Consider the following 72,089-nt stretch of genomic DNA (forward strand, 5'->3'; position numbering starts at 1 on the left):
ATATATTATGTATGTCCTGTCTGAAACCAGACAAGGGGGTGGGTACTCACAACAGGAAGGTGCTGCTGAGAACACACTGATGGTGATGAAAAATGAATCATTTGCAGCCTCTTTCTGGACATTGTAGTCACTTACTTTTACAGCAAAGCTTCCCCACGTGGCACCACATTGTTTCCTGGTTGTTTCTTTGGCCTGCCTGTTGCAGGAAAGATAAAAAAGGCCAGGAATGGCTTCCACTTGGGAGAATTAGCCAGTGCTGAAATGTGTATCTGATGCATAGCTGTCAACTTACAGATTTTAAAATAAGGGACCAGCAGCCTTGAAAATAAGGGATCAGCAGCCAAAATAAGGGTCCCAAGCACAGGTATGTTCAACTTCTGAGCCCCTCTGAGCCAAAGGCAGAAAGCCCAGCCAGCAGCCAAACAAAGCCTCAAGCGGTGGTTCCCACAGCGCAGCAACCCGGCAAAGGGGATGCAGCAAGGAAAACCACCGTCACCTCTCCGCTAGGAAGCGCTGAGCAAAGGCGAGTCCCCAGGCAATGTAGCTAATTTGATCAGCACAAGGCATGCAAGCTCCACCCCCCAGTCGTTCTTAGACTCCTTATTGGGTAAGCAATGCAGCCAAGCAACACAGTTGGAGCCTCCCTCCTCCCTGGCCAGCAGGGAGGGAGGGAGAGGAGCTGCTTCCTTTGAATCCCGGGAAATTTAAGGGACATCATCAATAAGGGACAGCAGCGGGACATGGCGCTGGGATAAGGGAGTTTCCCACCAAATAAGGGAAGGTTGACCGCTAAGATTCGATGGCCTTCTGCAAAACAACAACAACACAGTTTTAAAACCAACCAGTTATTCATGCCTCTGTCCATAATTCATTCCCATCTACTTGATATGATGTCTCTCTTTCTTCTCACAAGGGATGGTTAAATCTTTCCATTTTGCTTTGTCTCAGTTTCTCACTCCTTAAGATCAGTTCTTCACATTTTCCACATCTGTTTGCATTTTTTTAAAGGCTTCACTCAAGTTCACCAGTCCATTTCTCCTAATGTACGCATAAATGCATATGGATTTCCCTAATGTACGCATTTTTGCAAAGCAATTTTCCCTAATGTAATGTAATGCATTTTGTCTGCTGTTTACATGGATATATGTATATTTATGCACACTTCCTCCTATTATATGCATTTTTGTACACATTACTTGACCGGAGCACTGCGCTGCAAAATTCGGCAGAGTGCAGGTTTTAAATGATGGCTGTTTCAGTTTGTAGATTGCTTTGGAAAATTGCAAAATTAATTAGGTCCACCTTTAAATGTGAACTGAATCAAATTTCTTACCCTTCCCTACCTGCAACACAGCTCTTTCCAAAAATAGAAAAGGCATTTTTGTGGCCAACTTGTTTAAAGGGTATGATAATAAGCTATAGAAGGGACGCTGTGGGTTAAACCACAGAGCCTAGGACTTGCCGATCAGAAGGTCGGCGGTTCAAATCCCCACGACGGGGTGAGCTCCCATTGCTCGGTCCCTGCTCCTGCCAACCTAGTAGTTCGAAAGCACATCAAAGTGAAAGTAGATAAATAGTTACCGCTCTGGCGGGAAGGTAGACGGCGTTTCCGTGCACTGCTCTGGTTCACCAGAAGTGCCTTAGTCATGCTGGCCACGTGACCTGGAAGCTGTATGCCGGCTCCCTCAGCCAATAAAGCGAGATGAGTGCCGCAACCCCAGAGTCGGTCACGACTGGACCTAATGGTCAGGGGTCCCTTTACCTTTACCTTAATAAGCTATAGAAGCAGAGTAATATTATTTTGAGGGATGCGGGTGGCACTGTGGTCTAAACCACAGAGCCTAGGGTTTGCCAATTAGAAGGTTGGTGGTTCGAATCCCCGCAACAGGGTGAGCTCCTGTTGTTTGGTCCCAGCTCCTGCCCACCTAGCAGTTCGAAAGCACGTCAAAGTGCAAGTAGATAAATAGGTACCGCTCCGGTGGGAAGGTAAACGTCATTTCCGTGTGCTGCTCTGGTTCGTCAGAAGCAAGACGGAGCTGTTCCGCCAGGCGTTTGGTTGGGGTTCAGTGTGATTCTTCTCTTTCTGTATAAGAACAAGAATTAAAAAGGCCTCCTAGCCCTCTCACAGGTCCTTTATAAGACCAGTGGTAGCAGTTGGCCCTGGAGAATATTAACCACTCTCAATTTTACCCATGGACTGCCATCTGTCCAGATTTTAATTTGCTCTGAACTAATTTTAAGATGTATTTTAATTAACTGATTGCCTGTTTTTATGTTCTAATGTTCTTTGTATACTGTGTTAGTTTTATGATGTTAGCCACCCTGAGCCCAGCTCTGGCCGGGGAGGGCAGGGTACAAATAAAAATTTATTATTATATTATTATGTGTGAATGATGAGGTAAAAAAAAAATGTCCATAATATACATGAGTCAAAAACTGAAAAGCCTGTTTTCAAGCTCCACATTTCTGCCAGAATCTGTAAGACACTGTGACACACAGTCTCCAAAGAATAATGGCAAGGAATCAATTTTTTCCATAAATCTATTTTTATTTTATTTTTTGAAGAAATAATACCTAGTGATGTGGTTTAGAGATCCAGAGCTGTCCCTCTTGGTGTATCATAGTTGCTTGATGCCTACAGGATAGGAACCCAGCCGAAATCCATTTCATTTTGTCATGAGACTTCGATATGAAGTTTACAACTCTTATTTCAAGTCAGGGGTATTGTGTTCAAAAACAAAGACAGAACTAGTGTTGGGCCACAGGGTGATTGTAGCTGGTGCAGTGTCATTTGCAGGCAACTGAATGCCCTGCTTTATATGCACTATCCAACTTTCAACTGTGTTAAAAGCCTTCAGCTATCTAAATGGGAGACCACATTTCTCATGTGGTCTGATCTTCTACCACAAGTTATGTCATGGTTAATGAGAGATTTGTGTGGTTCTTCAAATCCACAAATTAAGATTAATCATTGCATATCACTCACTTATGGGCCTAAATCATGCTGAGTGGGAATTTGGAATTTGGAATTTATTCCTTTTCTAAGTGCTGAGCTTCAAATTATAAGAAACCATAAAAAAATGACAATCCTGGGGTGGAGGAGAATTTCTTTTCCAAATGTTGCTATACAGAACTTAAATATAAATATAAATATACCAACATGCATTTTAAAATGTGTATTTTAGGATAAAATATGTTCAGAAATGTGCCATTTGAGATAAAATGTATTTCAATATGAATTTTCATATACATTTTAAAATTATAAAAATGGACACACCGATTAATGCAGAAATGGGATGGATCAAACTTATGAATTACCGTACTTTTCGCTCTATAAGATGCACCAGACCACAAGACGCACCTAGTTTTTGGAAGAGGAAAACAAGAAAAAAAATATTCTGAATCTCAGAAGCCAGAACAGCAAGAGGGATCTCTGTTCAGTGAAAGCAGCAATCCCTCTTGCTGTTCTGGCTTCTGGGATAGCCTGCATTCGCTCCATAAGACACACACATATTTCCCCTTACTTTTTAGGAGGGAAAAAGTGAGTCTTATAGAGCAAAAAATACGGTACAGAAAGCAAAACTGGCAAGGAATGGAAACAGACTGTTCTGTCCATCCCTAGTATTTCCTCTTCCCCAATAATGTGTAGTTAGGGTAACAAGGTAAACAACAGGTTGGTTTTCGCCTACCTTGTAGCAATCGTCACAACTTTGTGAGTTTAGGCATTGGGTAAGCCACTGTTTGGATGGAGGGGAGGTTGTAGCCTCCGCCCACACCTCTTCTTAAAGGGATTCAGGGGTGGATCGTGTCCATGCCATGCCAGGACCCCAATGGAAACCCCTTGGGGTGCCCCTATTTGATGCAAGTCCTAGGGCTCCCTCTTTCAGTGGTTTACTTTTGGATGGACTCTCTGCAGACATGCGGGAGTCAAGATATAGCCTGGCTTCACCCAATGCCCATGCCAAACCGCTCACATCTGTAACCAATAAAGTTGTGGGCTATTTGAACCCATAAACCTAAATATCCATGTATGTGTGTTTATTAATCACTAGGGAACTGTGGGTCAAGGGGCCTTGGCATGCCAGTGCCATTATTGCAGGCTGCCATTATCAGCAGAGCAAGCATCTTTCTATCTGTTGCTCCTACCTGTTGCTGCTGCATGTTCCTTGGGATTACCAGTAAGTATATTTCATCCCTGGACCAAATGCACCTCCCTTGAGATGGAGTTCTATATCTGTGGGTCAACACTTAAATGCTCTTCTCTCTTGAGCCTGTCAACCTAACCGATCTTAACAGAAATCCTGCAAACAGTGCCCGTGTGGTCAGTCTCAAAGTTCATTGAGGAAACAAAGATGTCCTCTTGCATCTAGACACAAACGTGGTACATATAGGTGGGCTTCCCTGTGAATTTAAATTCCACATGAGTCTTGTTTTATAAATTGAGGCTGTAAACACACATTTTATTCTGGAATCCATGGAGATTTTTTTGTTTTTCCTCCATAGTCCACGCCCAATTTTTGCCCCTGAAATTGCTTCTTGAAAAACTGGTTTCATTCAAAATAACAGTTGGTTGCAGATGGATTCTGCCTTACCCTGCAGTGTGTCCATTTGAAATCAGATGAAAACACCCATCAATGGAGGGTGTATCCTCATAAATTGATGCGTTTGAATTATGGTGCTGGAGGAGACTCTTGAGAGTCCCATGGACTGCAAGAAGATCAAACCTATCCATTCTGAAGGAAATCAGCCCTGAGTGCTCACTGGAAGGACAGATCGTGAAGCTGAGGCTCCGATACTTTGGCCACCTCATGAGAAGAGAAGACTCCCTGGAAAAGACCCTGATGCTGGGAAAGATGGAGGGCGCAAGGAGAAGGGGACAACAGAGGACGAGATGGTTGGATGGTGTTCTTGAGGCTACCAACATGAGTTTGACCAAACTGCGGGAGGCAGTGGAGGACAGAAGTGCCTGGCGTGCTCCGGTCCAGGGGGTCACGAAGAGTCGGACACGACTAAACGACTAAACAACAACAACATCCTCATAAAAATAATAAATAAATAATAGTAAACTTTTATTGTCACTACACCACTGTGTGCAGTGAAATTAAATGTGCCCCCCCAATACACTCAGTCTTGTTCAAACTCTGGGTGCTTGTCAGAAGTCAATTGCACCACTATTTTTTTTCCATTCAGCAGCCCAACAGCCCACAGATAAAAACTGTTCTTTAACCCGTTGGTGCAGCTGACTATACTTCTGTATCTCCTGTCCGAAGGTAGGAGATTAAAGAGGTACTGTCCAGGGTATGAGTCGTCCCTAAGAATTTTCCTCGCTCTCCTGAGGCAGTGGTCTCCTACGATGTCATCTAGTGAACTCAGGGGACAGCCCATGATATCATGTGCTGTGTTCACCACCCTCTGTAGGGACTTCCTGTCCGTGGCTGTCAAACCAGCGTACCACACTGTAATACAGTATGAAAGGACACTTTCTATTGTGGACCGGTAGAAGGAGATCATCATTTTTTGTTTGACATTGTTCTTTCGCAAGACCCTGAGGAAATGGTGTCTCTGTTGGGCCTTCCTAACATTTTATTGATTTTCCGAGTGAGGTCCTCACTAAGGTAAACTCCCAGGAATTTAAAGGAAGAGACTCTCTCCACACAGCCCCCGCCCCACAGATATACAACGGGGCTAGTTTCCCTCTCTTCCTCCGAAAGTCCAACACCATCTCCTTTGTTTTCCTAATATTTAGGTGTAAGTTATTCTCTAAGCATCATGTAGATACTTTTTGAACCCCCCGGGTACGCTGATTCATCTCCACCTGTAATTAGACCCATTATGGTAGCATCATCTGCAAACTTAATAATTACAGTGGATGGATCAGATGAAATACAGCCATATGTATACAAAAAGTACAGGTAGGGACTCAGCACACATCCCTGTGGGATGCCAGTGCTGAGCTTCAGGGAGGTAGATGTAACAGGCCCAATCCTGATTAGGGTTTCACATTCCAACCTGAATGAGCAAGAAGCATCTCCCCCATCTACTTTCCTCCTCTAATCAGCACACCTTCAATTTGTGATGGGCCCCATTCCTCAATCTTCCAGAAGCTGTTGAGACTCTACCCATTGCTCTTCCTTCTGAATTCTGAGATCCACTCCACCCAGTCCACTCAGTTATGAGAAGCTGTTGTCTTGCTGATATTTAGGTGCCCAATGACATTGCGGGTGGTCGTATACCAAGAATGCAATCGTCACTTCCTTCTTCATTCTTCGGGGGGCATGTGCAGGGTGGAAAAAGCAAGACTAACTTAATCAATAGGAGGTTTTTCAAACGTGTATCAAGTAACTACACACAGCCTTGTAGAGGGCAGGATCTAGAATCAATCTAGCTTGAAATAACATTTTTATTTTTAAAATAATTTTTATTGAGATTTAAGATCACCCACCAACACCAATAAAACATCAAATCTTATTTCATATATCCTACGTTATGCTCCGTAGAGCTGTTGACTTCCGTCCTTCCCTTCCACCAGTTTTCCTATTCCATTCTATAATTCAGTTTCTTTGATTAGATATTACAACATGACATAAGATTTACTTCAATCCTGCCAACGTTTTCAAATTTGTACAGTTTTCACTTATATAAATCATAAATTGACACCATTCTTTTTGGTACTTTGTCTCCTCCTGACTGTGAATTCTGTGTGTCAGTTTAGCCATCTCCGCGTATTCAACCAGCTTTATCTGTCATTCTCCTATTGTCGGCATCTCCTGTTGCTTCCACTTTTGAGCTATCAGAACTCTAGCTGCTGTTGTTGCATACAGATATAATCTTTGATCAATCTTCTTAATATCTTCTCCCACCAAATCTAGCAAGAATTCATCCGGCTTTTAGGGAAAACTATACTTAAACATCTTTTTTAACTCGCTATAAACCGCTTCCCAGAACTCTTTTAATTTATTACATGACCACCACATGTGATAGAAGTCGCCATCCTTTTCCTTGCATTTCCAGCAAGTTTTACTACTAGTTCTATACATTTTTGCCAATTTGGTGGGAGTAAGATACCAACAATAGACCATCTTCATAACATTCTCTTTTAAGGCAGAACAAGCGGTGAATTTTATACTCTCATTCCAGAGTTTGGCCCATACATCATAATCTATGTTGTGTCCTAGATCAATAGCCCATTTTACCATAGCATTTTGAGGAGGAGCGTAAATGATTCCAGATTAGTGTGCACGCAGCCTGAGAACTGCAACAACATTCAGTGTGGATGTAAGCCCTTCTGTCTATATGAACAAGAGTCCCTTTGAAATGTGTGCAGAGACTTCTCTACTGTAAGTCATACACCATGGAACATTTTGTAGGACAAACCCTTATTCTGGAGGGGCAGAGATGTTTAGGAGTCACTGGTTATTGGATTTAAAATTAATATGGTGATCCAACAGGGCAATAAGTAGGACTTACTTCCAAGTAAATATGAAAAGGATTAAGCTGCACATCTAATTGAATTTCCTAGAAAATACTGGCATGTAAGGCAACAGTTATATGCACACTCCCTTGAAAGCAAGCCCCAAGTACATATACCACCTGTTTTTATTCCTCACAGATGCAAGACCCATTCACTCTAGTCGTGCAGGGCCAATGACTTTTCCCAAATGTTGCTTACACAGGACACTGCAATAATGATTTCCTAATGAAGGTTGTCAATCAACTTGCCATCCCAGCAATATTCAGCAAGAGGATATTCAGGACTCCGGTTCGTATCTGGAGCTTTGCAAAAAAAAAAGAGCAGGAAGCAATCATCGGATGTGCTGGCAAAGCTTTGTACTGATGGCAGTGATGCTTTCTCTGCACCAAACTGCTAAATTTATCCTCTGATCCACCCTTGCTGGCTTCTCATTTGAGGGTGGGGGATCCAAATCTCTTTTAGTGCTCCATGTAAAGGTACGTGTTAAAGCCACATCTCTGATAGAACACTTTCAAAACACATTTAAATATAAAACACTGTCTGGATTTAGATGCATTTTTTTCTCCCCCGTATGCATGAAATTCAGCATATTTCAGGCTGTTTTAATTCAGTTCCAACTTCCTTCTCTTTCTTAGTTTAAAGCCATCATTTGTTTTTTTAACTCAAGGAAAGGTTGCTGAACATTAGCATCCATATGGATTTCATTCTCCCTGCCTCATCATTTTCTTGTTTCCGCCCATGGCTTAGCTGCTGGAGTTTAAGAACAGCCAGCTTTAAAGTCTGTGACTGACACATTTGTGTGGCTTTTTTTTTGCTTACTTTAAAGCTTCCTCCCCCTCCCTCCCACCCTCCATCCTAACTTTTTCCTTCCCTAATATTCTTTCCTGTCCGTAATCACAAAGCTACATAAGCTCTTTTGTGGTTTAAATAAATATTGTCAACTTTTTAAAGCTCAACATGGTGTATTCTTCTTCAAAGGTAGCTATTAGGCATATAAAAAAAGAAGTCTGCTTGGTTTTTAGGATCATTTTGAGAGCATTATTCCTGGTGCCGATATTCAAATGAGAAAAAGGAAATCCATTAAAGCTGTCAAAGAATTTTGCCCCATCTATAATTAAGTATAACCCTCCTGTGTTTAAATAGCACTGCAGTTGTGACACCAAACACAGAGAACCTCTCCATATGTGGAATTATTTGACATTCTACCCTCTATTCACAACCTTTGAGAGAGAAAGGGAGGCAGAGAGATGCTGTGTGAGCAAAAAAGAGAATTGTTCACAGCTATTGCAGCAGGAGAGCTAATTATGAAAACATATTTTTTAAAGTCTATGAAATGTGTTTGGATATACAGTGCACATCCATTATGATGGAAGCTTTGGTGCCCTGGAAATTAATTTTATTCCAAAAGGCAGATGGTAAAAGCAACATCTATAGTGGCGCTGTGGTCTAAACTACAGAGCCTATTGGGCTTGCTGATCAGAAGGTTGGCGGTTCGAATCCGCACAACGGGGTGAGCTCCCATTGCTCTGTCCCAGCTCCTGACAACCAAGCAGTTCAAAAGCACGCCAGTGCAAGTAGATAAATAGGTACCGCTGTGGCGGGAAGGTAAACAGCATTTCTGTGAGCTCTGGTTTCCATCATGGTGTTCCGTTGTGTCAGAAGAGGTTTAGTCACGCTAGCTACATGACCCAAAAAACTATCTGTGGACAAACGCTGGCTCCCTCGGCCTGAAAGCGAGATGAGCGCCACAACCCCATAGTCACCCTTAACTGGACTTAACCATCCAGGGGTCCTTTACCTTTTACCTTTAGTTCCTGCAATCTAGGCAAATGTATGCTAGTTTTGGGCCCCATGTAATCAGCTGGCCATGGTTGAGTTTGCACATTTTAAATGAAATGCACCATATGCCATATATTTGGGAAGTTGCCTCATTTCATTCCCATTTTCCCAAATGTTGAAAAATGCCTCTTTTTATCCGCATTCACAGCAAGCATTCTCAGGTTGCAACATTTTCCCTCTATCAATGGCTACTTGCTCAACTGTGCTCTGTCTCCACAATTGGTGACAGTAATGCTTCTGAATACCAGTTTCTGGAAATCACAGAAGGGGAAAGGGTTCTTGTGTTCATGTTCTGCTCCCTAGTTTCCCACAGGCAACCAGAGGTAGTTTTAAGGAGATAACAGAAATCACTGGCTTAAAGCTGACCTAAAGTCCAGAGGTAGCATTATTATCAATTTATGATGGGGTGGAAGGTTCACAGGCTATGAAGGACTTGCTCACAAATTTATTGACAGCTCCACGAATTATGATAGGTAGGAAGTGGAAGGGTCAAGCAGAATCTAAAATGGAAGAATGGTATAAAGAGGTGTGGGATATAGCTATTAAGGATAAATTAACATGTGTCATTAAGGTAAGACAGGGAATATGCAGGAGAAATGATTTTGAGGCGATATGGAGGGTGTTTGTAGAATTTGTAGTGTTAAAATGGAAAAGGGTCAAACCATTGCAAGAGGTGTTGAAATTTTGGGAGGTTGGATAGTTACAATGGAATGGTTTCAGTGGTATGGTGCACATTTTTATTCTTATTTATTTATTATTATTACTTTCTCCAAGAAAATTAAAGATATTAGGGGGAAAAAATGACTGAAGGAAGACAGCTGTTGGCTAAGGCGTGGCGGGGAGTTGGCAGTTTGTTTGGCTGCATCAAATGTGAAAACATATATTCAGTTGAGTCTTAATTACAACTGCACATCAGGCCTAACTACAGATTGAGCAAATTTTGGTCCCTTTCTCTTTCAAGAAGGAAAGAAGAAAATAGCCAGCTTATCAGGGTAGGCCAATGGTAGGCTGGTGTTGTTGGTCAGGAATGTAAGATATAACCGACTGTAAATATTTCCTTAAAAGTTAAGTCCAGCTGTTTCAGTAGGCCTACTCCTTATCAGGTATCTAAGGTAAAGGTTAAAGGGACCACTGACCATTAGGCCCAGTCTTGGCCAACTGGGGTTGCAGCGCTCATCTCACTTTAGTGGCCGAGGGAGCCGGCGTACAGCTTCCGAGTCATGTGGCCAGCATGACTAAGCCACTTCTGGCAAACCAGAGCAGCGCACGGAAACACTGTTTACCTTCCCGCCAGAGCGGTACCTATTTATCTACTTGCACTTTGACATGCTTTCGAACTGCTAGGTCGGCAGGAGCAGGGACCGAGCAATGGGAGCTCACCCTGTGGGGGGGATTCAAACCACCGACCTTCTGATTGGCAAGTCCTAGGCTATGTGGTTTAACCCACAGCGCCACCTGCATCCCTTATTGGGTATCTACTTAGCAGGATTTTTATCTCTACTGATCTGTCTCTGACAGTTAAAATATGACATTATCGGCTGATAGAGGAGATGCAGGAACAATTCCAGTGTCGTCTTTCATACTAACAACAGGACTTCTCAAATGCTGGCGCATGGGTCTTGCTTCTCAGATTTAGATGTGCCAAACTTTGTTTCAGAACCTCAGACGGGATGTTTGTGTCGGAGCAATTTGGACATTGTATCATCAAAAAGATGTTGTGACCTACATGTTTTCTGCATGCCCAATATCATTCTTTCATGTTATGTGGTTAATTCATTACTGAGTTGAGACTTAAAGGCAATTCTCATCTCACAATCTTATAGTATGGCCCTAAAAGAATATTCTATGTAAGTTTTCAAATGCCTGTTTGTCACATTCATACATTTACTTTTTAAGTATAAACCATGAAAATGTAATGTATGAAGAGAACCCCAAAGATAACCTCAAAAAAGTCCATTAGGTTGTCACTTCTTGACCCCATGCAATCTTTAAGAGTTGCCTGATTTGATAAGACGAAAACCAAAAAATATAATCCAGAAACAATGGAAATGTTTAAATGATTATTTATGTAGACAAGGGTTAATTGTAAGGTATTGATTGTGTTTAGAATAGATTTATGAAAGATTTAGAAAACTGATTGATTAGAATATTTGTATGAGATTGTATGGGGGGGAGGAATAACAGATACAAATTTGCTTAAACTGTATATAGGAAGTGCAGTGTAAGCGATGGAAGTCAATCAATGAAATGTTATTATTGAGATATTTGCAGAATAAATTTGGAAGAAATTCTTCCAATTTTTCTTCTTCCAATTTTTCTTCTTCCAATTTTTCTTCTTATTTTTTCTTTTTCTTTTTCCTTTTCTTTTTTGTTCTTTTTATAGATGTGTGTGCTTATCTGAAAAATATATGTATGTATGTATCTGTATGTATTTTGCTTGTATTTTGTAATAATTGTGTTAAATAATTTTTTTTGGAAAAGTTGCATAGAAAGTATGATTCTGCCATGTTCCACTTTTTGCTTCGCATGCTGTTGTAGTCCGAGATGCCGTCACAGGTGGGCATTTCCGTTGTGTGTGCAACTTTTAGTCACAAGCACCCTCTCAGCTGTGAACTGCCATCCATAATGGTGGGTCTCATATCTAATCTTTTCCATTTCGAAACACAGTGGAGCTCTTCTCTCCAAACAATGATCTAAGATAACATTCATGAAGTGTGAAGATGTGTAAAATTTATATATATATATATATATATATATATATATATATATATATATATTCATTCATTCAAACAACCTGCATTTTAAAATGTGCAGTTCCTCTTCAACAGTCTGAAAAACCATCTATCAAATTGAATAGCTGGTGCACTTTGAACACTTAACTCCAAATGAAAGAAAAATTACTTTTTTATTAGTTTCTGTCACAATAATAATAAAACCTGACAGCGTTGATCATAGGGATATTTCACACCGCAGAGGTAATGTGTTCTTTAAAAGATAAAATAACAATTTTCTCAAACCACAGATTTCCCACATACACACACACTTCTATCCAAACAAGACATTTTGGAGAGAGGCCTCTGGGCTGTCTTTTCAGAGTGTGTGAGGGAGTAGAAAAAGGGAAAACCTCAAAAGCCCTAGTGCACACAGAGAAAGCTAGATTTCAGGAACAGCAATGACTATCGAAGTTATCAACACAGGACTGTTTCTTGGAAAAAATTGTGCCCTCTGGCATGTACAGTGGCCCACTTGTATAGATAGAAGGACATGGGTGGCGCTGTGGTCTAAACCACTGAGCCTCTTGGGCTTGCCGATTGGAAGGTCGGCGGTTTGAATCCCCATGATGGAGTGAGCTCCCATCACTCTGTCCCAGCTCCTGCCAACCTAGGAATACGAAAGCATGCCAGTCCAAGTAGATAAATAGGGAAGGTAAACAGCATTTCTGTGCACTCTGCTTTCTGCCACGGTGTCCCATTGCACCAGAAGTGGTTTAGTCCTGCTGGCCACAAGACCTGGAAAGCTGTCTGTGGACAAACGCTGGCTCCCTTGGCCTGAAAGCAAGATGAGCGCTGCAAACCCATAGTCGCCTTTGTGATCAAGGTGTCTCCCCTGCCAGGTAAGTCACCTTTGACTGGACTTAACCATCCAGGGGTCCTGTACCTTTACCTATTGTGTTTCAAAGTGCATTCTATTAAAAAGTACACATACGTAATTTGACCATTCTATTTGTTCCAAAATAGTCACCTTTGACTGGACCTAACTGTCCAGGGGTCCTTTACCTTTTTATTAGCTAGAGGAATTATAGTTCCCCGGTGCAATGGAACCAGTGAGCTGGCAATGAGATATAAATGAGGAATAACCAAACATGAACATCTTCATTTTCCCTAAATGGCACCTCAAAGACAATTTTTGGCTTGGGATATTCCCCACACGTGCCAAGAGCCTTAAATTATGGAAGTGTTGGGAATTCATCTGGAAATGTGGCAAAGAGAGTCCTTTCGTAGTGAACAGCTGCTTTGTACCCAAACACACTCTTCTGGGATTATCTTTACAGACTGGTGGCATCTTTCCAGGGCTTCAGACGAGTAGATTTCCTAACTGCACATGAGGATACTAAGTAGTAGACCTGGAACCTTCCGCATGCAAAGAATTTGCTCTCTGACTGTGCTGCAAGCAATCGCTGATTTTCACTTAATTTTGCTGAAACTCTGCGAGGGAATCTGGCAGCCCTGCCTGGTGAAAACAGCTGGCTTGTGGTTCTCCATGTTTGACTCACTGGCATCCATAAAAACAGATATGATTACTGGAGATGGAAGGCTATCAATGAAATGAGCACAAATCCAAAATTATAGGATTGCATATAAATGATATGACAGATAAGTAAAATTGGTATTTAGCAGCACTCTGGGGGAGGAGGGAAGGGGTATTAAATATTTAGGATTCTTAGCAGAACCAGATAACAAGATGTAGGGATGGCTGCCAACCTGGAAGGCTTTAAAAAGGGATTAGACAAATTCAGGGGGTGATAGGGGACAAGGCTATCCATTACAACCAGTATGGCTGTGCATTGCCTCCAGTAAATCTCATTGGGAACAAGAGTGGGATAAGGTTATTGTGCTGATGTTCTGCACAAGTGCTTCTTGTTGGCATCTGGTTGGTCACTGTGAGAACAGAATGCTAGAATTGATTGGTTGATTGATTGATTGATTGATTGATATACCACCCAGGGGTCTCAGGGCAATTCACCAAATAAAATCAAGATATCAAACCACAAAATACATAATAAAAATAAAAATAACAACCCAATAACCCCCCTCCTCCAAAAAAACAACAACACACACTTTAAAAGGGCATAGGATGTAAACCAGATCAACCAAAGGCCTGGTTAAAAAGGGACACTTTTGCCTGGCTCCTAAAGGTGTGTAATGAAGGCGCCCGGCAAACTTCCTTGGGGAGAGCATTCCACAGATGGGGAGCCACGGCAGAAAAGGCCCATCCTTGTGTTGCCACCCTCGAGGAGAAGGCACACGAAGGACGGCCTCAGAAGATGATCTCAGGGTCCAGGTAGGTTCATATGGAACTAGGCGGTCCTTGAGTTATTGCAGTCCTGAGCCATTTAAGGCTTTATAGGTCAAAACCAGCACTTTGAATTGGGCTTGGAAACTAACTGGTAGGCTGTGCAGTCGGACCAGGATGGGTGTAATATGCTCAAACCGTCTTGAGCAACCTGGCTGCTGAATTCTGCACCAACTGAAGTTTCCGAACCGTCTTCAGCCTAGGAAGGCCTGTGGTCTGCTCCAAAAATTAGTCATGTCCCGTGCTATTTTTCTAGAAAAGGGGGTGCTGGAACTCACCATGAACACCTCCCTTGTTCTCTTGTAATGCAAATGGCACCCACTCGAGAGGTGCCAGAACTGAGTTCCAGTGAGTTCTGGCTGGGGGGGGAAAGGCCTGTTCGTGTCCATGATCCACAAGTGCTGCTGGTTTCAGAAGAACATCCTCAATCTTGCCTGGTCCCCAATCATCTGAAAAAGCCTTGAGCAGGAGAAATAAACGATGGATTGTGCCCCAAGTTTTTATGCTGAAATACTTGGGTGAAAAAGGATCCAATAACAAGCACAGTTGTACAATATAGTCTTCAGGAGATGATTCGAATGTACCTGTAATTTTGCTCCCTGAAAGTATCGGGGCATGATTTATCTCACTGCCACAACTGGATTCAGACGTGAATGTAAATTGCTGAAGAAGCAGTTTATGAGCTCGGCTTATTCCCATTAGGGAGTCCTGTTTCATAATGAGTAATTGGGGAAACAAGCTTTATTTTTTTAAAAGTATGATAGTGCAACTAATGTACCTTTCTCTGCTTCAGAATTACAGATCTGCACCTTATGAACATGTAGAAGTTAACTGCTGTGGCTGTGTAAGCCATTTACTAAGGTTTTATGCTCAAATGATGTAGAATTAATCATGCTCGTAACAATGTTTAAAATGCTTAGGCTGCAGTTCCACACACTGCTAGGGAGCAAGCTCATCCCGCTGGTTTTAGTGGGATTTACGTGTGCATAACTGTAGGCAGGAATGCAGCCATGGAGTTTAAACTGTATCTGTTTTTATGCTGCTGCTGCTAAAGTAATGCTTTCCTCATTTCATGGATTGAAGCCATTCAGGCTTGTCTGGTGTTAGGACTTGAGCTGACTAGAGGCGGCGATTCAGCATGTATCACCATCACGCTGTAGCCAAAGGAGAGAACTACGGGGAAGCCAGAAGTGTTCGGTCTCTTCACTTCGTATCATGCACTGACAAAAAAAATTAAAATCCTTATTGATGTGATTGTAAACGATTGCATCAAGATTCCTTTGGTGTGTCATTTCACCAATGCTCAGGGCAAATGCAGCAAACAGAATATCACTGTGATTCCATCAATATTTGTTTTGCATACCGTTTTGCCTACCGTATCTGCCTGAATATAATCCGCGCCCGAATATAAGCCACAGCTTTAAAATTCAAGGGGGGGGGGGAGAAAAAGGCAATACATACGCTTCAGGTTACACACTCCGCTAACCTAGAAATAATGCTTCAGGTTAAGAACTTTGCTTCAGGATAAGAACAGAAATCGGGCTCCCACGGGGTGGTGGCAGCAGAAGGCTCCATTAGCTAAAGCAGCGCTTCAGGTTAAGAACAGTTTTAGGTTAAGTACGGACCTGCAGAACGAATTAAGTACTTAACCCGAGGTACCACTGTACCCAAATATAAGCTGCTCCCTTAAAATTCTGCAGGCACTCACACTCAGTCCGTTTTACCGTATGTCTGTTTCAGCAGTGATATCCTAAAAGCCGATTTTTGTAAGGTTTAAGCCGCACTTTAACTTTTCACGGTCGGAATTTGGGGAAAACGTGAGGCTTCTATTCAGGCCAATATGGTATTTGCAGAAATTCATGCACACAAAAACAATCTTGACGCACATACAACCCCATATTCTTTTCCATAGTACAATCAAGTGAAATCAGAGGGATCGTGTAGTCGACCTTAAATCTCAGGAGCTTTTGTAATTTTGCAAAGAGGGAAAATATTATGACTTTGGTGTTTCCCCCCCTCAATAAAGCATTACCCCTTGTGGGATCTCTTTATGGCTGCACTACACAAAGAACAGAGCCCCTCTTGGACTTGGAAACTCCAGGGCATTGGAATTGGGAATTACAGATGAAGAGTGGTATACAAATTAATAAAATAAAATAAAATAAAATAAAATAAAATAAAATAAAATAAAATAAAATAAAATAAAATAAAATAAAATAAAATAAAATAAAATAAAATGTTACAGATAGGTAGCCATGTTGGTCTGCCATAGTCAAAATAAAAATATTCCTTCCAGTAGCACCTTAAAGACCAACTAAGTTAGTTCTTGGTATGAGCTTTCGTGTGCATGCACACTTCTTCAGATACACTGAAACAGAAGTTGCCAGACCCTTCTATATAGTGAGAAGGTGGGGAGGGGTATTACTCAGAAGGGTGGTGGGAATGGGAGATTGGCAGATAGCTGAGATGAGCCTGTTGACGACTCTTAACGACTGCAATAGGTCTTACAGGAAAAGGCAAGGGGTGAGAAGGTGAGAAATGGCTAGTCATGTATAATGAGATAAGAATCCAATGTCTTTGTTCAGACCAGGTCTCTCCATGGTTTTAAGTTTGGTAATGAGTTGCAATTCAGCAGCTTCTCTTTCCAGTCTATTTCTGAAATTCCTTTGTAGTAAAACAGCTACTTTGAGATCTTGTATAGAATGTCCTGGGAGATTGAAGTGTTCTCCTACTGGTTTCACAAAACAAAATAAAATAAAATTCACAACCTAGCCAAATGCATGCTGATGGCGTAGGGAGAAGCAAATCCTGTGCTTGGCCACCACAAGCAAGTTCTATGCATGGATGTGCAGGTCTGTTGAGTGACAGTAACACTGGCACCACAGACGTAGCTTGACTTCCATTGCTACACTGGTGGCAGCTCTGAGAGATGTATCTGCTGCCACCACTAAGGAAGGCAGGTGAGACACAGCACTTCCCCTGTCTAGATAGAGAGTGGCACTGTGGTCTAAACCATTGAGCCTCTTGGGTTTGCTGAATGGAAGGTCAGCAATTCGAATCCCTGTGACGGAGTGAGCTCCCGTTGCTCTGTCCCAGCTCCTGCCAACCTAGCAGTTCGAAAGAACGCCAGTGCAAGTAGATAAATAGGTGGCGGGAAAGTAAATGGTGTTTCTATGCACTCTGCTATGGTAAAAATGGATATATAACAGATGGATAATGGTAAAAGATGCAGAAAATCTAATCTTAAATATGGAACCCATAGAGGGATGGAAGAAGGTCCAGAGGTTCAAAAGAACCTTTTACTTAAATAGGTACCGCTGTAGCAGGAAGGTAAACGGCATTTCTATGCACTCTGGTTTCCATCACGGTGTTTCATTTCGCCAGAAGTGGTTTTGTCATGCTGGCCACATGACCTGGAAAGCTGTCTGTGGACAAACGCCGGCTCCCTCGGCCTGAAAGCAAGATGAGTGCCACAACCTCATAGTCGCCTTTGACTGGACTTAACTGTCCAGGGGTCCTTTACCTTTTACCTTACCTGTCTAGATGATGATGATGATGATGAATACATAATACACAAAATACATAATCAAAATAAAAACAACTCAATAACCCCCACCCCAAAAACCCACGTTTTAAAAGGGCATAGTATCCTCACAACATTTAAAGTAATGTAGTCTCTCTTCCACTCTCCCTCCTTCCTACTTCCAACCACAGCATAGCCATCCCTGAGGTGATAATAGGATGTCTGGGCTGTACCATTTCAAAGTTCACATGACTGTGTATTTCTCCATGAAGGGGAGGGATCCATCCACTTGGGGGGAGGGGGACCATGTCAGGGAGAAACTCTAGCCTTCTTATTGACATGCTGGTCTTTTATAGGAAGGGAATTATTTTTCTTGGAGGAGGGTAAAATTCTGTGAGCTGCTCTATGGGCTTGCCCACACTGACATTTAATGTTGTTTTATAGCCTATATTTTTCCTCAACTAAACTCAGATTTTGCCAATCTGCAGATAATCTTATAAGAGGAAAAATCCAAAATAAATCAGATGATTAACATCTGAGCGTACTTGGGTGGACCACAAAGCTTTGGGAACTTATGATGGGTGGGGAAGTACAAACTGAAGGGCTTGGGACAACACCCCCACAGTGTGAATATATCACCTCTGTTATAGGAAAATCCTTGGGCTCACTTGGATTGCCAAAGACACCAGCCAAGAATACAGGCCTTCTGTTGCTTTGACTTCCACTGTTGCTTTGACTGTTGCTTTGACTTCCACCCACCACATGGAAGAAGCCCAGAACAAAGGATGGCTCCCTATTTTCATAAGTTTCCCTTTTTACCCATAACACCCTTAGTAAAGCATCACACTTACATCGCATATACATCACAGCTATGTCATAAACTGGGAGGGGTCTTCTGGCAAAAACCTGAGCATCACGTTTGCCCCCACCCCTCCCTTGACCTCCATTTCCACCCTTTAAGTAAAGCAAAAGGTGAGTATGTACATGTTCCTGTTCTCCCGATCAAGTGAAGCACACCTTTTTGTCTTGACCAAGATTCTTTTTTAAAAAATAATTTTTATTAAGTTTTCCATTTAACAATCCAATCATATCACATTAATTATTCCAAATTATACCAATACATATTATGTAGTCCGAATATTTTGCCAAATTTTAAATTTTGTTGGGGGTTCCCATGTTTCGAGCTCAGTGAGGGTCCAGTCATCTCATATTTCTGCTGCTTTTGATGTTCACAAATCCCATCTTCCAGTCTTCTTGTTGTTATCGTTTTTCTTCTTAATAACCTCTGAGTTGTTTCCGCAGGCGAGTTAAACCAAACATTGTTATTTTTCTGTGTTAACTTTGTACGGCTCTCCTTAAATCACACGCTGATCCAACAGTCCTGCTCAAGCGGCAGGCGCCATTTTAGTCTGTTCCAATGTAATAAAGTCTAAGCGTCTGCTCGTTAATTTTCCCAGACCAGTTGCACCATAAATCAGTCTTTCTGTCTTGACCAAGATTCTAATCAACTGAGGTTGAGTTCACTGTTGTCTCTGGAATGGCTACCTGTCTGGTGCTCAGGGGCCAGGATGCCAGCGATTATCACCCAGCCAAGGAGGCTGCAGAGTACGTGGTCTAAGGCTTCAGGGATTATGGCTGCCTCTGCCCATGTCCCAGACTTCCACCTTGGTAGCCATTCCTTTCCTGAACAGAACAAAGTTGGAATGGCACAAATCCGATACTGGAGTGATTTTATATGACTTTCTAAAGTTCTCCTGTTGAGCCAGTACAATGGTACCTTGGTTCTCAAACGCCTTGGTTCCCAAACGCCAAAACCCCCGAAGTATTCCGATTTCCAAATGTTTTTTGGAAGCCGAATTTCCATTGAGGTTGTCGGCTATTGTTTCTGGGGCGCCTGCACCAATTGGAAGCTGCGCCTTGGTCTTTGAACATTTCGGAAGTCAAACGGACTTCTGGAACGGATTAAGTTTGGCACTTTTGTTTTTGCTACTTATTTTGCAATTTTGTTTTTGGCGGCTTTTCCGGTTAATTTGTTTTTGTGACTGTGTGGATGATAATTTTCATCATCTACAATTCTGTTTTATTTATTTTATAGTACAGTACGTTGGTTATTGCTTTCATTTTATGGATCAGTGGTCTCGTTAGTTAGTAAAATTCATGTTAAATTGCAGTTTTAGGGGTTGTTTTTAAAAGTCTGGAACAGACTAATCCATTTTGCATTACTTACCACGGGAAAGCATGCCTTGGTTTTGGAACGCTTTGGTTTTGGAACGGACTTCTGGAACGCATTAAGTCTGAGAACCAAGGTACCACTGTACATAGATACATTTATCAGTGAATTGTTACATTTGGTAATGTGCAGCAGAGGCCCTTTGAATGGGGTGGGGGGAGACTGTGTGGTGAACTGTTTTGTGAGGACATTTCCAGGAGTGCTTGTGTTGATTTTGGTAGTCAGGGAGGGGTGTATGGTGTCAGCTGAAGGGGCATCCCCCAACCTTTCCATAAATTCCGGTAACAGTTCAAGCATAAACCACTGGTGTGGACACATCAATATACATTTCAGAAGCATAAAAAGGAAAGCACTTGTGTATGGAGGAAGCAAGCAAACACACACACAGCCTAGGAATCTGCAGTGGTACAGCCCAGAAATAGGTTTATCATTTTGGTGAGAGCAAGGCTCATCCAAAGGGGAATTATGGTTGTCCTTCTAGGCTGTGTCCTAGTCTTTGAGTGAAAGGTTGGATATCAGGGGTCAGCAAACTTTTTCAGCAGGGGGCTGGTCCACTGTCCCTCAGACCTTGGGGGGGGGCAGACTATATTTTGAAAAATAAATAACAAATTCCTATGCCCCACAAATAACCCAGAGATGCATTTTAAAGAAAAGCACACATTCTACTCATGTAAAAACACCAGGCAGGTCCCACAAATATCCCAGAGGTGCATGTTAAATAAAAGCACACATTCTACTCTTGTAAAAACATGCTGATTCCCGGACCGTCCGTGGGCCGGATTTAGAAGGCAGTTAGGCTGGATCCGGCCCCCAGGCCTTAGTTTGCCTAAGGTAAAGGTAAAGGTATCCCTGCCCGTACGGGCCAGTCTTGACAGACTCTAGGGTTGTGCGCTCATCTCACTCTATAGGCCGGGAGCCAGCCCTGTCCGCAGACACTTCCAGGTCACATGGCCACCGTGACGAAGCTGCATCTGGCGAGCCAGCGCAGCACACCGTTTACCTTCCCGCTGGTAAGCGGTCCCTATTTATCTACTTGCACCCGGGGGTGCTTTCGAACTGCTAGGTTGGCAGGCGCTGGGACCGAACGACGGGAGCGCACCCTGCCGAGGGGATTCGAACCGCCGACCATGCAATCGGCAAGTTCTAGCCGCTGAGGTTTTACCCACAGCGCCACCCGCGTCCCTATTTAGTTTGCCTACCTATGGATAAAATGATCAAGTCAACAGAAAATCTAATTTTTAAAATGATATGGGCTTCCCATGCTACTGTGCTATGAAAGTATATAAGAAAGGGCTTCTTCCTTCTGCTGTGTGTTTGGTGTTTGCAGATTCCAGCATCACTATGTTGCCTGACAGAAAGAGAGTGCTTTTTCTATAACCAAAGGGAAAGGGGGGGGAGTATTTGCAAGCAACATCTAAGAAGCAACAGACAAAGGAGTGCAAGGTAAACTTCTGTCAGTGAAACATGAAGGTATATAACAAGTTTATGGCCACTGATAAATGGTGTTTAGCAGTAAGCTTAACTTACTGTTGATACCTACATTTTCTGCAGCATTGTTGTGCTTGTGAATACGCTATGAAAAATAGCAGCTCTAGCCAAACTCTCAGCGCCTATGCAAAAAGCATCTTGTGCACTGTGTAAAATCCATACTGTTGAGCATTTAGTTCCATCTCCTCTATGTACCGCCCTTGTTTCTGCTGAACAGTTCGGCTGCTTATCTCAAATTTTCTCCCATTTGTTTACTGAATTTCCAGGCAGCTTGCTCAGGAGATTCTTAAGCCAGAGCAGGCTGCCTAGAAATTCAGTAAATAAAGGAAAGGGCTGGGGAGGGGGGGGAGAGAGAGAGAGAATCAATGTCCAGCACTAACAAGAATTTCACAGCACAAAGGCAGAGAAATAACTTGGGAAAAGAAGCACGTAGAGAACGGCAGAAATGGTTTGCGCATTCCGCCCGGGCAATAAATAGCCATATACGTAGGGTGCTGTGTGCTTTGCACATAAAATACCATTAAATCCCATGGCAAGGATGCAGAAGAGAAGAATTTGACGGCATGCGTAAATTATGCAGATTAGCGCTGTAACTCTTCGATCTGCATAATTCCTTTATGAGCGCAATGTTGACCATGGAAACCTCACTTCTGGGCACTGGGAATTTCTCACACACTTGGGCCACATCTGTACCCAGAGGTGCCGAGTTCTGCATGACATTGGGGGCGGGGCTTGTTTTGTGTGCGTGATGTCACATGTGACACAAACGTGTGATGTCATGCATGTCAGGAGGAGGCGGCAAGGCCCAGGAAGCAAGGCCTCAAGATTGGGGGGGGGGGGCTAAGCCCCATCCCACATTCTTTGGGGGGCTGAACTTTCCTCAGCAGCATTGAGTTAGTGCCTATGTCTGTACCACATGTGCAAAGAATGTTTAAAGAATCGTGAGAACATCATCCAGTACCTTAGACAAACGACAGTTCTCTTTTTGTATGTAATTGTTATTAAATTTTCTAATTTACATTTCAAAATATTCATTTAAACAACCTTCAATCAATGACTTCCCTTCTCCTCTTTCTGTGGTTCATTTTGAATACCATACATCCCTGCATATTTTACACGAACTGAACTATTCAGTAATCCATTGTTACATCCATCAATACTGTACTTATTCACACTGTTGAATTTATCTTAATGCTACCAGTTTTTAAATAAACACAGTTTTCACCCATATATTCAGTAAACATTTTCCAGTCTTCTTTAAACGTACATTCTTCTTGTTCTCTTATTCTATATGTTAAATCTACAAGCTGTGTGTATTCCATCAATTTAAGTTGTCATTCTTTTTTGGTTGGAACCTAGCTCTTTTTCCATTTTTGGACTAATGAAACACAGGCCACAGTTATAGCATACATAAATAGTATTTTTTGACACCTGAGAATTTCCCTCTGAATTATCCCCAACAAAAAAGACTCTGTTTTTTTTCTGGAAAGGTAAGTTTAAATGTTCTTTTCAATTCATTATATATCATTTCCCAATATTCTTTTACCCTTTTACAAGTCTACCACATATTATAAAACATACCTTTAACCTTGCTACATCTCCCGCACTTATCTGATTGTTGAATCAGAACAAACTACAGTTCTCAAGATTCTTTGAATGAAGCAAGATGAGCGCCACAACCCCATAGTCACCTTTGACTGGACTTAACCGTCCAGGGGTACTAAAGGAGCATCTTCATCCCCATCGTTCAGCCCAGACACTGAGGTCCAGCCCAGACTCTGAGGACCTTCTGGTGGTTCCCTCACGGCAAGAACTGAGGTTACAGGGAACCAGGCAGAAGGCCTTCTCAGTAGTGACGCCCACCCTGGGGAACGCCTTCCCATCAGATGTCAAGGAAACACACAACTATCTGACTTTCAGAAGATATCTGAAGGCAGCTGTTCATGGAGGTTTTTAATGATTGATCATGTTTTTAATATTCTGTTGGGAGCCGCCCAGAGTGGCTGGAGAAACCCAGCCAGATGGGCAAGGTATAAATAAATAAATCATCATCATCATCATCATCATCATCATCACCATCATCATCATCATTATTACAAATAAAATCCAACTGTGGATTTTGCTTATCAAGGACCTCTCCATAGGACTGCTCTGGTATTAGTCGGGTCAAGAGTGGGACATAAATATTTTAACATAAATAAGATGAGTCAGATTTCACTAGCAGCAATTACCCCGTGAGGCTGGCTAGCCTGAGAGGCAGTGACTGGCCCAAGGTCACCCAGTGACCTTTATGACCAGGTGGGGATTTGAAGCCTGGCCTCCCAGGTCCTAGTCTGACACTCTAATCACTAGAGCACCCTGGTATCGCATCACAGTCCTGACCAGTTTACACTAGCAAAGCAGGGAGCGATGTGGAAATGCGGAAAATGATGTGCTGAGTCAAAATGCCCTTTTCTGCACCTTTCATTTGCCATTTTGCAAAAGTGCATTGCTTGCATAAGTGCACCCCCCCCAAAAAAAAGGATAGAAGTCCAACTGCCAAATGACAAAAAAAGTATCATGTAGTGACCCTTTTAAAGGTAAAGGGACCCCTGACCATTAGGTCCTGTCGTGGCCGACTCTGGGGTTGTGGCGCTCATCTCGCTTTATTGGCCGAGGGAGCCGGCGTACAGCTTCCGGGTCATGTGGCCAGCAGGACTACTTTGACATGCTTTTGAACTGATAGGTTGGCAGGAGCAGGGACCGAGCAACGGGAGCTCACCCCGTCATGGGGATTCAAACCGCCGACCTTCTGATTGGCAAGTCCTAGGCTCTGTGGTTTAACCCACAGCGCCACCTGCGTCCCTAGTGACCCTTTTAGGCATGTCCTTCTAAGAAAGAAGAAAACCAGGGGTGATTATATGCCTCCCAGAACACCTTTCCACACATGGATGCATTTGAAATGTGGGTGAGCGTTCTGGGATGTTCGCAAGGAAAATAACTTCTGCGTGGAACTACAATCACCATCCTGATTCCAGTTGCTTGTTACAGAAGAACATGACTGTGGAGCACTGAAAGCTCCATGTGTGAAGCATCTCCAGTTAGAAAACAATACCCTGATTTATCTGCAGAAATGCTCTATATAATCAGAATGTAGATGCAGGCTTTCTTCTTCTTCTTCTTCTTCCTTTTTTCAAGACAGCACAATAGACTCCTCTCATCTTTCCCTCCGGGGGCTGAGGCAAGCCGGCAACAGCTTATTACTAAAATATTTGGAGGCTACAGAATAGGTTTCAGTTGTCAAGCACATGACAATGAATTCACGAGGATGGAGGACTGCGCGCTTATTTATAGGTCTGCTTGCTATAGATCTGTTTGCTATGGATTGTACGTGCCGGAGATGCTCGAGCCCCGACATTCTCATTTTGATACAACCCAAAAGGCGGTCAGTGGAGGTGTGACGGTGCTTTTTCCTTCGCAGAGGGAGGGGGCAGGTTCTGGAGGCTTCGCCAAACGGCAAACTTCATCACGCCTCCATTAATGGGAGTTATGACCCTGAGATATGGGAGCCATGTTGAAGGTAAACATTTTAAAGCTTTTGCTAGGCCTATTATTTTTACTTATGACACAGCCACCTATGTGTTAACAGCCTCATCAGTCAGGAAACGAAGGCCTGCAGTCTGCCGGCTGGGTAGTCTATGGAGGCATTACATGAATTATTAAGAACCCCCCTTTTTTTGTAATTTTCAAGATGTGGTTCCTTAACTCCGGGAGGGATGTAATGCCATGTACAAGATTTGAAGGTGCTTCCCTTCCCCCCTTAAAATAAAAAAAGGTATTTGGGGAGATGGGGGGGGAAAGGATTTATCTTTCTCCTCCGCCCCCCAAATTCCCTTCTTTCCTTTCAAGACGTGGTAGAATGGAATGCAATTAATTTGACAGGTCTGCAGCAGACATAATGGCATTACCATTACCGACTGGCCAGCTCAGCGATATGTTTTTAGTGTTTTTACGGTACCGCAACATGGAGAGAGATCACCTTCCATCCGACTGAGTCAGCTGAACAAGCCAGAGAACTGTGAGAAGCACACACACACAGCATTAAGAAGGTTTAATGCCGAAATCAATGTGATGTGCCTTTCCCCTTATTGGGGGGGGGGGCAGAATCCATAAAAACTAAAGGCTCTTTGTGGTTAAGAGACCCGCTTTGCCCATTTTCATTCATGGAATCTGTATTAAATTAAAGATATATCTTTACACCAGCCTCGTGATTTGGCGGAGGTATCTACGCTGTGACATTCTCATGAATACCAAATGAATGTATTAGGTTATAATGAATACAAATGAATTAGTGATGAGGTGGGAATTATGAATACCATTTACAGTGCCTTAGACACAATAATCTTTTTTTGTAAGAGAGAGAAAACACCTTGCACCACACCTCCTTATAGAATGCCCATCAGTGAGCAGCCCTAAAAGATAAAGTGGTACATTCCAGCACATCAGCTCCATCTGCTGCATCAAGAAGAGAACATAAGTCTTTCCTCTGACAAACCCAAGTTGTGTGCTCAGGCTCAGTCAGCCTGCTGCCTGCTGCCTTGTGTACGTGATTAAGAAACATGGGACAACGCTCTTGGATCGAAACAGGTTGCAACTTTATTGACTACAGATGTAAGTGGCTCAGGCATTGGGTGATTTCCCACTTTGTCCGCCCGCCTGCTGATAGGAGGCGCAATTCTGGGGTAGGATTGCCCTATGACTTACAACAAATAAGACCAAAACCCAGCAGAATCGCTGATTTGGGAGTTCTATGGTCTTCAGCTGCTGCCTGGGCCTATGGACAAAATCATCTCCCCTAGGCAGGGGCATAGCATGGGGAGGGCCAATGTCAGAGACTGGACTGAGGAGGAATGGTGGGGACCGCCCCCCTCCTCCTGAACCTTCCCGAGAAGAGGAGGGCAGCATAAATTTAGAATAGTGGTTTGCAGAAGGGCATAGTTCAGGGGCTACAGAGGGGGAAAGCTGGGAAATATTGGGAGGGGGCAGCAGGAAGAAGAAGAAGCAGCATCAGGGGAGAGACAGCTGAGTGTCTTTAGAATGCATTCCTGACCCCCTCCCCCTCCCGTGCATCGAGGGTAGTAGAACAGAAAGCTCAGGGTGTGATAGCCTGGGATTCGGACTTGGATGCTGAACCTGAGGGATCCCATCCTGCACAGGATACCCCGCCTCCAGAACCAGCTGAGCCGGGGCTGGGGCATGAGCCTGAAGGGTCCTCACTTGTGCTGGGTCCTCAGGTGCAGGCATCAGCTGAGTCTGCTCTGGCTCCTGAGGTGATGGAGGCAGTGGCGTAGCGTGGGTTGTCATCACCCGGGGCAAGGCAAGTAATTTGTGCCCCCTAACCCGTGGATTTGCACCCCCTAACCCGTGGATTTGCGCCCCCTAACCCCCAGATGTTGCGCCCGGTGCAGCCGCCCCCCCTGCACCCCGAACGCTACGCCACTGGATGGAGGACCCATTGCCTGCAGGTGCTCCACTCTCAGAGGAAGCTGAGATTGCCTCTGGGTCCGATCACCCTCCAGCCTCTCCTGAGCTGCAGAGGCTCAGGGCAGAGAGGCGGAGGGAACTAAGTTCCCGCAGGAGGAGTGCTCACCTCCAGGCCAGGAGAGGCAAGTCACCAGAGGATCGGGGCCACCCTATGCCTCGGGGCAGATAAAAGCCGGCCAGCCCCAGCCCCAAGTTGCGGGAGCAACATTGTTGGTTGCTACTTCCTGTCTGAACCCTGCCCTGCTTTTCTGCCAGAGCTCCTGCCCTGCCCTGGCTCCCTGCTTGCAAGCCTGTTCCTGACTACACCCGACTCCCTGCCCTGCACCCAGCTTCAGCTACTATGGACTGCTTCCACGTTGCACCTTGACCATGGACGGGACTTGGAACTCGCCTCTCAGGTAACCCATGGGACCAGCACACAGAGGCAGAAAGCTCAGATTAGCCAACACAGGGGTGACGCAGAATAGGAGAGACGTTGGGGGGGACGGGACACTTTACTTGGAGCATTGCCATTATCTGAGATAGCAGCATTTCTACATCTCTCTCTGTGAATATTGAATAAAGACTTGGTAAGAATTCTTCTTATTTATCTGCTTCTTGGCTGCCACTGTGAGAGGGAGTGGATTCCTGGAGCCTAACAGCCAGGGGGCCAGAGCTCTGGGTGCGTGGTTGTCGGGGGGGGTGAGCCAGACACCCCCCTGCACGGATCTCCATCCTGCCTGCCTGCTGGGGGTCTCGGGGCCCCAGGGGCATCTGGCCCGCTCATCAAAGGCCATGTCGGATGGTTGGGCTCCCACTGAATGGTTGAGCAGGCAGGCTATGCAGCATGACACCACGAACCCTCTGTGCCCCATGCCTTCATTACAGCAGCAGCAGTGAGGGTTTGGCTGGCATGGTGGTTTTTATTCACCATCATGTACAGTCCTACCTGGTGTGCATGCGGCCTGGGGACCAATAAAAGATGCAATGTCGGTGCCCTTAGGATCCCTTTAATTGGATACCCCACTTTCTGGAATAATAATAATAATAATTTATTATTTATACCCCGCCCATCTGGCTGGGTTTTCCCAGCCACTCTGGGCGACTTCCAACAAAACCCTAAAATACAATAACCTATTAAACATTAAAAGCTTCCCTAAACAGGGCTGCCTTTAGATGTCTTCTTAAAGTTTGGTAGTTATTTTTCTCTTTGACATCTGGTGGGAGGGCGGGTGCCACTACCGAGAAGGCCCTCTGCCTGGTTCCCTGTAACTTGGCTTCTCGCAGCGAGGGAACCGCCAGAAGGCCCTCGGCACTGGACCTCAGTGTCCGGGCAGAACGATGGAGGTGGAGACGCTCCTTCAGGTGTACTGGACCGAGACCGTTTGGAAGACCATTTGCTACTTCTGATTAACTACCATGGATCTCATCCAATGCCATCCAAGCTGAACCCTTCTTACGTGACTCACCGCCCAACCACTCACATGTGCAACCAACTCTTCAAGCTATTGCACAAGTCTGATAGCCATAGTTCATTACCCATAGGGAGGTAACATAATGTTGTGAACACGCCAGCCCAAAGCCAAGATGTACTGCCTGAAATAGAAAGCAAGCAGACGCAGAGAGAGCAGAGGGGCTTGCATACTTCTCAGACAGTTGAAACAGGTGGGTTGTCAATCCCTCCTCTTTCAGGAGCTGGCAGGAATGAAACTTATCTGCTTCGGCAGAGCAGGCTGCAGAGCAGCCAGCTCTCACAAGAAGCACAGTCATGCCTGGCACAAAGGAGAGTGAGCAGTTCCTCACAGGAAGAGGAGGCAACTAACACCATTAGTCTCAAAAGTAGATGAAAGAAAGAAAACAAGCCCCAAAATGGAAGGGTCGGAAGTTCAGGATATTCTGCAGAAACCGGAAGGACTCTTCAGAAGGGTCAACTTGACTGTGATGAATGGACTCTCCAATAGAGCGGTCAGAGACTAATTGCTGCTTGCAATAAATCTACCAGTTAATTACGTCTTGTGTGCTGTTATCAAGCCAGCTGCCAGCCCACACTTGACACACAAGTCTTTACTCTGATAAAAGTTCTAGATGTTGCAGCCCATGTTGAAGATTTCCATCCTGTGGGTGTTATGAAGCAAAAGCTGCACATGCACAGCACACAAGCATTCTGATTAAAGCAACAGGTTTCAGAAAAGTGACTCTAGATCCGCAGGGGAAATTTGCTTTTAAAAAGTGCTCCCTTGCTGTGCAATATGTTTCTCGATTAAGGCAGCTGCACGGAATGGCAAAGGACATCACAGCATTTCTGTTTTTGGGCAACCGGCCAGCATCATGCACGGTAGCAAGCCAGACAGATTTTCCATGGGAAAAGATGCAGACTTAGCCTACGAATCAAACAAACGATTTTTTAAGAAGTCTACCCTTGCAATCATTGCATATGTTTTGCACATAAATGTCCCAAGCACAACACTTTTCAGAATGGCAGAAATGGCTGCAGAAATAACGAGAAAAGGTTTCACACAGATCTAGTTTATACTGACTCCATCAGTGTTTTCTTAAAATAAAAAGGCATTGTAACCAAACAGCCTTTATACCCCTTGCCCTCTCTGATATTAATAAAACCCCTCATTTTTATCAGATGTTTTGAGAAATCCATCCAATATGGATCACACTGCACACACTTGCCCCTAATTTCTCACTTGTTAAGTCCAGTCAAAGGCGACTATAGGGTTGCAGCGCTTATCTCGCTTTCAGGCTGGGGGAGACAGCTTTCCGGGTCATGTGGCCAACATCACTAAACTACTTCTGACGCAACGGGACACCATGACGGAAACCAGAGCACACAGAAACACCGTTTACCTTCCCGCTGGAGCGGTACCTATTTATCTACTTGCACTGGCGTGCTTTCAAACTGCTAGGTTGGCAGGAGCAGGGACTGAGCAACAGGAGCTCACCCCATCACGCAGATTTGAACTGCCAACCTTCTGATTGGCAACCCCAAGAGGCTCAGTGGTTTAGACCACAGCGCCACCCACATCCCTGAAGCACAATATCAGCAATTAGAACAATAAAGATAATAACAACCCAACCCACCATCAGATGCATCAAAGAATGAAAACATCTTAATGATGGGAACAGGTGGCCCTTCAAGTTTCCTGATCCTAGGCTGCTTAGGGCTTTGTAGGTTGCCAAGAATGTGGGAGAGACCATTTTATTCTTCTTTCTTCTGTGTTTGACCCTCTTGTCCGGGCTGAGCTCACACTGGGTGCCAATTGTAGGATAGAATTCCTCTGCCAATCTCTTGGCCCCTAGACTGAGAATAATCCTAAGGTTCATTAGTAAACAGGTCCATTCAAAGGATGAAAAAGTTCACCCAATAGGATAATGGCCACAGGGGAGAAACCTCTCTCATCCGGTCAGCGAATCACTTATAGTTATCACCCAACAACTAGCTGAAAATAATATACGTTGCACTGACAGTGTGTCAGGCACTCAAGTACTTAGCTAGCAAGTACTTAGGAGAGAAAGACTAGCAGCAGAACAGCAAGCAGATGGAAGAAAAGCAGGTAGATGACAGGCTAGTCTGTGACAGGTAAGTAACATTTGTCTGGCAATATGATAGTCTTCTAAGCAACACATTGCTCAAGCTGTGAGAAAGCTGCCGTTCTGGGAGCTCTGCTCTATAAACATGGTTTTAACAATGAGTCTGCAAGTGACTGTGGAAGCCAATTCTGGATCCACATGTCCTTCCACAGTGGGGACATTGGTGGGAACACTGGTTTCCAGGCGGGAGTTGATCACAGTGTGGATTTGCCAAGAGTGCCTTTCTCTTAGCATATTTGACCCTTTCATCCTGAGTTTGAGCATCTTCAAAGTCCATGACACCTTTGGTAAAGGCTGTTCTCCAACTGGAGCGCTTGCAGGCAAATGTTCCCAGTTGTTGGTGTTTATACTACATTTTTTTAGATTTGCCTTGAGGCAGTCTTTAAACCTCTTTTGTTGACCACCAGCATCACACTTTCCATTTTTATGTTCGGAATAGAGTAGTTGCTTTTGAAGACGATAGTCAGGTATCTGCACAACATGACCAGTTCAACGATGTTGATGTTGAAGAATAATTGCTTTGACACTGGTGATCTTTGCTTCTTCCAGTACACTGGTATTAGTTTGCCTGTCTTCCCAAGTGATGTGTAAAAAAATTTGGGAACAGAGTACCCAACGCTCAACTCTCCTTGTGTGAACTCCACAGAGCCTGTCATATGTAAATAGTAAACTGGAAAGCTGAAGGAAAGGAAAGTTTGGCTGGTTTAACATGAAGCACCATGGCTCACCTGAAGGGTTGTGTGGATTGTGGAATTCCAGATGAAAAGAAATAATAATACCACTCTATTTCACCTTGGTCAGACCACACCTGGAATACTGTGTCCAGTTCTGGGTGCCACAATTTAAGAAGGATGTTGACAAGCTGGAACATGTGCAGAGGAGGGTGACCATGATGATCAAGGGTCTGGAAACCAAGCCTTGTGAGGAACAGTTGAGGGAGTTGGGTATGTTTAGCCTGGAAAAGAGGAGACTGAGAGGAGATAGCCATCTTCAAATATCTAAAGAGCTGTCATATGGAGCTTGTTTCCTCCTGTTCCGGAGGCTAGGACCCAAACCAATGACTTTGAGGTACGAGAAAGGAGGTTCTGGCTAAACATCAGGAAGAACTTTCTGACAACAAAAGCTGTTCAATAGTGGAACAGACTCCCTCAGAAGGTGGTGGGCTCTCCTTCCTTGGTGGTTTTTAAGCAGAGATTGGATGGCCATCTGCCATGGATGTTTTAGTTGAGATTCCTGCATTGCAGGCAGTTGGATTAGATGACCATTGGGGTCAGGGCCAGCTTACCCATAGGCGCTAGGGGTGCGTGGCACCTGGGTGCCAGGCTCTCAGGGGCACCAGGCCGAGAGTCCGGGGCCAAGATTTGGAATCCGGGGATTGAAGAGCTAGGCTAGCCAACAGCCAAGCAGAGCAGAGCAGGCTTTTTTGCTGCGGGTGCTGAGGCAGCCGGCTGGCTCCACCCTCCTGCGCGCCCAGGATTGACACACTTACACTGCTCACACAAGTCTCACAGCTTCCCTCCCAAGCCTCTGTGGGGATTGCTCTCCTCCTGCAGTGGCATGGGAGACAGTTGTGTGATCACCCCCCCAACAAAATATTTAAATACAGTAATGCATCAAACATTAAAAGCTTCCCTAAACAGGGCTGCCTTCAGACGTCTTCTAAAAGTCTCTTAGTTGTTGTTCTCTTTGACATCTAGTGGGAGGGCGTTCCACAGGGCAGGCGCCACTACCGAGAAGGCCGTCTGCCTCGTTCCCTGTAACTTGGCTTCTCACAGGGAGGGAACCTCCAGAAGGCTCTCAGTGCTGGACCTCAGTGTCTGGGTAGAACGATGGGGGTGGAGACATTCCTTCAGGTATACTGGGCCGAGGCCATTTAGGACTTTAAAGGTCAGCACCAACACTTTGAATTGTGTTGTAGCCTGTTGATTGTTCTTTTTACTCGGGAACCAGGCAGTAGGGTGGGGAATTCTAGGGTGGGGAAGAGTTGTTTTTAATCTGGATTTCCATTTAAGAAAATTGGTTACATAAGCAGCAGGTTAACAAAAGCTATGTTGCTAAGTAACGAGACTCTGAGGTCAGGGCAGGCTTAATTCCGTACCGCAAGAAACACTATAATTACCTACAAGAGACAAACAAACAAAACCAAACCCACGGGTGGATAAATAGTATTGTCTTTGCATGGAAAATACTGCCGTTTCTCTGAAAACATGGGCTCTCAGCAGATTAAATAAGTTTTAGACAATTAATTGTGCACATGATGAATTCGTATATTATTCATTCAGTCATTTTATTTCTATGCTGCTTTCCCACAAAAGAGATCATGTTCAATATGGCTTAGAACAAAGAAACAGAGATGTATTTCAAGCAACCACAAAACAATTTTATAATAACATAGCAAAACAAAAATGTAAAAAGAGACCAAAAAAAACCCACATTCCAATATTATAACAGGATTACTTAAAGTAACATGCAGCATCCAAAAGCAAAAAATAATAACAAGGGAGACAATGATAACAAGATACATTGGGGAACATGAGAGAAATGGAAACCAATGCCACTCATTGTTAGAAATGCCTTGTTTTCTATTCCCCCTTTCAGTTTCACAAAACTCAAGAAAATAATCAGCTCCACCAATTAAAATTGAACCCTACTGATTCATGAAGTAAGGCTGGGATCCTAAACCCCACAGGGCTGGGCAGTTCCTCTCAGTTTCTCAATCTTAAATTCAGTGCTATGCATATTCACATCAGTTTGCAATATTTCTTTTAAAGTGCTAATGATAATTCCTCAGCGTTTTAGTGGAAATTTCAACTCCTACACCCATTTTCGAAAAAGGAACATTCCCCTTCTGAATTTCAAAAGATGGCTGTTTCCGTGCACAGATTGTTACAGAAAGAGCAAGTTAGGTAGCCTTTAAACACGAACTCAAATTCTCCTCCATCCTCAGTCCTACTGAATGCCACAGGACTTAGTTCTGAGTAGACACAGCTGGGATTGATTTGTAAAGCTTTAGTTGATTAATCTACTAATTAGGTTAAAGCTCGCAACTCTTTGCGGGGGTTGACTGAGTTACACTTTGTTGCCTGGAGATTTTGAAAGTTGCCCTCTGGTATTCAGCAATTCTTTCAGACAGAATGTTCTTGTGCCACCCTCAATGCTGCCAGCACATCCTGTCCCGCAAATTAAATATTATAACAGCAGCTACCCACCAACTGCTCGAAGACAAGAGACTATAAACAGGGAAAGTTACTTCTGTCTCCTTCAAATATACAAGCAATTCATGGCTGCCCTTTTCCCAAGTATGTATGCAAGCAGGGAAAGATAATTTTTGATGGGAAGTTTTTTATTATTAAACAGCACACATTTGTCTTTGTTCTAGTCGCAAAGTTGCGGCACGGAACATTTCATTCTTTTTCAGTAATATGTCCTTCACAGTCTCCCCTGCAGCCTCCTGGTATTTAATATATTCCCTTCTCCTGCCTTCCAACTCTACTCTTTTACCTGTCCATCAACCCTCCAGACTACAGATCCAAGTACTACTTTTTCCCATCTCTCTCTTTCCCCTCCCCCTCATTTCTCTAGACAAAAAGGAACTTCTCCGTTTGATCCTTTCATGGCAGAAAAGAGAAGTGGGAGTTGTAATGGCTTTAATAAAACCTTCAGCCAATGTGAAGCAGCCCTTTCCATGAAATTACACTTCCCCGGGATGAAAACGTATGCCTTGAATAAAGAATGTTTCTTCCTACATTTCAGCCCACAGCTGCTTTCTAAAGTCTGTTCATATTCCCTTAATTTGGGCTGTCAGTAAATATAGGGGAAAGAATGGAACTATGAACAAATTGTTTGCATTATGTAATCTTGACTTGAAGGCAGAAGGGGGAAATGGAGGTACCTTCTCCCAGATTTCATAAAGCTAAACCCGAAACGGTGGTGTGGAGACCCCACTGGTATTTTGAGAGACACTTGAGAATTTGTGAGCCTCCCAGCCTCCCCCCCCCCAGCAAAAAAAATTCCCACTAGCTTATCAACATATATGTTTATTTCCCTAGACGAAGCAAAAGAAACCTGTACATTTGCTGTGAATATTGCATTAGGAGAAATCTAGTGACAGAAATCTAGTGATATGGTTTGGACTACATGAAAGCACGGCGACCACCATCTTGCCCCCCCCCAGTGCTTTTTTGGGGCCACAATATCATGGGGCATCTCAAAATGTGTTTTGTGGCACCAAAAAAAGCACATCTTTTAGGCTTCATCATCTCACAAGGGTCACATGACTCACATGGGAGCACAGCCAAGAAGATGCATGTCCCAGTTTCGGAACTCAACATAGGGACATCCCATTCCATAATGATAATTTTACTATTTATACCCCACATATCTTACTAGGTTGCCCCAGCACTCTGAGCAACTCCCAACATATATAGAAAACATAAAACATTAAACATTTTTTTAAAAAACTTCCCTCTACCGGATCACCGTCAGACAGCTCAGGAGTTAGATAACTCCATCCCTTCCAACATTTATCCAGTCAAAATAGGGACCTGCTACCATACCCTCCAACATTTTTCCAGTGAAAATTAGGGGCATCCTAAGGAAAATTGGGACATTCTTGTCAGGAGCTTGTCCTACACTCGAATAGGACCCTGGTAGAGACACATGCCTGACTGGTATGTTCTCTCCCTCCTGGTTGATCGTTCGGGAGCTTCAAAAGCCTTATTCAGCCCGAACATCACAGCAATCGATGCCAAAAGACATGGGCACACTTAGGGATCCTCAGAGTCTTCGCAGCTTGCGTAACAGACCTCAGTAACTCAGCATTTTGGCTAATCTACTTTATTTACATATAAACACACACGGAGCACTGCAACATGGCTCCCTCTCTCTCTCTAGCATCAGACAGCAAAGAGAGAAAGGACAAAGGACAATAGTCCCACTTCACGGAACACAGTAACACAAACACCCTGTCTCCGTCACTTCCCACTCTGTGGAATCAAAACATACACCGTCACGTGATAGACAAAAATCCCATGACTGCAATCATGGAGCAGGAATTCTAACAATTCTGGGATCAAATCAGAAACCAGGATGGCTTCTCTAAATCAGGAGTGTCCCTGGAAAATAGGGACACTTGGAGGGTCTAACATGTTGGAGGGTATGGTACTTGGATAAAAGTTGCAGAGTAAGATGGCACAATGATTAACAAAAGGAAATTGAAATAACACAGGAAACTGCCTTCTACAGAGTGAGACCATTGCTCCATCTAGCCCCTTCCCGTCTACATTGACACAGCCATTCTCCAGGATTTCAGACAGAATTCTTTCCCAACCTTACCTGTATGGGATTCAACCTGTGCCCTTCCTTCCATATGAGCTGAGACCTCTCCGAAACAAATCCCTCTATTGAGAACGTTGCTCCATTAAAACCTTTTAAACTGCAAGGACATTGTGACTCAAGTATTTATGGATGATGTACATCCTTAAACAAATGCAGTTTGCAAAGAAATGACTTTTGCTCTGAAACTCTGGGACATGTAACGACCCCAAGAAAAGCGGACCCGCAGATGTAATTTACTCAGGAACTAGGACAGTTTTTGCATCCTTCTGCCAGAGGAAGAAGAAACAATTGCCTACAGCCAGTCAGGCAGCTATAATTCTTAATTACACTGCAGACATTTAAAAACGTTATTAGGTTTAAGGTTTAAAAACCTTATTAGGACTATTAGAACTCACTTAGCTGTAGTTTCAACTTATAATTTCAGTCCTCGTGAAAGGAATGTAACCATTAACATTGCCTAAATCCTGATTTGGTTTCCTAGTAAATTTACAGAGTGGTAGCGTGAGACTAAGATGAGCAGTGACAGAATCCTCTACTGAGACCATGTAAATTACCAGTTGAGGGGGAGAGGGAATGCTTTTTACAGGGAAATTGCCTTTTTTGCTACTTTTTAGATGAAGAACAGAAGACTGAACTTTCGCAAAATAGGTTCAGCTTAAACATACAAGTCAGTTGCCAGGGTTTCAACATATTCTTGTGTCCCTACGAAGTAGAAATAAGGAATTTGGGAAAAGATGGTGGGTATGGAGAGATCAAGCATGCCGGGTGGACTTTTATTTTATTTTTATTTGGAAAAAAGAATTGCATCAACTTCCACCTACCCCATTCCCCAGCTAGCTCTTCTCAAATTCCAAATCTGTATCTTGTAGAATTGTGTGTGTGTGTGTGTGTTGGAATGGTTTTAGCACACCAATAAAACCTTTGCTCCTAATAGCTGAAAATGCTCTGTGATATTTGGGATTTGTGACCAGAATCCAGTTAGTATTAATCTGGGTAGATTGCATTATGTAATCTAAAACACAGCCTCAGAAGTTTCCATGCATACATATGCTGACTATTCCAATTGAGGTGTCATTTCAATGCCATATCACTAGACAATGTTTCATCCTTCCTGAAAGAGGCATGGTGTATAAGTAAATGGGATGTAAGAAAGAAGCAGCCAGTTGGGTATGGACCCCCTTGCACAGATGGGTCTGGATGGGTGTTCTCAGGCACAGGGTCTAATCCTCAGGGCATGTGGGTTTTCCCTTCAGAAATGCAACCAAACTGTGGCCACCAAATCTTCCTAGTTGCTAATGAACCTTTTCCTTGATCCACCTCTGTAATAAATAACTAATTGAAATTGGTTTATCTACAGCAGGTTTAATAGCTTAGAAGTCCTCCTCCACCCATCACTAGCATTGCTTAAAAAGAGTAAATAAAATACACAAAGGTCCGCTTGGTAAAGAAAAGAAAAAAGGTTATTTATTTGCAGTTTCTTCATATTTGGGTGGCTTTGGATTCATGGCTGCTTCATGCAGGAGAGAGAGAGAGGAAGGGGCAGAGCTTAGGAGTTTAGCAGAAAACCCAAAAGTGTATTTTCCCAGACTATCCATTTTTCTCAACCCTGCCTTTTGCTGACTGGAGGCATGTAAGGTTACTTATCGCCAACAGTTATTTGACCATCACAGTGATTTTATTTCTGGAGACCTAGGAGAAAAACCTAAAGAATGGCAACTGTAGGTCTCCATAAATGAAATCTCTGTGGTGGGCAGATAATTGTTGGCGATAAGCAGCATTACATGCCTCCAGTCAGCAGAAGGCAGGGCTGAGGTAAATTATGGTGTATTTTGGTGATGGGTCCTCCCAGAATTATGGTGTATTTTTCTCTGCAACATCTTCCTGTAAGGCAAAGGTTTGACAACAAAAAATTATTGTTGCAGAGAAAAATACCCCCCCCCCAAAAAAAAAGATATGACGTCAGGTGAATAGATGCTAAAGAAGAAGAGTTTGGATTTGATATTCCGCTTTATCACTACCCGAAGGAGTCTCAAAGCGGCTAACGTTCTCCTTTACCTTCCTCCCCCACAACAAACACTCTGTGAGGTGAGTGAGGTTGAGAGACTTCAAAGAAGTGTGACTAGCCCAAGGTCACCCAGCAGCTGCATGTGGAGGAACAGAGACGTGAACCCGGTTCGCCAGATTACGAGTCCACCGCTCTTAACCACTACACCACGCTAAAGGCTCACTTTGATTCTCAATATATGAACAGGCTTCTACAAAGTAATTATGGTGAAGGTCTTCCCATTTCTGAGACACCAGTGAGGCAAGAAGCCTTCACTACTGTTTGTGGTTATTAACAAAAACCCAGCCCTGAATTTATGAACCTTGGTTCAGTCTGTCTAGTATTCCTCTTACCTCTTCTTTTCCTGAGTTACAACAATGTAGCTGATGAAGATCTTCTCTAGACAGTTATCTCTATGGAAGGAAAAGCTCCATCATCTATTCTCCTGTGTGTCAGGGGAGGAGGGCAGAAATAGCAACCCCAGAAAAAACTCGAATCATCAGAAGAGTTTCCGAACAACAATAATTCACGTCATTTTTGGATCTAATTAACTTTTAGAAAGCAACCACGGGAATAAATGAAACCTCAAACAAAATAACTGCAAACGGCCTGTTTGGGGGATAACAAGCCAATCTGATTCTTTCAGGACATTAAACAATAGGATTGAGATAGACACAGATACTTTAGAAGCAGTGCTCATGCAGAGATATACATCTGTGTGGGGAAAGTTTGAGTTTAAGTGAGACATTAAGATTACAGCATACTCTATAATTGATTAATGGAACAATGAATGTTAGATGAAGCTATTTATAATTCTGTTGCAGGCACATTACAATGAGGTGTGAATAAAGTTGTGATCTAGCAAATCAAATGACTGTTCCTTATGGAATATTCATTGGTACAATCTCTAGCGCGCAATGACCAAAGTGCCCCTACTTAACATTTATGCTTTAATTACTTTGTTAAAAATAGCTATTGCGTGTCGAGGTGCCCAAGCCACCCCAAATAACTCACACATCACACGAAATTTTTGTTTAAGGTTTTTGGCATAATTTTGGCCACAACTTTATTAAAATACAAAAAATGTGAGTGGTTGCTTAGGCATTGGTTGCGGCTATCTGCCCCCACCATGTGGGACAGACTGACATTCCACACGTTGTGAAAGTCAGAAAAGGGGAATACATTTGGGGGTAGCGACGGAGCAGGGAACCTGCCCTCAGCCTTCCCCAAATGCAACCAGGGACTCTTGCGTGGCCCTAGCCCCTTGACAGGGTTCGGACAAAAGCAATGGTGAGCCCCTGTATTCCTTTAACGGAATACCCTTGCAGCAGCAGCATTAGAGGGGCAGGCACAGCCAATCCATGCCCCTCAACCAACCAAACCATAAACCAATGCCTAACCGCAACCTTACAAGTCGTGACGATTTGCTACGCAGTGGGCAAAAACCAAATGGCACCAGCCAATCAGCCAGATGGACAAAATTCCTACCAGGCCCCATGACAGGCAGACGGCCCCATGACATGCATATCAAGGTCAATGCGAACAACCCTAAATATAGGGAGGGGGGACGGGCAATCCGATGCACGGAGCGAAAAGAGGAAGCTCTACGCCTCGTGCAGGGAGTTTTAACATTTCTGGCTGTCAGTCACAAAATGGCAACATTAACTTCTTCCCAACAACAATGGAAGCCCAATCACAACAGTGGCCACTGATCAATTAGCCCGCCCCACAACTTTGGAGTGTCTTGTCAGCCCCCACCGCAACACGTGCTCTCCATGAAGGAGAACACGCTTTGTGGACACAATTCATACCTCAATCCTAACGAAATCTTAGCAAAAATATTTAGATGGTGGGAAAATTCTCAGTCTGAAAGAGTGGTCAAAAAAAGCAAGTTCCAGAATAGTCATTAAATAAGACAAATGGCTTGACCTTGTCTCAAGCAACTTCCTGTGTTACACCACAGGTAATATTCACAGACTGTATTAATATTCCGTTCAGCAACATTTTATTTCACTATAAATATGAAGCAATTATTTGGGAGATGTTGGGGCCCTGCCAACAACCCATAACTGTGTTTGATGGGATAGAATCAACACCAGGCACAATCAGCTAGAGCTGAAATACATTTGCCCCAAACAATTCAACTATGTAAATCTTGATGGCAAATATACTCTGTATGTTCTAGGGATGTGTGTATATTCAGCAAATATTTGATATTCAGCATCAGCGTCTGACATACGGCAATATTTGATTTCAATATTTGATTGATATTGACAGCTGGCATCAGACAGCATTTGACAGTGGCATGGTGCAATTATATTTTATAGTGATTTGCCAGCTCCCCACAGCTCAGTTCAGAATTGGACTCAGTAAACCAAGATTTGTTCCCAAATTGTTGGAATATAGCTCTCCTTTATTTTTTTAAGTGCACCTCCAAAATTTGAAACCACTTACAAAATAACAAAAACTTCTTGAAAGTAAAGAAACAATAAACTAGAAAAAAAAAATAGAATAAAGGTTCTTGATCATCCCCTTTCTTGTTTCAATAGTTTTCTACCCACAAGTTTCTCCCCTGCAGTCTGAAGACGTATGGTCTATTTTACAACCTCAAAACCACACCACATTCTTCTGTATTTGCAGATCAGGCCCAGCTCTCTATTTTACAATTCAATGCTTTGCACAGTTACTCAGAAGTAAGTCCTAGTGGATTTTCTCCAGGTAAGTGTGCATAGAACTCCAGTCTTTGAGCATACCTTTTATTTTATTTTTATTTGGAACATTTCTTTGCCCCTTTTTATCAGCTATTTCAAGGCAGTTTACAAAAACTGCATGCCAGGTTCATACATGTGATGGAGCAGGGTCTGGGACCAGTGCTGAGAAAGAGACAAGAATGTGGGTTAAACGTGGTCATAACTTTATTGCTAAAATCACATCTTGATTTGGTGCCACACAGGACAAGAATCCAACCTTCAAGGATCCTGGCTGCTGTTTGAAGTCACCCCAAAATGACCGACTGGATTATTGGAGAAATTACCAGGCAGGTAGGTTCCACCATATAGGGCGTGTCATTTTAGGGGATGAAACTAAATATTTTCAAATTTCCTCGGTGAGGGGGTCTTAAAAATATGTTTACGAGTGTGATAAATTTGTGGGATGTAAACACAGGAGCAGTCAATGTCAACATTCCTAGAGTGTACATGTTAGAACATGGGGAGGGATGTCTGTCCAGCAAGCAGGTAAACTTCCTGGGGACGGACTTCCTCTGCATGTGACCAGAGGTGGGTGTGCCCTCACCTGTGCAGGTAATGACAAAAGTACAGGGCAAGCAGCCACTCACTCTCTCTGCCATCTTCCTTCGATGAGGAAACATCTAAGGATGCTCTCTTGGCTCCCAGCCAAGAGAGGAGATAAGGTCTATCTTGCTACAAGATAGATTCTGAATGTATGTAACCTTTTAAAGCCTGTCTGCCTTCTGGGATCATATTGTGAACAGAACGTGAGTAAACTCTTTTATACTTTTATAAAGACTGTGTTGTGTCTTGTATTTTAAGAGGGAACAAAAGGGGAAATTACCAGAGTAATTATTATAGAGGTTCTAGCGAACCTGTGCACACGTTACCGTTGCGAACTTAAAGGGGAATGTTTATAAACTCTGCTGATATTTTGGGAACTTGTTAGCACAAGTTGGATAAGGATATAATTAGTCAATATATCCTCTCCCGCACCCCAGAACATTCCCACAAAATTCACACCTGCTCTTATTTTTGTGACTGGACAACAGTTCATTTGGCAAGCCTACAATCTGATGAAGAAACGCACAAACTACTTTTGAAAAAGCAAATGACTTTTATTTTACCTTCCGAAAATGTCAGGTAATGCTAAATAAATAAGTAATATCACTGCAAGAACTTGGCAATCATTTTTAACGATGTCTATGCAATTTTATAAACATGTTAACTTAGGAAGCAAAACTAAATGATATTAATTTAAGAAAAATATCTTTTTGAATTCCCAGGTCATGTAACAATTTTTTAGCACTCCTCACTTTGAGAAATTCAACAGGCCCTAAGTGCAGCCTGATTGTGTGCTAGCAATCTGAGTGCATTGTTGCTGACATCCATCTGTTTTGGGAGACAGTGGAGTCATGTGCCTTTGGGGATGAAGTCAAGCTGTTGGAAGGTTGCAGCACCTGGTGTGGCTGTAGAAACCGATATGGGAGCGACATGTTCTGTTGCAGCTGGGGCAGATGAAGGCGTCTGGTTGTGCTGCTGCGGATGCACCACTGTGTTTCTTCTCTCTGTGCTCCTCCCAGGAGCCATTTCTTCTCTGGTCACTGCTGTGGATACACAGCCTGACTGTCTGTCTCCAGGCACTGTGGTCATCTGCAAGGGATTCCTGCATGGTGGAGTTCATGCTGCCAGCCTTCATGTCAAATTTGCAGACATCCTTGTAATACAAAGTTGGTTTGCCAATGGGTCTGATGGCTGAAGCCAGTTCCCTATAGAACATGTCCTTGGGGATGCTGCCATCTTCCATTCTGTGGGCATGAACAGGCCAGTGTAGTTGTCACTGAGACAGGAGTGCAAACATGCTGGGAATGGGGGAACGTGCTTGGGAATGGGGGAGAACATATCTTTGTTTGAAACTCTTTTCCTGCACCAAGCGGTTGGAGAATGCCAAAATGGCAAAATTGACTGGAAAGCTCAGGAAGCAAGAAGACAAAAACATCAATAAAGAAGGGGAGGTTATAATTTATTTAGGAAACCACTGTAAGCAGATGAAAAAATTAGCAGGATTCTAACAACACTTGTAATGTAGCAATTATCATGGACAATATGGAAAGATATAAAATATGGATTATGAAATAATGTGCAGTTGAAAAGGTTGACAATAAGACACATGGAGGGGAGGGTGGGAAGTCTCAAGATTCAGAGAAATCTCTAAATATGGATATGTATATTGTCTCCCTGCTTATTTAACTTATATGCAGAATTCATCATGCGAAAGGCTGGAATGGATGAATCCCAAATTGGATTAAGATTGCCGGCAGAAATATCAACGACCTCAGAGATGCAGATGACACAACCTTGATGGCAGAAAGTGAGGAGGAATTAAAGAACCTCTTACTGAGAGTGAAAGAGGAGAGCGCAAAATCTGGTCTGAAGCTCAACAACAACAAAAACGAAGATCATGGCCACTGGTCCCATCACCTCCTGGCAAATAGAAGGAGGAGAAATGGAGGCAGTGGGAGATTTTACTTTCTTGGGTTCCATGATCACTGCAGATGGTGACAGCAGTCATGAAATTAAAAGAAGAGAATTGACAAACCTAGACAGCATCTTAAAAAGCAGAGACATCACCTTGCTGGCAAAGGTCCATATAGTTAAAGCTATGGTTTTCCCAGTAGTGATGTATGGAAGTGAGAGCTGAACCATAAAGAAGGCTGGCTGCCGAAGAATTGATGCTTTTGAATTATGGTGCTGGAGGAGACTCTTGAGAGTCCCGTGGACTGCAAGAAGATCAAACCTATCCATTCTGAAGGAAATCAGCCGTGAGTGCTCACTGAAAGGACAGATCCTGAAGTTGAGGCTCCAATACTTTGGCCACCTCATGAGAAGAGAAGACTCCCTGGAAAAGCCCCTGATGCTGGGAAAGATGGAGGGCACAAGGAGAAGGGGACGACAGAGGATGAGATGGTTGGATAGTGTTCTTGAAGCTACCAGCATGAGTTTGACCAAACTGCAGGAGGCAGTGGAAGACAGGAGTGCCTGGTGTGCACTGGTCCATGGGGTAACAAAGAGTCGGACACAACTAAACGACTAAACAACAACAAAATTGTTATAAGAAACTCTGTCCTGCCACATGATGCATATGGATGGCATTGAGGCATTGCTCCTGATGGTTGTAAGTTGCCCATGACTCACCTCCATAAACCAGCATGCTCAGCATGCAAGCATGGTAGACCTTCATCTTGGAATTGGATGTTAGCCTCAAATACTCAATCTGAGTGTGTGGCCTATGGATCCTGCCAAATGCCCACACCCACCAGTGGAGCCATCTAAGCCTGCCTATTGGCTGTAGCAAAAGACTGGGCACCCCAAGTCACAGCATGGAAAAGTACTCATCTGGGAACCAGCCCGCTTCCTCCAGTTTCCACCATGTCAGTGGCACAACAGGGGCCCGCTGTGCAGAAGTGGCAAATTAGGTTTCAACATGCAGTTGCAGTTAGTATTTGACAGCTGACTTGCAATTGTAAGTAGATTTTGTACTTTGTGGGTGAAATTAGGAATCATCACTCTGAAAACAAAAACAGACAAATTTTGGTATCAAGTTGCAATTCCAAAATCTGAACGATGGATTTCATCTTAATTTTTATGGCAAAATTCCAATGGGATATGTGAATATTGTTGTTGTTGTGTTGTTGTTGTTTTAAAAACCTTCATTTCAGCTTTACCACCAATGAATATGTTGATCTACTAAAAGTATGGGATTTCACAACTTCACAAGGTATACAGTAAACAAACATACAAAATCTAGGACCAGGTGGGGGAATGAGTAGTAATTATTCCCAGGAATCTTTAATCGTGCTGTAATTGTAACTTTCCTTCTTGTAACAATAATAAATGTTTAAATTTAGACATTATGGAAATCTCACCTTTAGCAACTTGGATTTCCAGATGGTTGCACTAAAGACAGTGACAATCGGGAGTGAGTCACCTAGACATCAAACACAGTAAAAACCCTATAAAGGCAAGAACTTCAAATAATTAAAGCCTATGATAAAATCAGAGAGAGCCTCTCCAAGTTGCCAGGAACCAGTAGATTCTGCTTCGGAAGAAACATCTGATGATTTCAGTTTATATCTCTATAAGAAGCAAAGACCCAGCAGAGAAATTGACAATGAGTTTCAAAATGCATTTCCTTAATGTGTTGGTCTCTCATGCAGCTTTGCTGAAGATGCAGTTTTCCTAGCTGCAGTCAACATAAATGGATGAGGCTTCATATATGTTATTGGAAAAATGCCCATTCAAGTATTTGGGCTGCTGGTCAAGCAATTTTTCTTCCACCCAGCATCAGTCATACAATCTTTTTTTCCATTATTGATTTCTATTTTTATCTGTTGTGTTTTTTTTAGGAAGTCCATCTTCCTAAAAATGCATCAAGGCTCAAATGAGACTAATAACGCCTTGTAAATTATTTTATAAACCAATTTTAAGTAAATATAGGGTATAAATCACTGTGAGCCAAACCACTGGGACCACAGGAGGTCTGCAGCTACTTCGTTCCTCTCTGGTATATTTTTTTACTCCTGCAGTATGCTGAGCTAAGTCAAGATATGGTTTAACGTGCCATTGAAATCTGGGCTTGTGGTTAAACTCTCTCTTCACTAACCACAAAGTATTACCACGTTTGGATTACCGGGAAATTGTGAACAAGGCCAATATCAGCGACATCATATTCACCGTAGACCTCTGTGGACTTCAGAATTTAGATTTTATTATTCAGGTAGAAAACTATGGACACGAAAAGTGAAATATTACCAGCATTTAGTCATAGGCAGTGAAGACAAGTTTGGATATCTCTAAGAACAGGTAGGGAGGGAAGCTTCATGACCAGGGAGATTCAGTCGTTGTTGACCCAAACTTCATTCAAAAACAGACTGTGTGGAGACTAAATCATTCACTGCCTGGGGTCAAACAAAGATATGTTGAGTAGACTGAAGGCAGTATAAATGAAAATAGCAAGCCAGGGAGGCAAGTCCTAAATCTGACAGTTGTTTGCTGGCTTGGAAATATTTATAGTCAATTCAAGTCAGGAAGAACCAGCAGTGGTGGAGCTAAGATTACCTCCCCTTTCCACTCAGGGCTAACCTTTCCATTAGGTAAGCCGGATATCTTCCCTTAGGTGGCAGGTTCTGGGGCAACTGATGGATGTTCACCACTGCTCCCCCCACCCCCCATCTTTTTGTCACCGCTCCACTGGCAGGAAATATGTATTGGGCTGGTGGCTGATCTGGTTCCCATGGCATTCTACAGCCCATTTTGCATCATCACCAAGAGCCCTAACACACAAGCCAGCAGATCCCCAATTCAAGACTGGCTGATCCTGACATATGTTGTTTTCACTTTTCTTTCTTCCCCTCTCAAAGAAACAAAAGCCCACCTTCACACTAAAGGTAAAGGGCCCCTGGACGGTGGTTTCTAGAATTTAAATGGGCATGTTTAGGCTGGAGAAGAGTAGGTGAAGGGGTGATATGATAGCCATGTTCAAATATATAAAAGGATGTCACATAGAGGAGGGAGAAAGGTTGTTTTCTGCTGCTCCAGAGAAGCGGACACGGAGCAATGGATCCAAACTACAAGAAAGAAGATTCCACCTAAACATTAGGAAGAACTTCCTGACAGTAAGAGCTGTTTGACAGTGGAATTTGCTGCCAAGGAGTATGGTGGAGTCTCCTTCTTTGGGGGTCTTTAAGCAGAGGCTTGACAACCATATGTCAGGAGTGCTCTAATGGTGTTTCCTGCTTGGCAGGGGGTTGGACTCGATGGCCCTTGTGGTCTCTTCCAACTCTATGAGTCTATGATTCTAAATAGAAAGTTGACAGACCTCCTAACCCAATGAACAGAAGAAGGATTCATCAGCCTTAAATAAGTTTATTTTCCGATTCCACTCCATTTATGTATTACTTTTTTATCCTTCCCCTCCCAAGGTGGCACACCTGGTTATCATCCCTCACTTCCACAACAACCCTGCAAAGGTTAAGCTAATGATCTGAGTATCCCAAAATGAGCATGAGAATGGGTGGCAAAGACCCTGGATAGGAGGAGTCCTAGAGGGCACTGGGAAGGTAGGGACCTTCAGTCCTTGCAACTGCTTCATTGGGGCAAGATCTTCTAGAAAGGGTTGCTGAGAGCATTAGGTTGGAGCTGTGGATTGTTTCCTTGAATAAGGTAAAGGTAAAGTCCAGTCAAAGGTGACTATGGGGTTGTGGCGCTCATCTTGCTTTCAGGCCAAGGGAGATGGTGTTTGTCCAAAGACAGCTTTCTAGGTCATGTGGCCAGCATGACTAAACCGCTTCTGGCGCAACAGAACACCATGATGGAAGCAGGAGCGCATGGAAAAACTGTTTACCTTCCCGCCGCAGCAGTACCTATTTGTCTACTTGTGCTGGCATGATTTCAAACTGCTAGGCTAGTAAGAGCTAGAACAGAGAATGGGAGCTCACTCTGTCACGGGGATTCGAACCGCCATCTTTCCGATCAGCAAGCCCAAAAGGCTCAGTGGTTTAGACCACAGCTCCTCCCTTCACACTAACCAACTAGCAAAACAACCAGCTGCTACAGTGATATTACCATATGGCCACTCGAATCAGCAATTTATGCAGCAGCCACATCAAGTTCTACTTTCACTAAATATAATAATGCTGTCACTTCTACTTAAACGCCAGATATGAAAAATATAAAGTTGTTTTTAATTGAAGTGTTGTGTCTGTGTGTTTAGATTAACTTGGAAGGTACAGTGGTACCTCGGGTTACATATGCTTCAGGTTACATACGCTTGAGGTTACAGACTCTGCTAACCCAGAAATATTACCTCGGGTTAAGAACTTTGCTTCAGGATGAGAACAGAAATCGTGCTCCAGCGGTGCAGCAGCAGTGGGAGGCCCCATTAGCTAAAGTGGTGCTTCAGGTTAAGAACATTTTCAGGTTAAGAACGTACCTCCGGAATGAATTAAGTACTTAACCTGAGGTACCACTGTACTGTGCATGCTTGGGTGAAGTATCTGATAAGTATCAAGGGAAGTTAAAGGCGTTCCCAATTAAATTAGCAAAGATTTACAGACTACAGTAGAGGGCCAGCACAGCTCCCTTCCTGAGACCCACAGAAACATTAATGTAAGTTATCAGTTAAGCTGGTTTGACAGTGTTATCAGCCCCATCTGGAGTCCAGGATTGCAGCAGATCTTCTCCACTCACTGCTCAAAGATGCCATCAGATTTCATGGAAAATGACATTTCAAGGCCACATCGAGGTCTCTGCTCAAAAGAAACAATGGATTGTTAGAGTTACAACAATATGTTTTGTTAATGCCAATGCAATTTCACACATCCATAAGATCGATTTAAAATTGATGACATTTTTTACATCAGAAAAAGACCAGAAGAATCAGAAATCAGAAAGACCAAAATTTTAATAAGGAATTGGGGAAACTTATAATTTCTCTTTAAAATCATTGTAAACATTTACCTCTTATAGTTAAACCAATCCCTAAGTGGGTTACAAACCCAAGGCCTTGCTTGCAAGCTTTGGTGGTGGTGCTGCTGCTGTTACCTATTGTTATAAGTTCTGAGGAAGGCAAAATTCCCCCCAATTCCTGGAACCACAAAAGCAGTCCAAAGTCCATTTTGGGGGCCTAATCCAGCCCAGCGGTTGATTTAAACTGGCCCCCATGGCAGTATATGTCCTGAGGGGAAATCCCCCCAAAGCCCAGCAACTTCAATCCTAAAAAAAACCGCAATAACTTTGTGGTAAAACTGTAAAAAAGGCTTAACAACTTCAGTTGGCCCTCATACATGTTCACTTCAACAAATGTGGCCTTCTTTGAAAAAAGTTGGGGCACCCCTGTACTAAAAGGTTAGAATGCAGCTTTCTCCCGATTGAAGCGCAGAATGTTTGAAGACCGGGACATTCTTAGGGAAACCAAAATGCTTGTTTACAAAGCTATTGTACTACCAAGTTTCCTGTATGCTTGTGAAACATGGACCACTTAATAAACACAATCTCCAACTTCTCGAAAGATTCCATCAACGGTGTCTCCGGAAAATCTTACACATCACTTGGGAAGACAGGCAAACTAATGCCAGTGTACTGGAAGAAGTAAAGATCACCAGTGTTGAAGCAATGACTCTTCAACATCAACTTTGTTGGACAGGTCATGTAGTGCGGATGCCTGATTATCGTCTTCCAAAGCAACTATTATTAATTCAGTTTACATCCTGCCCATTCCAAATGAACCCAGCTAAGTAGCTTAAATTGAAAGCAGTGTAGACATAAACTTAGTTTCAACTGCATCATACTAGTATTGTGTTAAGTTGTGGGTGAACATATCAGACGACACAGGGATTCTTCAAACAGCTCTTGTTTATTCACAGGCCAGAGCAGAACCGAACTGAAGGGTTCAGCCAGCCTGCTTATATAGAGCTCCACTAGAACGCAACAGTAACCATTTTCTGTAACTATCCAATCACTGAACATCACTTTCAATCCCTTATTTGCATATGTGGACCTGAGTGGAAACTATCTACAGTATCCCCCTGCTGGCCCAGGGTGAGAACTTCAGTACAAAACATACTGGACTATATCAGATTCTACCACTGCAGACATAGTACACACACACAAACACACCCACCCCATTTTCAGAGGAAAGTGCTAATATCTACTTGCCACTTGAGCCTGAAAGCTAATCACAGCAGCTTCACAACATATGTTTACTGAAACCTGAAATCCCTGTTTCTCAACTTAATCTTGATAACTGTGTGAGGTCTTCACATATGCCTGATTATGGTGACTTTTGCGGAAAGAATTGTCACTTGTCTCTATTTAAATTGGGTTCTGAAAGGCTGTGTGAAACAGCATACGTGATAATTGGCTGTGTTATAAAGACCTGGGATGGCAGATTTTCCAAGCAAGGGTTGGGGGGGGGAGCTAACTGCTTCTCGCTAGCTCCTAAGCCAAAGCTGCACTGCAGTGCTGCAGCAGCGGCACAAATTTCAATTCTAATTGCATGTAGTAAATCCAACTATATATAACATAATGCAAGTGCCCCAACCCTGGAGTTCAGAGTATATGCTCTAACCGCCACAGTGTCACTGTGGAGACTTCGTACAAAGACACGCCATTTAGTAATGATCAAATGCTTCTGAAGCTGTACTCAAACACAAAAGCTATATTTACAGTTTCCAGCATTGCCCTTCAGCCGGAGAGACTGCTTTCCCCACGTGACGGGCAGATTGCTGGAACACATCTCAAGATTTTGTGCAGGGTGACAATGGTCAGAAAACACGGCTGGCTTGCAGTTAGCCACTGCTCGATCCTTTTAAAACTCTGTGGAGCTGCTGTTTCCTCTTCAGCAGCCTTTTCAGAAGAGGATCTGCTGGATCAAACCCAGCAGATCCTGTCCAGGATTCTGTTCCCACAGTGACAAACTGGATGTCTATGGAAAGCCCAAAGTAAAACATGAATACAGTAGTCTTCTACTGCTCTGTCACACAAAAACCAGCAGCTGAAAGACGTATTGCTATGACACCGGAGATTATCTACAGCCATCATGGCTAACAGACACACGGATAACCATATCCTGCATTAATTTGTCTAATTCTACCTCAAAAGGCATCCAAGCTGGTGGCTGTCACTATATCATGTGGCAGGTAGTTCCATTGTTTTATGTATGTGCTGTGTGGAGAAGGACTTCCTTTTGTACTGTTTTTTAACTTTTGTTTTTTTAAAAAAAATATGCTTTTCAAGTTTATACATTTCACTAATTTTACAATCTTTTTAACATTTCAAAATTTGACTTCCTCCCCCCTCTTTCTGCAGTTCCTTAAATTTATATTTAGTATCTTCTGCATATCCAAATTTACTGAATTTGCTCATTTATTCATCTGCTTTAAAAATATAATCTTATCAAACTGCAGGTATTTTAAGTTTTGCATGCTTTAAAGGATTGTTACTCTACAAAGGAAGGTGCAGACCCTCAAGCATGGTTATGAATTTTTAAAAAAATTGATTTTGTCGTTTTATCTCTTTGTATACCACTTTGAAGGGCTTTTTTTGCGAGCGACATTTTTTTTGCGAACATGGGACAATCAGTCAATCAATCAATCAAACCCTTCATGGTGGGATTCGTGCCTTCGGCCGCATGTGTCAAACATCACATGACACACAGTGACCGTATCAGTGAGAAGGACGAATGAACATAGTTAAAGAGCTTGCTTAAGGAAGTTTGCCTCGACATTTAAGAACAGTGGAAATCCAGTACTTGAACCAAGAACCTCTGGGCCTGAGGCAAAAATCAAGTCTGATGTGCTGCTCTGCTCCCTCTGTTAGCCTGTCCCTGCTTACAATCAGTGGAGGAGTCCTTCTTTTCCCTTCCGCTATAACTGCGTCATCATTCTGCAGTGACGCAGAATAGTGCCTTCCTCGTGGTGGCATCCCGTTGTTCCACCAAGCAAAGACAGTGTTATGTACTGAAGTTCTCACCCTGGGCCAGCAGGGGGATACTGTAGATAGTTTTCACTCAGGTCCACATATGCAAATAAGGGATTGAAAGTGACGTTCAGTGATTGGATAGTTACAGAAAATGGTTACTGTTGCGTTCTAGTGGAGCTCTATATAAGCAGGCTGGCTGAACCCTTCAGTTCAGTTCTGTTCTGGCCTGTGAATAAACAAGGGCTGTTTGAAGAATTGCTGCGTCGTCTGATATGTTCACCCACAACTTAACAGACATCATTGTCCTTTTAACACCAAGGTGTACCTGTTCCCTCAGGGTTTGGGGGCTTTCTCCATCTTGTGTGTCTGCTGATGCTTTTAGTAATTCTTTGCTTGTTTTGCTACTAGCTGTTGCTTCTTCGTGTTGTACCCTGCTGTGGCGCCATTGCAATATCGTATTGGCCCAAACAGGGCCGGATTTAGGTTTGACAAGGCCCTAAGCTACTGACAGTAATGGGGCCCTTTGTCCTTTGTCAACAACAAATTGTCGATGTTTTTTTGTGTTGAATATATGCTATATGGTAATTTATGGACCTTATAAGTATCTTAAGCCATTTGCACATAACAAAATACGTATTTTATCAAAGTAATACACAACACAAAACACTGTTGCTGTTTGTAGGTTTTATTTTATTTGGTTTTTATCTTATATTTTGGAAATATACATCGAGTATTTTTTTCCCTTCAATTTTTTTTTGAGGGGGGCAAGAGAGTGGGGGCCTAAGCTATGGCTTGTTTAGCTTATACATAAATCCGGCCACCTGAATATGACCTGCACTCAAATATAAGCCGCATCTTTAAAATTAAGGGGGGAAAGAAATGTCAATGCCTGAGGAGGAGCAGGGGCCAAGGGGGGGTCAAGGAGGGAGCGCCTTGACTCTGGCCATGGCGGCTGTGGTGGTGGGCCGCAGCACTTCCAGGGGGTCAGCATCACCATGGCCCCCCGATAGGACGAGCAGAGAGATTTGGCAGCTGGCAGGATTCATGAGCGCCTCAGTGGTTTAAAGCCAGGCAGCACCTCGGATTGGCGCCAGTCCCAGCACACCGGCTGCATCTTCTATTCCTCCTCCTAGCAGACCTTCTCGCTCTCTCATCCACACTCCTCCCTCATTTCCTCCTCCTCGCCGCCTTCTGGCTCCCTCTCAGGGACCCCTCACCATGCCACCATCGCAGGAGCCGGCCCAGCCGAAAACAGGCAGCATCCGGGGAGAAGCCCACTCCAAGCCAATTTGTGTAAGGAAGGTCGTGAATACAGTGGTACCTCAGGTTAAGTACTTAATTCGTTCCGGAGGTCCGTTCTTAACCTGAAACTGTTCTTAACCTGAGGTACCACTTTAGCTAATGGGGCCTCCCGCTGCCGCCGCCGCGCAATTTCTGTTCTCATCCTGAAGCAAAGTTCTTAACCCGAGGTACTATTTCTGGGTTAGCGGAGTCTGTAACCTGAAGCATCTGTAACCCGAGGTACCACTGTATAAGCCAGACTTTAACTTTTCATGGTCAGGATTTGGAAGAAAAAGTGTGGCTTATATTCAGGCCAATACGGTAAATAAAAACACATTGTGATTTATCTGGAACGGCCTCAGAGCCCTCTTCAAGCATAGTTTAATCACACCCTTGCCTGGTGAAACAGAAGAGTCCCTTTCTGTCGGCTTCACATCAGGCTCCCAAGTGACCACAGGAGGACGTGGGTTGGCTGGTCAATGCCATTCAACTCCAGCTGCCCCACGACTTTGATAGAAGTTCATACAGTATTAGTTCCTGGACAATTAACTAATGCCCTTCCCCTCTTAAATTTCTCCTCATCCCCTCACCCCCTCCACCGTACCAATTTTGAATAATGCATTCAGAAATACACCCCTCGGCAGCTTGAACATTGGGGTGAAACAATTATCATGATAGCCCAACCTAGACGTACCCAATTAAGTTTAATTAGCCAGGCTCTTTCTTCCTCTATCATCTTGCTTCGGGGAAATCCTGCTATTGTGGTTTTTTTTTATTTAAAAAAAAATATAGCTGGAAATGCCAAGCACCTTCCTCACAGATTAGCCCTTCAGAGCCAGCCTTTTGGCACTGAAGTAGTTGGGGGAAATTGAGGCCACTCTCAGAAGATGGAGTCCTGAAGCCTGAGTTCCTAATGAACTCCCAGCTTCCTGAGACTCAAGCACTGCCAGGGGGCAAAACAACTAATCACATTGCTAAAGATGGCACTTTTCTGACATGGGTGCAGAGTGATGCTTAGAAATTAGACCCAAAAACAAAGTTAACTTCCATAGGAAGTGCCATCTTATTTGATGACTGCTCACTGGTGGGTTTGACTATCTGACTCCATGTTGGTTTGCTGGTTGGCTTTTACTTAAGGGCTTGTCGCTTTAGGACTACTTGAATTTAAATGCGTAGTGGCTGAGGCCCTATGATAGATGGAATCACCATGAGTGGCATTTGTAGCAGCTAGTTGGCACAGGGACTAATTTACCCACCCGGGCATGGATTCATTTAAGCAAAACTATCATAACTGCCAATGGTAGTGTCATTTATGGTGTCATAGATTAGGGTAGATATTAATAAGTGCCAGGGTTTTGATTAAGTGGTATATGGATTAAAGTGCAAAACTGTGCCAGACAGGGAATTCAGGGAATGCCTGGGCTGGCTTATGTGAACTAGCCTGGCTAAGCTAAGGGGACAATAGAGAACCATTCAGGGTCATTGCCAATGCAAGAGAACTTCCCTCCTGCACTGAGGGAAGGAGATAGAGGTTTGAGGGGGTGCCAAAGTGATGGGGTGTGTTTCTGAGCAGGGGTTTCTGGGAGACAGAAGGAGGGAGAAGGGTGAGATCCAACTTTGGAGAGTGCTAGCTGCAGGCAGCTGATGCTGGTGCATCTTGGAATGACTATGCCATAAGATCTGAACTACCTCCATGCAGACTGAAGGTGTAAATAGGTGAATAAACCATATTTCTTAAAGCACGACAGTCTCTAACATGCCTTCCATTCTCCAAAGGGACACAGATGTTGGTGCCTGAGACCCCATGGGCTCTAGCCACTACTCAGCAGAGAGAGGAACAGACATCCAGCTTTTGTAACAATATTGTTCTTAGAATTTAAATAGAAAGGCCATAGACCTCATAACCCAATGAATGGAAGAAGGATTCACCAGCCTTAAATAAGTTTATCCTACCTCTTTAGACTCCACTCCATTTATGTGTTGCTTTCTTATCCTTCCCCTCCCAAGGTGACACACCTGGTTATCATCCCTCACTTCCACAACAACCCTGCAAAGAAGGTTAAGCTAATGATCTGTCTATCCCAAAATAAGCCTGAGAATGGATGGCAAAGACCCTGGATAGGAGGAGTCCTAGAGGGCACTAGGAAGGTGGGGACCTTCATTCTCCGCAACTGCTTCACTGCGGCAAGACCTCCTAGAAAGAGTTGCTGAGAGCATTACGTTGGAGCTGTGGATTGTTTTCTTGAATAAGGTAAGGTAAAGGACCCTTGGACGGTTAAGTCCAGTCAAAGGCGACTATGGGGTTGCAGCACTCATCTCGCTTTCAGGCCAAGAGAGATGGTGTTTGTCCATAGAAAGCTTTCCGGGTCATGTGGCCAGCATGACTAAACCACTTCTGGAGCAACGGGACACTGTGATGGAAGCCAGAGCACACGGAAACACCATTTACCTTCCTGCCGCAGTGGTACCTATTTATCTACTTGCACTGGTGTGCTGTCGAACTGCTAGGTTGGCAGGAGCTGGGACAGAACAACAGGAGCTCACCCTCTCACAGGGATTCGAACCGCCAAACTTCCAATTGGCAAGCGCAAGAGGCTCAGTGGCTTAGACCACAGCGCCAAAGAGTTAATGTCACTGGCCTCGGGTGATTTTTTTTTTTTTTTTGCCAACCTATGAATGAGTCCAGCTCTGACACTATATCAGGAAGCATTCAGGAAATATGACACTACACTGAAGTAGCATTGTCCAGAGAACTTGACCATCTCTGTTCACTGCCTCTTCTTTTACTGTGGTTTCTAAAGTTGGTGAGAGAGGAGAGAGGGGAAGTTGAGGTATGTGGCATTCTCTCCTCCCACCCCCATCCCACCCCACATCTGATCCAAGGGACCTCAAGTCACTTTCTAGCCGGCCTTCTCCTCTCTGCACTGGGTGCCAGCATTTCCAAGCATCCCCTTATGGAAGGCTCTAAGTACAACCCATTTCCTACCTTGCCCCCTTTCCTAACAATATTAGGAACAAAATAACTGTGGGCAAACGTCATTAGAATTAGCAATTGCAGTTATAAAAGAATGACAATTGAGAAAGAATTAATGAAGCCCACTGGGAATATGCTTTATCTGTGCTTTATTTTTATCTCGCCTCTCTTTCATAGTGTACTAAAAGTGAGAGAAACTTGCCTGGAATATGAATTTGTTAAAAAAAAATTTTTAAAAAAGAGACTTTGTCAAGTACATGCCTTGGGTACAGTTCATATGAAATAAATCTATGTATCTCATCAAGGCTATTATATGTGATGTCCTGTCTATATCTCTCTTTCTCTCTCTCCCTATCTGTATATGATGAACCTGATCATTAGCCATGTCTTTCGCACAGCACTGCTCAAACTTCTTCTGAGCTTTAAAAACCGGGGCTGGAGGTGGGGGAGAGAAGAGTCCACACTTTGCTGAAGAAACAAATGAATGCGTATGCCATACGGTCACACATTTGAAACCTGCTATTTTCAATAATAACATGTTAGAGAAGCATTCATTACAGACTCAAAATAACTTATTCCGACAGTTTGCAATGGTGGAGTTCATGCTGAGCACTAAGATGCTGACAACAAACAAAAAAGACAGTAAATACAACTGGCTCCTTGCCAGCAGAAGCCCTCCACCAAACACATTGGAGATATCTCACTAAGGCACTCCATTATTTATTCTCAATCAGCAAGTTCAAGGCAGCATCTTAAGAACTGAAAGAGTTGCATGGAACAACACCCATCATCTCTCCACCTCCATGACTAATCTTACCTATTTTTGTCTCCTACATTTGTAAAAAAGAATTTAAAAAATCACTTTATTCATCTGAAATCAAATAGACTCAATTTCAAATACACACATGAGATGCATTTGTCAATGACCCCAGTTTAATGTGAGACAATATGAGGCACTTTCTGTGTGTGTGTGACATGATTGACATGACACCCAGGAGTCTATTCCAGCGACACATAATGGATGCTTCATCATTATTTATTCAGTTTATATCCTGCTTTTTGACTGACAGGTTCCCGGAATGTGCATATGTGTGTGTGTCCACGCATGCGCAAGCAAATAAAATTCAAGACGAAAATGATCAGTTTGTTCGAAAAGAAAGCATTTGTTTCACCCATGCACCAAAAAAAGTAAGCTAAGGTGCCTGCCTTGACATCTACACCATGTAAGCAATAAACATGTTCTGCAAATCTCACATACGGCTCTTGCTTGCACCTTAGCTTCCATGCACCCTACTCACAATTTCCCCTGGTCTTTCAGCCTGTCTTTTTTTAGTCTAGAAGCAACAGTTGAGTTCATGATCAGGGCATTTTGGCTATTTAGCTGAATACTGACTTCCTGCTTTCTGTTTATGGATTTATTTGGTTAGAGTGCATGACATAAATCAGCTGTGACAGTTTGTATACAGAGAACGGGGGGGGGGGGAGGTTGAGAGATGGGAGATGCAGAGATAGACACAAGACTGGCACAGGCAGCCATAAGGGCAAGTGTAAGACTTTCGCGTGACACAGAAACCGTCATAAAGGCGGAGCTAAGTCTCACATTTACAGAAAACAAGTTGGGCTTTCTAATATGTTGGCTCTGTTCAAAATGAAAAATGTGGGCAAGTTGATCCTCTATGAATACACCAGCATGGGTAATTTTAGAAATGATTTAGCTAGCACCCCTCCTAAGATGTATAGCTTTGAAAGTCTAATAAAATATTTGAAATGTACTGCTTGAATGGGTGTACTGCTGAAAAGGCCTAATTAAAGCATAACTTTTTGCCATGTACAGTGATGTATTCCTTTTGTTCCAAAGCTGTTGCCATATCAATTTTGCACTGGCAAAACCTTTGATATTTGCAGACGTCCATGTACCTATGGTGTAGAAATTAACAGCAGGACAACAAAAGAGGATGTTGTGAGTCCTTATGGTTGCCAAGAGGCTTATACTTCCAGCCTGGAAGGATAATTGCCCACCCAACGTTCATTATGCAATAGTCTGAGGACCTCAACACCCTTCCCACTATTTGAACATGTATTTTATCAAAGCTGCTTCCATGTGAATACCTGTTTGGATATCTAGAGGCTTATATTGACTTATATTTTTAATTTCAAACGGAAGCACCAATAGCTATTGTATTCTCAATGAGAGATGATAATGCATATTGTTGTGGTCGCTTTTTGCTTTCCTTTTTTTATTAAAAAAAGTCTTTGTTCTTGATTCTTATGGAACAACTGATTGGTTCAAAATTGGGAAAGGAGTACAACAAGGCTGTATATTGTCTCCCTGCTTATTTAACTTCTATGCAGAATTCATCATGTGAAAGGCTGGACTGGATGATTGCCGGAAAAAATAGCAACAACCTCAGATATGCAGATGACACAACTTTGATGGAAGAAAGTGAGGAGGAATTAAAGAACCTTCTTAATGAGGGTGAAAGAGGAGCGCACAAACTATGGTCTGAAGCTCAACATCAAAAAAATGAAGATCATGGCCGCTGGTCACATCACCTCCTGGCAAATAGAAGGGGAAGAAATGGAGGCAGTGAGAGATTTTACTTTCTTGAGCTGCATGATCACTGCAGATGGTGACAGCAGCCATGAAATTAAAAGACGCCTGCTTCTTGGGAGAAAAGCACTGACAAACCTAGACAGCATCTTAAAAAGCAGAGATATCACCTTACCAACAAAGGTCCATATAGTTAAAGCTGTGGTTTTCCAAGTAGTGATCTATGGAAGTGAGACCTGGACCATAAAGAAGGCTAATCGCCAAAGATTTGATGCTTTTGAATTATGGTGCTGGAGGAGACTCTTGAGAGTCCCATAGGCTGCAGGAAGATCAAACCTATCCATTCTTATGGAAATTTGCCCTGAGTGCTCACTGGAAGGACAGATCCTGAAGCTGAGGCTTCAATACCTTGACCACCTCATGAGAAGAGAAGACTCCCTGGAAAAGACCCTGATGTTGGAAAAGATGGAGGGTACAAGGAGAAGGGGACGACAGAGGACGAGATGGTTGGACAGTGTTCTTGAAGCTACCAACATGAGTTTGACCAAACTGCAGGAGGCAGTGGAAGACAGGGGTGCCTGGCGTGCTCTGGTCCATGGGGTCACGAAGAGTCGGACATGACTAAATGACTAAACAACAACAACAAAGTTTTTTTAATGAATTATATCATAATTCATAAGCAGATCAATGCAGATCTTCCAATCTGAGATTCTGACCATTTTTGAAGACTTCGTTGGTTTCAACTTTTGCTCACATATGGGCAAGATCTCACTTCTGGGCGGAAAACTGCATTCATAAGCCCCCTTGGGGCAACATTGCAGTAATGGAGTTACTGAGGCATTTGGGGAAGAAATTGGCAAATCACCGCTGCATGAGGCAGTGGAACAAAAAATGTCATTTTTTAAAAGGGAGAAAAAAGAAGCTGCCACTGCAATAGTGGAATAACCGATTGCAAACCTTTGAGCAAATTTCATCCAGTCCTCCCTACAAAATCACCAAGGAAGCCCACTCCAATTGCTGTCTGCAAAGCATATGACAAATTTGGACTGGGATGCCATTTCCAGTCAGCTCTGCTTAAGCCGTGGTTATTTTTATGTTAATTGCTGCATCAACATAAAGTAGCTCTTATGTCATTAAATGCGAATTTTCACTCTGAATTTTCAGCACTTTCTCCCTTCTCCCTTCTAAAAATAGCTTTATTTTATTTTTTTTGTGCCACCTTCACATCCACAGTCCCCCAAACCTCTACCATTTAGTTCAATTGGAATCTGACACACGCCAGTTTGAGAGTGGCTGAAACACCAGAAACCACCAATCCCTTTACTGTAGGAGAATCCACGGAAAACAAAGGACCACAGTTTTAGAGGGTATCTGTTTTTTACCCACCTTTGGGGTCAGATATGGCTCCAAAAACATATGATGGTTGAGCAGCCATGAGATTACCAGTGCATGAACAACTGTGGTCAAGCTAAATAAATAAATTTGTTCATCCATTGATTTAAAATATTTCTTAAATGCCTGAAATATACTCGGAGTTGAGTGTTGATTTCATGCTCTTTATTTCAGCTCATGGTAAACAGTGAGTGAGTGCTTTACCCCAAAACCTCTGGCTATATATACATTATTTACACCAGTGGTGTCCAAACTCCAGCTGTTTTTGGACTACAATTCCCATCATCCCTAGCTAACAGGACCAGTGGTCAGGGATGATGGGAATTGTAGTCCCAAAACAGCTGGAGGGCCAAGTTTGGCCACCACTGGTTTACACAATGGGTCCCATGCGACTGGCTGATTCAACTCCCCTCCTGGAGCCTGATTGGACTGTTCCTGCAAACCAATCAGGTTGCTGATTCACTTTCTCCTGGAGCCGGATTGGGCAGCTCCTGCAGACCAATCAGGTTTCTGCCTTCTAGGATTCTACCTGCCTATTGTTCTAGGATCCGAGCTCAGTACATAACAATGCCCTTCTTCATAAATTCCTCGGGCATGTATAAAACTAGAGTTCTTTGCACTTCGCTTGGGTTCTCTGCTAATGTTTAGACTTGAAAAAAGATCCTCAAAATCATCTGGAATGTCACAATGGGTCAAAACTGGTTGCAACCCTCTTAAAAGAAATCATCCGCTGTATCTTAAACATTACATGAACCAAAAGAAATATAGTTTATTTCCAATGAGTTTGCAGCGGCCACCTGAATATGCTGTTTCTGATTAGTAAGATTTTTTTCTAATGTAAAAAGTGAGCAGTAGAGGCACATACGTAGTCAGAATCACAGAGCCAGATCTTCACCAGAGTCCCTCTTTGAAACCAATGAAGCAGTAGCAATTTAAACCAGTTGACGATCTGGCCGCATGTGTTAATTTCCTCTGTTCTGTAACAGAGCATTAGCCCATATCTTTGTTGAACAGCTTATCCTTTGGGAAAGAGAATTAATTGGGACAATCACTCCCAGATGAGATATTTAAGCGGAGTCAGAAGTTCAGAGGAGGAGGAAGGGAGGGAGCAGGGTCTGGCTTGCTCTCTCTGAGAATGAAAAGTATTACATCAGAGAAAACCTTGCTGAAAAAGTTGAGGAGCGGGGCGGAAATGTGTGTTGTGGAGTTAGAGAGCAAGAATGCTCGCTGAAGGAAATTTCCCATCCTGCTGGTTTGACTTAAAACCAGCTTGAAAGGGGTGATTCACACATGAAACCAATTTTAGAGATGTCATATCACTCACCGTAGTGAAACAGGTACAAATATGAGAAGAGAACAGAGAGTGCAGTCCTACTGTGCCCCATGGTGGAGGGTTAGAATGATGAAGATGGTGGAAATGAACAGACAAATCCGTAATGATACCCTGGGAAAAGGATTTGGGGCATAGCATTCAGATTGCAGATTGGGAAAGGTTATGGAAAACGGATCTGAAATTTGCAGCATGTTGTACGCTGAAAGAAAAGTATATGGAAATGATGTATCATGGTATTTGACTCCTAGTATATGGTTACCAGATTTTTTTCAATGACTCCGGGGAGACTTTGGGTTTTTTTGGACGCTGAGTAGCAACAGGGAGTCAGTAGTAGGGATGGTGAGGAAAAGACCCTGGGCCCAAGCACACATGCATATTGTATAAAGGTGCTGCAAAGCCCATCTTTCACACCCTGTGAAACATAAATGCGCAAGTTTTTTAAAAAACTGGGCAACGGTGCACGGCCCACCCATGACTCCTGAGCCTTCCCCAATGATCTGCCCCCTTCCCCCTTTGTTCTGACAGATTGAGGGGGACTCAGGAGTTGTGGGTGGGCAGCCGTTGCCCGGGGGGCACAAGGCGCATGGTTTCTCTGCCAGGCAAGGTGCAAAGCCCTTCTTTCGCACCCTGTGAAACATAAATGCACAGAGTTTTTAAAAAACTGGGCAATGGCTGCCCGCTCGCAACACACGAGCCTCCCCCAATCAGTCAAAACAAAGAAGCCAGGAGATCTGTACCACCAGACATCCCTGGTTCCCCTTTGGCAGTGGCAGCAGCAGTGGCAGTCAGCAGCCCGGAGCCAGCCTGGTAGCATAGTTGGTTTTGGCTGGCTTCAGGAGCTGCTTGCAGCTGTGGCCCCCATCATTTTTCCTCTCCGGAAGTCCCCCTATGATGTGTTGCGCACAAGACACATCACATGGGGACTTCCAGAGAGGAAAAATGGTGGGCGCCATGGCAGTGAGCAGCTCCTAAAGCCAGCCAGAGCCAACTGCGCTACCAGGCTGGCTCTGGGCTGCAAGGCTGCCACTGCCATGTTTTCTGGGGACAGATTTGCAAACTCCCATCGTCCTTGACCACTGGACCTGCTAACTGGGGATTATGGGAGTTGTAGTCCAGCCACATCTGGAGACCCAAGTCTGAGAAACGCTGCTATGTAAATGTTGTATAACAAGGGTGGGCGACTTGATGTGCTTCAGATGTTTCAAGACCACAGTTTCTATCATCCCTGAAGCTCCAGTCCTGCTGGCTGGAGCTGATGAAAGCTGGAGTCCACCATCACAGGTTGACCCCTCCCAGCAGAAGGAGTGGTCAGCTCCTGACATAAAGTAGCCTTTTAGAATCTGATCTAGTCATTTTCAGAAAACTGTTTGCCACGTTATGCTCAATAAGCTTTGTATTTTTAAAATACATTACCACAAAGAAAGCACAGAGTGGAAGTAATTCAGTAATGCAGATTTAATTATTTAAGTAATGTAAACATATTCCAGAAAGCTCGGGGGTAAGTAAGCATACTGTACTGAAATTATACTACCATATGTAACTTGCCCTTTTTTAGGGGGGGTTCGGTACATTCTGGAAGCTTTTAAGCAGGTCGGCTGTGTAGAATGGAACTTGTGCTAATTGAAACAACTAAGAACCAGGCCCAGCACGTTTAATTACCATGATGCACAGTTATTTGTGTCCACAATTATACTCATTAGAGTTCTAATTACTTCATTTATAAATGCAGTGAGATAATTTGCCTCTAAATGGATGCAGTTGAAGATGGATAAATAGATGTGTCTGGAGTTTATCCCCCCCAGTTCCCCATGTTTAATATGGAATAAAAGTATAAGCAGGGTATTGGAGGAACAGTTAGCACTAGTGGAGAAAAGGATAAAAGGAGGTGGTTGATGTTTTCTGGGCAGCTTGTCATGAAAGGGGTGTGTGCGTGTTTGTGTGTGTGTATCCTTGCTTTTAGACCCCTGAATCTCGCCTTTCTCTGTAGATCATAGGTAAGACCCACTGGGAAGGTTTCTGAAACTATCCTGGCTGAAATGCACAACTACATTCATTTAGAAAGTAATAATCATAAATAAATAAGAATAAAAATGTGCACCCCACCACTGAGGCCATTCCATTGCAACTGTCCAGCCTCCCAAAATTTCAAAACCTCTTGTGATAGTTTGACCCCTTTCTGTTTCAACAGTACAAATTCTACAAACACCTTCCTTGTCTCTGCAGAATCATTTCTCCTGCATATTCACAATCTTGGCACATGTTAATTTATCATTAATAGCTATACCCCACACCTCTTTATACCATTCTTCCATTTTATCTTCTGTTTGCCCCTTCCACTTCCTGGCTATATAATAATTTGTGCAGCTGTCAATAAATTTGTGAGCAACTCCTTCATAGCCTGTGAACCTTCCACCCCATTGTAAATTGATAATAATGGTACCTCTGGACTTTTGGTCAGCTTTAACCCAGTGATTTCTGTTATCTCCTTAAACACCCTTTGCCAATTTTTAAAAACATATTTACACTCCCACCACATGTGAATATAATTCCATGTTTCCTGGCACCCCCTTCAACATAGCAACAAATATCCCTTGTTTATTTGATTCCTAAGAAGGTTTGTAAAGTAACTCAGTGGCTGGGTTTGCTCATTCTTTTTGAATAGCTGAAGATATATTCTAAGTGACTTACAGAGTTCAAACAATTAAAATCAAAGCATTAACCAAATTGTTGTGACAGCCTGGGGTACCCTATTTCTACTACCCTGGACAAAAGGTAAAAGGGTAAAGGACCCCTGGACGGTTAAGTCCAGTCAAAGGTGACCATGGGGTTGCAGCGCTCATCTCTCTTTCAGGCCGAGGGAGCCAGTGTTTGTCCACAGACAGTTTTCCAGGTCATGTGGCCAGCATGACTAAACCACTACTGGTGCACAGAGGACTGTGACGAGTGCCAGAGCAAACGGAAATGCCTTTTACCTTCCTGCCGCAGTGGTACCTATTTATCTACTTGCACTGCTGTGCTTTCAAACTGCTAGGTTGGCAGGAGCTGGGACAGAGCAACGGGAACTCACCTCATCACAGAGATTCGAACTGCTGACCTTCTAATCAGCAAGCCCAAGAGGCTCAGTGTTTTAGACCATAGCACCAAATGTGGACTTGAACTGAGGTTATACCTCAGAGTGCCCCCAACAGGAAAGAAGCAGGAGATCACTGGCTCTGAGCAGATGGGTCTGTTAAAGTCCTGGACCCTAAGAGTTATAAAGCCACCATGTCCTGCTGCCAGCCTTGGGGCAGTGTGATCACTTTTTGTTTGAAGTAATGAATTTAACCTAGGCTAGGGAGGTCCAAGGGGACACTGGTGGCGCTGTGGGTTAAACCACAGAGCCTAGGACTTTCCGATCAGAAGGTTTGCAGTTCAAATCCCCGTGACGGGGTGAGCTCCCGTGCTTGGTCCCTGCTCCTGCCAACCTAGCAGTTCGAAAGCACATCAAAGTGCAAGTAGATTGATAGGTACTGCTCTGGCGGGAAGGTAAACAGTGTTTCCATGTGCTGCTCTGGTTTGCCAGAAGCGGCTTAGTCGTGCTGGCCACATGACCCGGAAGCTGTACGCCGGCTCCCTCAGCCAATAAAGCAAGATGAGCGCTGCAACCCCAGAGTTGGTCACGACTGGACCTAATGGTCAGGGGTCCCTTTACCTTTACCTTTTTAGGGAGGTCCCATGTACATTTGTTTGGGAGGCAGGGCAATACACATGTATACTGTCGGTCTTCTATTTGTTGTCTGCAACGATGACCACAAGAGAAGCACACTGAATTCTAAAAATGGTCTCCGGTTACATTTTAAAAACCTGCAAAATGTCACATTCTGCATCAATAGCAGTCAGGGCCTACCACTAAGATTCTCTAAGCCACTCTTTGATTACAGTCACATTCTACCTGCCAATATTTCCCTGTTAAATTACCATGAAAAGTGGCTGACCGTTGTCTGATAATAGAACAGAAAGCATCAGCATGTTTCAGTGTTCTGAGTCATTTAAACTCAAAATGCAAATGGCCAAGCATTGTTCTACAAATATGGCCACGTATTCAGGTAGGAAACCATCACCTTAAAACTCAAATGCTATGATGATCTAAGGGAATTTGTTCCCAAGGCAAAACAGCACGTTCCCTCCTGCTGAAACAGCATCCTCAACTTGCTGCAGGCACATCAACAGTTTCACTAGTTTTGTCCTTAGGTCATTGTATATCCTGTACACATGGTTGGCATCTGGTAACAATGGAGGAGGGTGCCTCTGGAGTCAACTGTCAGAGATTACAGCACCTGCTGTGGCTGTGAAACTGATACGAGAGAGACATGTTTTGTTGCAGCCGGGGCAGATGAAGGCATCTGTCTGAGCTGCTGCAGATACACCATGGTGTTTCTTCTCACTGCACTCCTCCCAGCGGTCCATTCTATGGATGCATGACCTGATTGTCTGTCTGTTAAGTGTAATTGTTGAATTGTACATGAAAATGGAAAATAACTCTGTATATGCTAAAGGGGCCTGGGAAATTCCATTAAAGCTAAGAAGAGCTCTCTAAGTAACAGTTGGTAATTAACTTAGGATGTTCTCTGCTGGTTCTCTCACATGGTGCCTAACTTTAGATCACATGGAAGAGTTATTCAGTTGCAAATCACCATTTTTGAGGGAGTCCTTTGATCTCAGGATACCATAGGACAAAGGTATGCTAACAAAGTCTCTACAGGAGAGAAAATAGCTCGAGGCTGGAGTCTGTGTGCTGAGAAATACATTTGATTTCAGGTCTGTTTGGAGTTTTTTCATATTTGTAAGAAGATGAGCCTATGCTTGGACAAGCATAATACATTATGAAACTATCTGGAGGCATCGTTATTTGTTTTGTGTTCTGTTTATAAAAAAATTCTATTAGTTAAGCTTTGAAACCATGTTTTGGGATTGGAGCATTTTTATTCCAAGAGGAGTCCGTTTTTGTTTATCAGATTGCTTCAAGCTGTGCAATATTAATATCTGCAATACCGTCTCCAGGCTCTGCAAGGGATTCCCACAGGGTGAGGTTGATGTTCCCAGCCTCCATGTCATGTTCACAGACATCTTTGTAACACAGAATTGGTCAGCCAATGGGCCTGGTGCCTGAAGCCAGCTCTTCGCAGAGCACATCCTTTGGGATCTTGCCATCTTCCATTCTGTGAAGGTGACTAAGCCAGCATGGATGTCACTGAGACAGGCGTGTGAGACTATGCATCTATATCTTGAGTGGGGCTCTCTTGATACAGAGCAGGGCTGTTAGAATCTATCAAGAGGATTTCCCTCTGTCCACCCCTTCGACCTCAATCACAACACCGCTTCTTGCAACGAATGTTTCCTTCCTTGCTTTGCTACAACAAAATAACTTTTTTTTTCAACACGCACACATTATGTGTGCATTATATATAAATAGATATGCAAATTGTTTTGCAATGAACATTATTTACATATTTATGCCTAATTGCTGCTGTCCTGACAGGTGCCTCATCGCTTTTCTTTTTATGAAGTGTCATGTGTTGATTGTTTAAGTTGTTCGTAGGACTGCAATCCTAGCCATATCTACTCAGAAGTAAGTCTTGTGGGTTTCGATGGGACTTGTTACCAGGTAGATGGGGTTAGAAAAGTGACCTTGCAACCAAATCTCATTGGTTTCTAAATTCAGTTGGAACAGATAATTCATTATTGTTCATTTTCACCTGTCAGGAATGCATTGGTACAAAAGGGGTTTGAAAGCTGTCAAATACAAAATGATGTTTACTGCAAATATTTAAAATGGAAATTAACTTGAGCATTGTGTTTCAGTAGAAACACACAGACATGGCAATCTTCTCTGCAAGATACACATTTATGGAACAACTGTTTCAATAAAAAAGGACTTATATGTGTTTAAATGAGCAAGATATGCTGCAGGCCTTACCCCACTTAACTGAGAATAAGCTCCACTGAATTGAATGGCTCTTACTTCTGAGTAGATATGGTTAGAATTGTAGCTATAAATGGTTTTACCTTGTGCTTAAGTTCCCACAAGACTCTTTCTTGTCTTGGCTGTGAAAAAACAAACAGAGCTACCCCTCTGGCAATTCATTTTCTTTGAAAGGGAACACACAGGGGGAAGCAACTGATTTGTAAATATCTGTTGATGGCTGGGATATGCATGTCTGCTGTGCACTTTAATAAACATAAAAAATAGGTATATTTGCTCATAATCAGACAACGAAATGGAAGAAAGTCTTGTGCAAAGTAAACCAATTGCAGGTGAAAGTGCGAATGATTGTTGGAATGGACGGAGGCACTTTTGTACATCCATAATGTGGAAGTAGCATTTGCTTCTTGTGCTAGCCTTTGGATCAATAAGTTCTTCAGTGGGGAACAAGTGCCCTCACACACATATGAAAGGGTTTCTGAAATGCAGCCCCTTTTCATTCCCCATGTATGTGAATGGAGTGTGTTCTGTAAGAGTTGTTGGTGTTTTCTATTGACTTTTTTGCACCTGCTAAAGATGTTCCTCTTTCAATAAACCTTCTAAAATCTTTATCGAAGTCGGCATCCGTCTTGGATCTGAACAGATATTACGCTATCTGTAGTTGTTCTAAAAAATTTTATACTTATAGTTGTTTCTGAAAGCTGTTTAACGTGCAATTGCTTTTGACTGTTTTTATATACTTGGCTAAATTGCAGATTGCTTCAAGATGCTTCATGGGAAACAACCCCAAAATGAAATTAATTAATTACTACTAATAATAAAAACAACCAATCAATCAATTCATAATACCATTTGGAACCCCTTTTATAAGGAAATTGCCCTTTGTTGTGTTACAGGAATTTATGTAAAGTTGGGGGGGGGGTTGACCCTCCAGCAGACATCATACACACACACACACCCCGACTACCAAACTCAACACAATCACTCCTGCAAATGTCCCCACGAAACACTTCATCACAGTTTCTTTCTATCTCTATTCAAAGGGTCTCTGCTGCACATTACCAAATGCAACAATTCACTGAAAAATGTATCCATGTACAGTGGTACCTCGGGTTACAGACGCTTCAGGTTACATACGCTTCAGGTTACAGATTCCGCTAACCCAGAAATAGTACCTTTGGTTAAGAACTTTGCTTCAGGATAAGAACAGAAATCGTGCTCCAGTGGTGCGGCAGCAGCGGGAAGCCCCATTAGCTAAAGTGGTGCTTCAGGTTAAAAACAGTTTCAGGTTAAGAATGGACATCCAGAGCGAATTAAGTACGTAACCAGAGGTACCACTGTACTGGCTCACTGGGGAAACTTTAGAAAGTCATATAAAATTGCTCCAGTATCGGATTTGTGCCATTCTGTTCAGGAAAGGAATGGCTACCAAGGGGGGAGTCTGGGATATGGACAGCCATAATCCCTGAAACCTGGGATCATGTACACAGCAACCTCTTGCACAAGAGATAATCACTGGCATCCTGGCAAATGGGTGTCAGACAGGCAGTCAGCCCATGAACAATGGCAAACCATCCAGGAATGGATTAGGACTCAGGGGTCAGCAAACGTTTTCAGCAGGGGGCCGGTCCACCGTCCCTCAGACCTTGTGGGGGGCTGGACTATATTTTGAAAAAATATATATAAACGAATTCCTATGCCCTACAAATAACCCAGAGATGCATTTTAAATAAAAGCACACATTCTACTCATGTGAAAACACGCTGATTCACGGACCGTCTGCAGGCGGGATTTAGAAGGCGATTGGGCTGGATCCGGCCCCCAGGCCTTAGTTTGCCTACCCATGGATTAGGTCCTCGGTGGGGACAAAGGGGTGTGATTACCTGACCGGAAAACCAGGAACTTGTAAATATTCCTATTGTATCACTTGATGGGTGTATGGTGGTGGGCAAGGGATGTTGGGGACAATCCTGATGAACCAGTTTCTGCCAAAAAAAACCAACCCTCCCTGTTTGTGACATATGTATGACACATCTGTGATGTCTGTATGATGCTTCACCAATGGTGTTTTGGGGGAAAGGGGAAACTTATAAAAGTAAAAGTGTCCTTTGGTTCAGGGCTTCTTCCTGCTTCTCCTATGTGGTGGGTGGAAGTTCTGTTGCAACAGTCTTTTGAATAAATAAAAGATCCGGCCTATTGGCTGCTGTTTTGCTCCTATATTCCTGGCTGGTGTCTTTGTTTGGTCATCCAAGTGAGCCCAGGAATTTTCCTATTACAGCTGAAGACCATCTTAGTTACTTGCAAGGTCATCAGAGGAAGCCAAGGGGTCTGCTTCAACAAAGGTTTCCCAGATTGGTCACACCCCTTTCCACCCTAAAAAGGTGAATGCACACACTCACTTGCATGTAGAAGGGTAAAGCGTGTCCTCCATAACAGAGAGCATGTGTTGCGGTGGGGGCCAAAAAGGCCACCCCACTGTTGTTGGGCAAATTGGCCACATGCTGTGATTGGGCAAGGAGTGTTGCTGGGGAGAATGTTATGTTGCTAAAGTGTGGGAGGGGTCAGAGGTCTTAAATACAGGGCTTGCAGCCTGGGGCCTTCTCTTGGGCTGCATGCACCGGATCACCCGCCCACCCTCCCTGAAAAAGGGGGGGGGTTCGTTGTCCTCTGACCTTGCTATGCCTGTCATGGGGTCATCTGCCTTGGGGCAGGGGCCTGGTAGGAATTTTGTCCATTTTGCTGATTGGCTGTTGCCATTTGGTTTTTGCCTACTGCGTAGCAAATCATCACAACTTGTAAGGTTGGCGGTTAGGCATCGGTTAAAATTGGTTGGTGGAGGGGTAAGTGCCTGCCCCTCCAATGGTGGTGCTGAAAGGGAATTCCATTAAAGGAATCCAGGGGCTTGCCATCCCTTTCGTTCTAGTCCCTGGCATTGGACTTGGGCCGTGCCAGCCCCAGGGGGCATGAGGGTGAGAGATGATGGACTGATGCCCAACTTCATTTCTCCCCAATATGGTTCTCCCTGACTGGCTTCCACTGGAATCCGGAGGTCAGTTTTGTCCCTGGGGCAAGGACAGATAGTTGTAACCAATGCCTAAGCAACCATTCACGTGTGTGTATTTAAATAAAGTTGTGGCCAAATTCATGCCAAAAACCTTAAACAAAAATTGATGTGTGTAGTGTGAGTTATTGAGGTGGCCTGGGAGACCTCGATGTGCAATATGGGGGACATTGTCTCCTGTCTCTCAGGTCTCCTGCGAGAAAGCAGAAATAGCCAAGGAAAGAAAAGGATATTTCCCCCCCCCCACACACACACACACCTGCCTGTAATGGCATTAATCAGATGGTGCAATTGCTCCAACTGTAAAAAGGAGGCTCTATGTGTCATTCAAAACATTTGCAAATGCCTTATTCTAGCTTTGAAGAGCATATTTGAGCATGTGCATTCCTAACACCCAGGGAGGAGAAAGCTTTTCAGTCTCAGCATTTTAAAAGCAGCTGCTGGGATTTGTTCCCCTTTGGAGACATATCTAAAACGGCAGGCAGATTTTATAGCTTCGGTGGGAGCAGGGCTGAGTCCTGATTTGTCTCTGGGGCCCTCTGCATTTCACAGCTGAAAGAGCTGTAATTGGTTCGCTTGTTTATCTGCTGACCATTCTTTTCTGAACATTTCAGCAAATGCCTATAATGGAGGAAAAGTAGAAAGCCAGCCAGTCAACGTGGGGGGAAAAGTGCAGAAAGGTGCAGTGCCTTAGAGCTTATATAAAATAACGCTAGCTGTAGCAGAGGTTCTGCGATCATTTGTGTTTGACTTTTTACAGCCACCCGAGAAAACCTAAAAGCTGAAGCGACTGGAGTCATTTTCAGAGCATTGAAAATCTGTTGCTTTCTGACAAGGCAGTTGCCAGGCCACACACAGGCCCAAACAATTTGCAATTTACCAAGCCAAATGCAAGACCACCAGCCACTATGGTTTGCCAGGAATTCAATCAACCTCCTGCGATTTCTACCAAAAAGAGAGAGGTCGTCAGTCACTTAGTAGTGAAAATGCACGGGAGTGTAGACATTGTTCAGTTGGGCAAGCTGCAATTTGAGCAGGTCTGCAATACAAATTATCACAATTGAGGACTCCAAATCATTTATGGAAAGAAAATCCAGGTTTTGCTTTATCTCCTTGCTGACTGCTCTGGGGAAAGGAAGGTACCACATGAATCGAACAGAACAGAACTTGAATTTTGTGATTGGGTTTATGATTGCCATCAGGTTTGCCTCTACTTATAAGTTCAAGTTTCTGTGAATGGCTCCATGATAGCACTGTCTTCAAACAAGTCACTGACTATTTTCTTTTCATGCTAAGGTATTTTTTCTCTCAGCATTCAGACACTCCTTCTTGTAACTTGAGCAGTGGGTTACAGTCCCACTGAAGTCTATACAGTGGTACCTTGGTTCTCAAACTTAATTCGTTCCGGAAGTCCGTTCCAAAACCAAAGTGTTCCAAAACCAAGGTGCGCTTTCCCATAGAAAGTAATGCAAAACGGATCAATCCGTTTGAGACTTTTAAAAACAACCCCTAAAACAGCAATTTAACATGAATCTTACTATCTAACGAGACCATTGATCCATAAAATGAAAGCAATAAACAATGTACTGCAGTCACACAATCAATCAATCAATCAATCAATCAGTAGCTGAACTGGGTTCCACACAGTCACAAAAAAGAAATGCAAGAACAAAAACATAAAATAAATAACAAAAACCGACAGACCTCAGCAGAACACTCAAAATGGAAGTGTGGCACTCAAAATGGAACACGTTTGGATTCTGAAAAAGTTTGAAAACTGGAACACTTACTTCCATGTTTGCAGTGTTTGGGTTCCAAGTTGTTTGAGTACCAAGGCATTTGAGAACAAAAGTACCACTGTATTGGCACTTATTGGCACTGAACTAATGGGCCACTCTAATTAACAATGCAACACATATGTGGCTTTCAACAATGAGATACCAGAACTAGCATGCCATCCAACTTCCACAGAGAATAATAGCCAACTGCAACTTTCAAGTTTAATTCCAGTCCGTGTGTTGCTTGAGAGTTTCCTTATCTCTAGGCAACGCTCAAAAGAGGCAGAACTAGTGTATATCTGTTTTGATTACTAAACAGTAGACATAAATGCCAACAGAAGATTAAACCCTTAAGAAAGGGTGCCATCTATTTAACTGAGTAGCGCTATTCAACTCATGAAAAAACAAAACAAGCATCCCAACTTGTAAGGGAAAGGATAGA

Source organism: Podarcis liolepis (assembly GCF_965112155.1).
Source record: "Podarcis liolepis genome assembly, chromosome: 9".
NCBI lineage: Eukaryota > Metazoa > Chordata > Lepidosauria > Squamata > Lacertidae > Podarcis > Podarcis liolepis.